This window comes from Panthera uncia, chromosome X (assembly GCF_023721935.1).
Source record: "Panthera uncia isolate 11264 chromosome X, Puncia_PCG_1.0, whole genome shotgun sequence".
NCBI classification, from domain to species: Eukaryota; Metazoa; Chordata; class Mammalia; order Carnivora; family Felidae; genus Panthera; species Panthera uncia.
In genome coordinates this window covers 77724582-77796670 of record NC_064817.1, presented here as the reverse complement: position 1 = coordinate 77796670, position 72089 = coordinate 77724582, and the positions used below count along the sequence as shown (strand labels likewise).

At 39.3% G+C, this 72089-nt stretch overlaps 1 protein-coding gene and 1 non-coding gene across 2 annotated transcripts; both read left to right on the top strand.

The window, feature by feature from the left end:
- The first annotated feature begins 25312 nt into the window (after window positions 1–25312).
- On the top strand, window positions 25313–44103 carry XKRX (XK related X-linked). Its single transcript, XM_049644053.1, has 3 exons — window positions 25313–25748; window positions 30284–30552; window positions 36832–44103. Exons 1-3 carry the CDS (start codon window positions 25414–25416, stop codon window positions 37575–37577), a joined length of 1350 nt encoding a protein of 449 aa, XP_049500010.1. The 5' UTR covers window positions 25313–25413; the 3' UTR covers window positions 37578–44103.
- On the top strand, window positions 29450–29556 carry LOC125932520 (U6 spliceosomal RNA). Its single transcript, XR_007460663.1, has one exon. It is a non-coding gene; the product is annotated as a U6 spliceosomal RNA (small nuclear RNA).
- Window positions 44104–72089: the final 27986 nt, after the last annotated feature.

The window sequence follows — 72089 nt, the reverse complement described above, 5'->3', positions numbered from 1 at the left end:
CTCATACTCCTGGATTTTTTTATCTCTCTTTCTCTCAGCTTCCTCTTTTTCCATAACTTTATCTTCCAGTTCACCTATTCTCTCCTCTGCCTCTTCAATCCGAGCTGTCGTCGTTTCCATTTTGTTTTGCATTTCGTTTTAAAGCGCTTTTCAGTTCCTCGTGACTGTTCCTTAGTCCCTTGATCTCTGTACCAAGAGATTCTCTGCTGTCCTCTATACTGTTTTCAAGCCCAGCGATTAATTTTATGAGTATTATTCTAAATTCACTTTCTGTTATATTATTTAAATCCTTTTTGATCAGTTCATTAGCTGTTGTTATTTCCTGGAGATTCTTCTGAGGGGAATTCTTCCGTTTGGTCATTTTGGATAGTCCCTGGAGTGGTGAGGACCTGCAGGGCACTTCCCCTGTGCTGTGGTGTATAACTGGAGTTGGTGGGCGGGGCCGCAGTCAGTCCTGATGTCTGCCTCCAGCCCACTGCTGGGGCCACAGTCAGACTGGTGTGTGCTTTCTCTTCCCCTCTCCTAGGGGCGGGATTCACTGTGGGGTGGCGTGTCCCGTCTGGGCTACTTGCACACTGCCAGGCTTGTGGTGCTGGGGATCTGGCGTATTAGCTGGGGTGGGTAGGCAAGGTGCACGGGGGCAGGAGGGGCAGGCTTAGCTCGCTTCTCCTTAGGTGATCCACTTCAGGAGGGGCCCTGTGGCAGCGGGAGGGAGTCAGATCTGCTGCCGGAGGTTTGGCTCTGCAGAAGCACAGAGTTGGGTGTTTGCGCAGAGCGAGCAAGTTCCCTGGCAGGAACTGGTTCCCTTTGGGATTTTGGCTGGGGGATGGGCGGGGGAGATGGCGCTGGTGAGTGCCTTTGTTCCCCACCAAACTGAGCTCTGTCGTCCGGGGGCTCAGCAGCTCTCCCTCCCTTTGTCCCCCAGCCTTCCCGCTTTCTGAGCAGAGCTGTTAACTTATGACCTCCAAGACGCTAAGTCGCGCTTGCTATCGGAACACAGTCCGTCAGGCCCCTCTGCTTTTGCCAGCCAGACTCGGGGGCTCTGCTTGGCCAGCGAGCCGCCCCTCCGCCCCGGCTCCCTCCCGCCAGTCCATGGAGCGCGCACCGCCTTGCCGCCCTTCCTACCGTCTTCCGTGGGCCTCTCGTCTGCACTTGGCTCCAGAGACTCCGTTCTGCTAATCCTCTGGCGGTTTTCTGGGTTATTTAGGCAGGTGTATGTGGAATCTAAGTGATCAGTAGGACGCGCGGTGAGCCCAGCGTCCTCCTAAGCCGCCATCTTCTAAAAAGAGCCCCCCCTTTTTTTTTTTAAGTCAGTGTTCACTTTGTTACTTGTAAACCTTTGATTTTTTTTTTCCAGTGTTTTGACAAAATTGATTCTGACAGTTAATGCTTGTTTTTCAGTGTTTCTGTGGTTGGATGGGAGTTTGGAGCTCCCTATTCTGCCATTAGCTGATGTCATTCCCTTACATACTGTAGTATTGTCCATTTGAGAAAACTTGATATTTTAGCATCTCATTTAATTTACGAGTTGATCCTTCATTCCTTTCTTTTGTCATTTGTTTTCTTTTTAAAAATTTTCATATTTTAAAATAGACTTTTTATTTTTTATTTAAAAAAATTTTTAATGTTTATTTAATTTTTGAGGGAGAGACAGAGCATGAGTGGTGGAGAGGCAGAGAGAGAGCGAGACACAGAATCCGAAGCAGGCTCCAGGCTCTGAGCTGTCAGCACAGAGCCTGACTTGGGGCTCGAACTCACAGACCATGAGATCCTGACCTGAGCTGAAGTTGGACACTTAACTGACTGAGCCACCCAGGCACCCCTAAAATAGGCTTTTAAAAACACATCTATCCATACAATTTTGACACAAATAGATTCATGTATCCACCACCATAATCTATATATAAAACAGTTGCATCATCCCCCAAAAAACTCCCTCTTGCTATTTCTTTATAGTTAACAACTCTCCCTCAACCCTCCCCCCTATACACTCTTAACTTCTGGCAGCTTATCATTATAATTTCATCATTTTGAGAATGTTATATAAATTGAATCATACAGTATATAACCTTTTGTAAAGTTGTGGTTGTTTGTTTTGTTTTTTAGGGAGTAAGGGAAAATGAATATGGGAGAGGGACAGGAGGAGAGAAAGAGAAAGAAAGAGAGAGAGAGAGAGAGAGAGAGGGAGGGAGGGAGGGAGAGAATATTCCAAGGAGGCTCTATATTCAGTGCTGAGCCCAATACAGGGCTTGATACCATGACCCTAAGATCATGGTGTGGGCCAAAATCAAAAGTTGGACACCCAACCAACTGAGCCACCAGGTGCCCCAGTATATAACCTTTTGAAACTGGCTTTTTAGCCTCAGTCTAATGGCTTTGAAATTCATCCAAGTTGTTGTGTGTATAAATAGTTGGTTTCTTTTTACTGCTGAGTAATATTCCATTGTATGGATGTACTACAGTGTATTTCTTTGGTCCTTGGAAGGACATTTGGATTCTTTCCAATTTTTGACAGTTATGAATGGAGCTAGAATAAGCATCCATATTCAGGATTTTTTGTTTTTGCCTTTTCTACTTTTTATTTTCAAATAATTATAGATTTACAGAAAGTTGTAAAAATAGTACAATGAAGTTCTGTGTACTTTTCACCTGGTGTTCTCTATTAATGGTAATACCTTATATAGCTATAGTACAATATTAGAACCATGAAACCAACATTAATAAAATGTACAAACTGTACTCAGGTTTCACCAGTTTTACATGCACTCATTTGTATGTGTACAGGTCTATGCATTTTTTTCAAACAACAGCTTTATTGAGACATGATGCACAAACCAGACAATTATCCCACTTAAAATCTGCAATTCAGTGGTTATTATGTTCAAAGAGTTGTGCATCCATTACTGCAATCAATTTTAGAACATTTTTGCTTAAGCCTGTAAGTTTTGGCATGTTGTATTTCCGTTTTCATTTGTCTCAAGGTATCTTTTGATTTCTTCTTTGACCCACTTATTGTTCAGTAGTATGATGTTTAATCTCCACCTGTTTGTGAATTTTCCAGTTTTTTTCTTTCTGGTAGTTGATTTCTAGTTTTATACCATTGTGTTTGGAAAAGATGGTTGATATGATTTCAGTTTTCTTAAATTTATTAAGACTTGTTTTGTAGCCTAACATATGATACATCCTGGAGAATGTTCCCTGTGCACTTGAGAAGAATGTGTGTTCTGTTGCTTTTGGATGGAATGTTCCCTATGTCTGTTGAGTCCATCCGGTTTAACATGTCCTTTAAAGCCAGTGTTTCCTTATTGATTTTCTGTATGGATGATCTATCCATTAGTGAAACTGAGATACTAAAGTCCCCTACTATTATTGTGTTGCTGTCTGTTTCTCACTTCAGGTCTGTTAATATTTGCTTTATATATTTAGATGTTCTTATGTTGGTTGCATAAGTAATTTACAAATGTTATACCCTCTTGTTGGACTGATGCCTTTATCATTATGTAATGACCTTCTTTGTCTCTTATTACAGTGTTTGTCTTAAAGTCTATATTGTCTGATATAAGTATATCTACCCCAGCTTTCTTTTGGTTGCCATTTGTATGGAACATCTTTTTCAATCCCTTTACTTTCAGTCTCTGCATGTCCTCACATCTAAAGTGAGTCTCTTGTAGCCAGCATATAGACTTTTTTTTCCCCATTCAGCCTCTCTGTCTTTTGAGCATTTTGTCTTTTTACATTTAAAGAAATTATTGATAGATATGTACTTATTGCCATTGTGTTCATTGTTTTCTGGTTCATTTGTAGTTCCTCTGTTCCTTTCTTCTCTTGCTCTCTTCCTTTGTGATTTAGATGGCTCTCTGTAGTGGTATGCTTAGATTTCCTTCACTTTATCTTTTGTGTATCTTCTATAGGTTTTTACTTTGTGGTTATCATGAAGCTTACATAAAACAACATATTATCATAACAGTCTGTTTCAAGTTGATAACAACTTAAGTTTGAACACATTTTAAAGCCCTACATTTTTACTCCCCTTCAATATGTTTTTGATATCACAATTTACATATTTTTATCTTGTGTATCCATTAACAAATTATTGTAGTTATTTTTACTACTTCTGTCTTTTAACCTTCATATTAGCTTTATAAGTGATTAACCCACCAATTTTACATTAGATTACTCTAAATTTCACTATGTATTTACCATTACCAGTGAGATTTGTACTTCCTTTTTTTAAAAAAAATATTTATTTTTGAGAGAGAGAGCAAGAGAGGGTCAGAGAGAAAGGGGGACAGAGGATCTGATGTGGGCTCTGTGCTGACAGCAGACAGCCCAGTGTGGGGCCCAAACTCACAAACCATGAGGTCATAACTTGAGCCAAAATGGGATGCTTAACCAACTGAGCCACCCAGGTACCCCAAGATTTGTACTTTCATATGTTTTCCTATTACAAATTAGCACTCTTTCGTTTCAGCTTAAAGAAATCCCTTTAATATTTCTTGCAAGACTCATCTAGTGGTGATGAACTCCTTTAGCTCTTGCTTCACTGGAAATCTCTCCTTTAATTCTGAATAATAACTTTGCTGGGTAGGGTATTCTTGGATGAAAGTCACTTGCCTTTTCTTCCCACCCCCAGCCTTAGGTAACCACTAGTTTACTCTAGTAATTTCCTAATCTAGACATTTCATATAAGTGGAATCATCTAATACACAATCTTTTGTGTTAGGCTTCTTTAACTTAGCATAATATTTTGAAGATTCATTCATGTTGTAAAATGTATCAGTACTTTATTATATTTTTTGTATGTAATTTATTGTCAAATTGGTTTCCATGCAACACCCAGTGCTCATTCCAACAGGTGCCCTCCTCAATGCCCACCACCCACTTTCCCCTTTCCATACTTTATTTTTTAGTGCTAAATAGTATTCCAATTTATTGGATACACCACATTTTGTTTATCCTTTCACCAGTTGATGGACATTTGGATGGTTTTTATTTTTTGGATATTAGGAATAATGCTGTGATGGACATTATGCACAAAAAGGGGGGGGGGCATATCTTTTTATTTCTCTTGATTATGTACCCAGGTTTGGATCATATGGTAACTCCTGTGGTAATTGGGTCATATGGCAACTCCATGCTCAACTTTTTGAGGAACTTCCAGATTGTTTTTTAAGCAGCCACACCACTTTCCAATCCTACCATCAGTGGAGGGAGGTTCCAATTTTGCCACATCCTTGCCAACCGTTTTTTATGTCCTTCTGATTATAGCCATTCTAGTGGGTGTGAAAAGGTATCTCATTGTGATTTTGATTTGCATTTCCCTGATGTCTAATGATGTTGGGGATCTTTTCATGTGCTTTTTGGCAATTGGTGTATCTTCTTTGGAGAGTATCTATTCACATCTTTTGTCCATTAAAGAAAATTGGTTATTGATCTTTTTATTATTTGGTTGTAACAGTTATTTATATATTCTGGATTCAAGTCTTTTATTAGATATATGATTTACAAAAAATTTCTCCTGTCATATGGGTTGCATTTTCACTTTTTTTTAAGTCTTTATTTAAATTCCAGTTAGTTAACATGCATGTAATATTAGTTTCAGGTGTACAACACAGCAACCCAAAACTTCCATATATCACCCAGTGCTCATCACAGCAAGTGCACTACTTAATCCCCATCACATTTTTAACCTATTTTTCCACCCACCTTGCCTCTGGTAACCATCAGTTTATTATTCTATAGCTAAGAGTCAGTTTCTTGGTTTGTCTCTCTGTCTCTCTCTTTTTCCACTATTCATTTGTTTTGTTTCTTAAATTCCACATATGAGTGAAGTCATATGGTATCTGTCTTTCTCTGCCTGATTTATTTCGCTTAGCAGAATACTCTCTAGTTCCATCCATGTCCTTGCAAATGGAAAGATTTCATTATTATGGCTGAGTAATAACCTTTTCACTTTCTTAATGGCGTTCTTTGTAGCACAAATTTTAAATGTGATGAAGTCACACGGATCCTGAGAAACTTATCAGAAGACCATGAGGGAGGGGAAGGGGAAAAAAAAGTTACAGAGAGGGAGGGAGGCAAACCATAAGAGACTCTTAAATACTGAGAACAAACTGAGGGTGGATGGGGGGTGGGGGAGAGGGGAAAGTGGGTGATGGGCATTGAGGAGGGCACCTGTTGGGATGAGCACTGGGTGTTGTATGGAAACTAATTTGACAATAAATTATATTTAATAAAAAAATGAAAAAAAATGTAATGAAGTCCAATTTATCTGTTTTTCCTTTTGTTGCTTGGGTTTTGGTATCACATCTACGAAACCACTGCCTAATCTAAGTTCATAAAGATTTATGCCTGTTTTCTTCTAAGAATTTTAAACTTTTTCCCTTATACTTAGGTCTTTCATCCATTTTAAATTATTTTTTGTTTTGTTTTTATTTAAGTAAACTCTATACCCAACATGGGGCTTGAACTTATGACCCCAAGATCAAGAGCTGCATGCTCTACCAACTGGGCCAGCCAGACACCCCTAAATTAATTTTTACATTATGGTATGAGATAGGGTTCCAACTGTATTTGTTTGCAGGTAGATATGCAGTTGTCCCAAAATTCTGTGCAATTTTAACATATGCATAGATTCACATAACTACCATCATAATAAAGACTTAGAACTGTTCTGTAACCAAGGTGCCTGGTTGGCTCAAGCATCCAACTCTTGACCCCTATCCTTGATGGTTTTCTAATAGTTCTAGCAATTGTTGAGAAAGGGATGTTGAAGTTTCTAAGTATAATTGTGGATTTGTCTTTTCATTTATATTAGTTTTAGCTTAATGTATTTTGCAGCTGTGTTGTTTGGTGCCTACACATTTAGATTTGCTATGTCTTCTTGTGGAATTGACTCTTTAATCGTCATGTCATGTCTTCCTCTGTCTCTGATAATTTTCTTTAGATAAGTCTACCTTATCCTTTCACTCTTTTTATATGATACATCTTTTTACATTCTCTTATTTTCAATCTATCTATATCATTATGTTTCAAGTGGATATCTCATAGACAGTATATTTGGGTCATGTTTTTTAAAGCATTCTGCCAGTCAGGGCACCTGGGTGGCTCATTTGGTTAAGCATCCGACTCTTGGTTTCAGCTTGGGTCATGATCTCGTGGTTCATGAGTTTGAACCCCGCATTGAGCTCTGTGTTGGCAGTATGGAGCCTGTTTGGTATTCTGTCTCTCCCTCTCTCTGCCCCTCCCCCATTCACACTGTGTCGGTCTCTCTCAAAATAAAGAAATAAAGTTAAAAAAAGCATTCTGCCAATCTTGTTTTTTAACTGGTTTGCTTAGGCCATTTATATTTCATGTAATTGTTGATACGTTAAAGCTTAAGTTTGCTGTTTTATTTTTTGTTTTCTGTTTGTTCTCTCTGTTTTGTGTTCCCTCTCTTCATTTTTCCTGCCTTGCTTTGTGGTACTTGAACCTTTTTTAAGAATTCCATTTTGGTTAATCTATATATTTTTGTGTAGATTATTTTAGTGGTTGTTCTAATTATTACATTATATATAAGTAACTTATCACAGTCCACTAATGCCAACATTTTAGCCTTTGGAAAGCTTTCAGCCATTATTTCTTCAAATACTTTTTCAGCCCCATAGTCTTTCTTCTCTTTTTCTAAGACTCCCATAATAGGAATGTTCTGTCCTTTTTTTCATTTTCTCACAAGTCCTCATGCTTGGTTCATTTCTTTCTAGTTACTGCTGGGAGGGGTTAGGAGTTCAGCACCCTGCTAGGTCCCTCCCACATCAGGTGGGAAAATGGGCGATGGAGGTTCAACTCTTATCAACTCATTGCTGCCAGGTGGGGCTGACTCTATTTGCTACCATGGACACTACAGGAAAGGGGCAGTTTCTCCTTTGGTGTTTGGCTAGAGTAGGGTGGTTATTATCAAAAAGGTTTTCTGTTCTGCTAGGTCTCCCTTTCCCTGATTATTTAACTGAGGGAAACAAGCTTGTCTTAGGGCCTTTTTATTGGCCCCCAATAAAAAGGTTTATTGGCAGTTTCAGGTTGAAGGCTTCTCCAGTGCCCCATCTGCAATATATAGGAGGCAAAAAGAGCCCCCCAGACAACTTACCATTGTAGTGTTCCTTACATCCTAAATTCCCTAGAAAGTCCACTTTCTCCTTTCTACTTTTCAGGTTCTTCCTGTGCTTGATTGTTATTTTATCCAGGGTTTGTTGTTGTTGTAGGAGGGAGGACTGTTGAAAAATGGACCATTAATTTTGAAAAAAAATATTTATTTTTTCCTTCTGCCCTCCTTGGGTATATTTAGTTGTTATTTATCTGTATTCTTGAGTTGACTATTTAGTTCATTTATTGTCAGCTGAAATAGTTCATATTATCAGTTGAAATATATTTGACTATATTGGAATAAAAAAATGAATTTAATGCTACCACTTTCTTATAAGTACCACTTTAGCTGCATATCATGGGTTATGATGGGTGTTGATTTGCCTGTAATCATTTATGAACAGTTTATAATTTATGTTTTGGTTCTCTGTTTAACCCAAGGGTTACTTAGAAGAGTGTTTTTATTTTATCTTATCTTTTATTATTTAAAAAAAATTTTATGTTTATTTATTTTTGAGAGAGAGAGAGACAGAGTGTGAATAGGGAGGGGCAGAGAGAGAGGGAGGCACAGAATCTGAAGCAGGCTCCAGGCTCTGAGCTGTCAGCACGGAGCCCAAGGCAAGGCTCGAACTCACAGACCATGAGATCATGACCTGAGCCAAAGTCAGACCCTTAACCGACTGAGCCACCCAGGTGCCCCTAGAAGAGTGGTTTTAAAATGCCAAGTGGATAGATGGGAGGCAGAGCTGTCTTTTATGCCTGCATATGTCTACACAAGGCCAGGCAAGTCCTCAGAGAGTCAGACTTTTTCTGAGACACTCTAATGGAAAAATGAGATTTGAAATTTTGTCCCCCGCTGTTCTTTCCTAGTTCTTCATTCTTTACGTGTTTATTCTGTACTTATGTTCAATAAATCTCAAGATGCTTGGTCTTGACAAATAGAAGAAAATAAAGTTAAGACGTAGTTCCTGACTTCAAGAAGTATAGTATCTACTGGGGGTGTTGGTATGTATACCCAGATCAGTTAAATACAGTGCCTCACAGTAGTGATTAATTTACTGGTAATGGGGGTTCAGAGGAAAGGGAAATCAGTGTAGGCTAAAGTAGTTGAGGGAAGACCTTTTAGAGGAGGGGGTATTTGAGTTAGACCTTAAAGGAGAGAGACAATTTAAATATGCAGAGAGGAAATGGAAACATGTTTCATGCTGAGAGATTGACATATCACAGGCTAAAATTCATGGAAATGGGAAAGTTGAGTTGTGGTGGTAGAGGAAGATGAATTCACTTTTAGATGTGTTGAGTTTTGGATGATTATAGGATATCCAAGAGGGAAATATCCTGGAAGTTATTGATCCTCATTCAGTGATAAACTAATTGAGTTTAGCTTTGTCTAAAACAGTAGTCTATTCTCTTGGCTTGGTCAGAGGAATACAGTGTTCTGGTTTGGATAGTATTTTGGTTGAGTATATGTGTTATAGATATTATACCAGTTATGTTCTGCTTATCCCTCCAGATCCACTCTGCACCTGCTCTTTGCCCTGCAAGACTAACCTATATGGATTATATTAGTGAGTTTCCATCCCTGCTTGGCTTCTGGTAGGGTTTAGGCAGTGGAGATCCCTGGCCTGACATCAAAGGGAGGGAAGAAACTAAGGTTAAGGTGTTTATTTCTGGCTTCTGCCTTGTAGGATTGCTGTAGGCTGGCTGCTGTCTCTTAACTAAAGCTCACAGCTTCTCTAAAGGGGACCCTTTCTGTGCAACATTCTCCTTTTTTCTGGTATCTGTTCCCTCCCCTAATCCTTTTGGGCATATGGGTGGTAACAGCCCCAAGGTACTGTACTCTGTATCCCTCTTGGTTTTTCTATACCCTGCCCATACCTTTGTAGATAGTCCTTTTGTTAAAATTTCCATAATTATGCTAATTTAGAGTGTGCCATCTGTTTCCTGCTGGGACCCTGACTGATACAGATGAAGTCTCAATTTTCAAAGACTTAGAATACAATAAAATAAGCCTAACATAAAATATGACTAAATATGATTCAACCTGTCTTTCTCTGATTAATCTAGGCTCTTGCAGTGCTTCCAGATAATCATTCGAAACCCACAGTCTGCAGAGTATCATTGGTGTGTAAAAATACCAGTTCATGGAATATTCACAATAGCTAGCATTTTTTAATTCTTTCCATTATTTCTTATTCTTTCCATACATTGTGGCTAAACATGTTTTACATGCATTATTTCATTTAACCTCCTCAGCAACCCTGTGAAGTAGGTAATGCTTTTTTAAAAATGTTTTCATAGGTGAAGAAACAAAAGCACAGAGAGATTGAATAGCTTGTCAGAGATTTCACAGCTAAGAAAGCAGATCTGGGCTATAACATCAGGTCTGTGTGACTTCATAGTTCATGTTCTAAACTCAAAGTGTGGTCCTCACATCAGCAGCATCTGAGAGCTTGTTAGAAATTCAGAATCTCAGGCTTCACCTCATGACTCCTGAATCATAATTTGCATTTTAACAAAACCCCCAGAGGATTCACATGCACATGAAAGTTTGAGAAATGGCCTTCTAAACCATGTCACTCTGCAGTCTGACTACTGTAGAAAGTTGTATCTGACTGGTGCCAGGTAAAAAGAACATTTACCCCAAAAAAGTAACTATATGCAGTGATAGATATGTTAATTATCTTAGTTGTAGTGATCATTTCACAATGTATATGTATATCAAAACATCTGGATATACACCTTAAATACATATAATTTAATTTTGTCAAACGTGCTTCAATAAAGCTGGAGAAAAAAGAATGTTTACCATTCTGTGCTCTTTAACATTGGCATCATATGACCTTCTGGCTGGAATCTGCAAAGCCAGTGCTATCATTTCTGAGACAAGAGAATTGAGAGTCAATTAGGAATCTAACCTACTGAGAGATGCCAGGAAGCCACTGGAACTGTTGCTGTTATAGAAAGGAGAGCTTGGACACAGGTTGCTGCCAGGATTTTTTTTTAACGTTTATTTATTTTTGAAAGAGAGAGAAAAAGAGACAGCGCAAGCAGGGGAGGGCCAGAGAGAGAGGGAGGCACAGAATCCAAAGCAGGCTCCAGGCTCTGAGCTGTCAGCACAGAGCCCAACTCAGGGCTCAAAGTCACGAACCGTGAGATCATAACCTGAGCTAAAGTCAGTCACTTAACCAACTGAGCCACCCAGGCATCTTTGCCAGGATTTTTTAAATATTTATTTATTTATTTTGAGAGAGGGTGGGGGGAGAGACAGAGAGAGAGAGAGAGAGAGAGAGAGAGAGAGAGAGAATCCCAAGCAGGCATTGAGATGTCAGTACAAAGCCTGACTTGGGGCTCAATCTCATGACTGTGAGATCGGGACCTGAGCCGAAATCAAGAGTTGGACACTTAACTGAGCCACTCAGGTGCCCCACTGCCAGGATTTTTTAATGGTTAGATTTCAAACATGTTGTATGTACATTTTTACGTGCATCTTTACAGCACCTGTAGCTGCTGCTCTTAAGACACTCTCAAATTTGTGTATACCGGCTAGTCCTCAGAAAAACAGGTCCGCTCAGAAAGTTTGATTTAATGCCCTTAGGGCCTCCTTTCCACAGTGTTTGCTTCCCACCCCCATTCCTTAGGTACTACCCTCTATGTCCCTCTTCTTACCCCTTTCTTGTCCCTGTCAATATCTGCTTTAAGAAAGTATATCAGGGGGCGTCTTGGTGGCTCAGTCCGTTAAGCATCCAACTCTTGGTTTCGTCCAGGGTCATGATTTCATGGTTCATGGGTTTGGAACCCTGCGTTGGGCTCTGTGCTGGCAGTGCGGAGCCTGTTTAGGATTCTCTCTCTTTCCCACTCTGTCTGCCCCTTCCCTGCTTTCTCTTTCTCTCAAAATAAATAAGGAAATTTATGAAAGATTATTAAATGTTTTTCAAATATTTTATTTTAAAAATCTTTACCATCATTTAAAAAAATCTAGATACATTTCAAAACATTTTCTAATGTTTATTTATTTGGAGAGAGAGAAAAAAAGAACATGCACCTGAGTTGGGGAGGGGCAGGGAGAGATGGAGAAAGAGAATCCCAAGCAGTCTCCATGCTCAGCGTGGAGCCCAAAGTGGGGCTTAATCCCATGACCCTGGGATTATGACTTGAGCCAAAATCAAGAGTCTGATGCTCAACCAACTGAGCCACCCAGGCACCCTTCAAAACTTTTTTAATTGCAGTAACTAAAGAAAGGATTTTACCATTTTGCCTTAGTACTGATACAGACTGTCAGCAACAAAAGTCCTGTGGTTCACACATGGATTTTTAATCACAAGAAACTCTCCCATGTGTGCACATGCATATGCAGATGTCCCTTGAAGAATTTTATTTGTGATAGTAAAAAATGGAAAACTAAGTGACCATCAACAGAATGAATATATAAATTATGGTGCATTCATCTAATGGAATTCCATAAAGCAGTTAAAATGAATTATAAATATAGGTAGCAACATAGAACTTGAGCAAAATGTATTGAAAACATACTGTTGAGGAAAAATTTGCATAAAATTCCGCATAATTATATTTATATACAATATAAGAACACAAAAAATATCCTATAGTGTTTATGGTACATACAGAGATAATAAAAGGAAAAAAGTTTTCACTGAATATTTGCATGTGTACCCCCCCACACACACTCACATAAAGCCAGTTAGTTGTAGAAGTCAGGACCAGAAGCCAGTATTCCTTCTTGTTTTTTTTTTTTTTTTTTTTTTAATTAAGACTTTATTTTTTAGAGTAAAGTTCACAGTAAAATAAAGGGAAGATACAGAGATACACCATATTCCTTATTCTTTCTTAACCTAAGTAATGGAGGCCTCAAACTCCAAAGGATCTGTACAATCATTAACCAAGCTCCCTGTCTCCAGTAGCTAAGCTTTGTGTACCTGAGAATACCTTATGGGAGCCTGGTGAGTTTGGGAGATCAACAGGGTTGATGGTCACTTAACCATGAAGTCAGGTGGCTAGGTTTCTATAAGCTTTTTCTTCTACATCTTCACCCTCTGTCTACTTGCCGGGAATGCTGCTTAAGTGTATCAGCAAACAACGTAATGTGAAACACTAATAAGCAGGTGACTGTTCCAACCTCAAGCTGAACTCCTCCAAGCACTTCACTCTTATTTGACTAGTTCTGGCAGCAGCTACTGTACACAAAGCCCAGCCTAGAGAACAGAAAAGCTATAAATGCTCTCCAGTATAATTAAAATGGACTATTGGCAGAATACTCAAAACAAAATTGTAAGTCCTGAACAACACAGATTTTAATGTTAAGGGCCTACAGGGTATTTAGGAGAAAACAGAATTCTTGAAAGCAAAAGGCAGTACCTGGTCCCTGCTCTCCCTGACCTACTATGGTTACTTTTTTCTCGATTACTTAGTAATTGGCTTTAAATTCCCCAGGCTGTTAAGACCTCGACAATCTACCAGAGTGGCATGTGACACAGAATAAGATAAAGCTTTAGAAAGGCAGGCAAAAAAGAAAAGAGGAGACTCTTGAATGGGTTACTTCTGTTTTTCGATGTTGGAATTGATGGTCTTCCTCTTTGATCTTTGATTTAATAATGACTTTTTAAAAAAAATGTTTATTTATTTTGAGAGAGAGAGAGAGAGAGCAGGGGAGGGGCAGAGAGAGGGAGAGAGAATCCCAAGCAGGGATCCATCTCACAAATTGTGAGATCATTACCTGAGCCAAAATCAAGAGGTGGACACTTAATCGACTGAGCCACCCAGGGACCCCTACTGATGGTTCTTAAGAAGAGCCTTAAAAGAGATGTTTGGGTTCTGTTCCGAGCACCACCACTTACTAGCTTTGTGTCCTTGAGCAAATTAATATTCTTCAAACTTCAGATACCTCATCTATAAAATGGCAATTACAATACTATTTACTTAATGTGGTTGTTGAAGTATATAAAGTACTTAGCATGGCAAATGGTAAGAGCTCAATAAATTAATGATGATCATTCCTGTTATTACAATGTCATGGAAGCAAAGGAGGAGAGCATTTCTAGTAGGAGAGGGAAATCTGCTCTATGTAATGCCAAATGTAGCAGAGAGGTCAAGGAGAAAGAGAATTGAGAAAAGCCAAGAATTTTGAAACTCGATTAGAAATACAGAATGATATTTACATTTGAGACTTAACTCCTGAGTTCCATTTACTGGAAATGGGAATCAGTTTAAAGGGAACAATCTATCACTTTTTGTGGTCAGGATACATATTTACTTTAGCTTTAGAGTATGTAAAAAGGCAGCCGTGACAGCAATAAGCTGACTCTTGCCATGCTGTCCATTAGAACTTTCTGTGATGTGGAAATGTTTTCTGTGGCTATTGAGCACTTGAAATGTGGCAAGTATGAATGAGGAACCAAAATTTTAATTTTATTTAATCTTAATTAGTTTAAATAGGCACATGTAGGTAGTGGCAGCCATCAGTCTAGTTGAGGAAGCAAGGCATATACTCTTGAAACCAGTTAAATGCCAAAAGGATTGGGGTCAGACAGTAGAGACTTAATTGTTCAGAAAAAGAATGATACCTTTATGGGATGGATAATTTAAGGAGAGACCTGTAGAGCAGGTGAAACTTGGGCTTCACCTTGAAGGATATAGAGTGTTTGAATAGTAGGATAGAAGGCAGAAGGTCATTGCAGATGGGTTGGAGGGGGTAGGCAAAGATTTAGAATTAGAAATACCTCCTATATGAGAAGTTTTAGGACAATAGGCATTCTAGAATAGAGCATTTATATTAGCATTTAGGTGGTTTTGGGTCAGGTCATGGACAGCCTTGAATGCTAGAACAAAATATTTGGGCTTTGTCCACATAGGCCAGTGTTTTTGCGAGGCTTGCTTAAAACACAGATTCCCAGGACCCACCCTGACCTACTAAATCAAATTTTGGGAGTTGCAACTTAGGAAATCAGTATTTTAAGCAAACTCCTCAGGTGTGTATGATGCACATTCAGGTCTGAGATATATTAGATAGGCAGAAGGGAGCCCTTGGAAGCTTTAGGTCAAAGGAGTGACATAATGATAGAGGTATCACAGGAAGCTAGATAATGTGGGAAAGTGTAGCATATAGAAACTAGGTAAAGAAACCAGCCAGGTGACTGTTAAAACAGTCCAGATATGAATTTCACAAATGCAGATCTTATTTCTGGCTGGTGTCCTTCAAATTGTCAAATTGATTCCTAATATTTCCTATATTTCAATTTATCACACAATTTTTCTGCTGTTTGAAATGACTAGGGCCCAGGCACTAGAGCCTGCTTCCTGGGTTCAAACCCTAGCCCGACGATCTAAACTGTTTTAGCTTAGAGAAGCCACTTAGCTTTTCTGTGCTCCAGTGTCCTTATTCATAAGCTGGAGATGATCCTAGCTCCTATCTCCTAAGGACATTGTGAGTATTAAATGAGATCATAAACAGCTTACAACTGTACTTGGCATATAGTAGACACTCAGTGTTGTTGTTAATATTATTTAAACTAAAAAGCTCTTTTAGTTTATTCTAACTTGTATAATAAAGTTGAGCAGTTGCATTTCAAAAAAAATGTTAAATTTTCCCACTTACAATATTAAAACCAGGCCCTAGACTTTTTGCCTATTGAGTTATATTTCAAAGCTTAATTCTTCACTTAATTTAACATATGGGTATCCTTCATAAATTAAATCTCGATAGAGGACAGATTGTTCTTCTCACTGAATGTATTAACCTATGGTTAAGTTACTGGCTATGAATTTCATCTTTTTAAACTTTGTATTTTTTATACTGTTACTAACTTTCAATGAATGCTGTTTATGATATTTATTTGAGAAACAAGAATGACTTCTTTTTGTTCTTCTAGGGGACTGATAATTAAAATAGAATTCAGTTTCTCGTCTGGGTATTGGTATGGTATATGTCCTGGTATTAGTGACCCCATGATATACCATGGCATCAGCCACAGCTTTTTCAAGGAATGAGAAACTCCTGTGTGCCTCACTTGGGAGTTTGTGAACTCCTGGTCACTATGAACTTCTGTCTTCACTCTTCTTTCCAGGCCTCACCCAAACAGAAGCTTCTCCTAGCCTCTCCAGTTTCCTTTGTCAGTTAGCTGCCTGAAGCAACTCTCAAGATACACCTTCAAGCCTTGAGGGCAGAGAACGAGGGAAATAGCTAGAGACCTGGGATGGCCACATACATACTTCTAAGATAGGCTGAGCAAGAACATTGCCTTAGACTCTTCTTTCAGCTTCCAAAAACAAAATCACTCCTAACTTTGTTCACTTAAATTCTATTACATAGTTGAAAAAGATGGGTCTGTTACATGATTGGTTAAAGTTCTTCTTAAATTTTCTTTTAATGTTTACTTATTTTTGAGAGAGAGAGAGAGAGAGAGAGAGCGCATGAGCGGGGGGAGGGGTGCGGGGGTCAAAGAGAGGGAGATACAGAATCTGAAGCAGGCTCCAGGCTCTGAGCTGTCAGCACAGAGCCCGACATATGTCTCCAACTCACGAACTGTGAGATCATGACCTGAGGCCAAAGTCAGATGCTTAACCAGCAGAACCACCCAGGCACCCCAGGTTAAGGTTCTGTTTTGAACAAATGAATACCTATTTTCCCTGCTGTCTCCCTAGTTGTCCATTTCCCTTCCCTGGAGTCAGTCACTGTTAACCAGTTTTTGTGCGTGTGTGTATCCACCCAGAGATACTGTATGTATATTTGTATACATACACCCTTAATTTTTATACAAATTGTGGCATACCATAAATACTATTCTGCACCTTGCTTTTTTTCACTTAATCTATAGACTACTGTTTCATATCAGTACTTAAAGATACTTGCATATCTTTATGGCTGCATGGCTGCACAGTATTGCATCCTTCTTATAGATGAGCAGAATGTATTTAAGCAGTCCTTTGTTGGTGGATATTTAGCTTTCATCCAGTCTTTGGCTATTATAAACATGTTTATATATATTATATTTCACATGTGACAATATATCTCTAGGACTCTAGGAGAAATTGGTAAGGGCTCTTTGGTCATTGGCTTGTTTTTGGTTGCTTGATTCTATAAAACCACAGTATTATGCATGAAATCAGAGATTCTAGGATGTCTAGCCATACCTAACTACACAGATGTCACAGGATATTAGGCTAGAAGGCATCTTAGAGATTCCAGAGAGGGCCAAGGACACACAGAGTTTTAGAAGCAGATCCAGATTTAAAACCTGCACTTTTTTACTCCAGTCCATAATGCGACTCTTTTTTACTACACACTGCTACTGTCAGAGAGATTTGGCACAGCCTGATTTCTGTCCTGATAGGCATGACTGTGTATTATCTGGCCACTGTGATCTCACTAGCCTGTGTTTACCTGATTTCTCTTTCCAGGGTCTGACGTTTCCAACCTAATTTACCCTACTTTTCCTGCTGTTCTGACTTCTCCCAGTAATAAAAACTCCATATTTAATTTTTTTTAATTAGAGCTGAAGTTTTTTTTATGGTTTGGGGACCCTTTAGTAGTAGACAAGTAGGAGACAAGTAGGAGAGGCAGGAGTACCAGTCGGGTAATTTGGTAATGGCACAAGATTCATGATCTTAACTGTTGCTTTCTACTCTTAACTCATTCATTGACTCATCATGTACTCTAGGGGGAGTCTCTTTCTCCTCTTGGCCCTGCTGGAATATCTCCTTTCCTTGGCCATAAGGTTGAATACCTCAAGGTCCAATGAGTGCATAATGTGCCCAATAAGAAATAATATGAAAGTGTATGCAGACAGTTTAATTCTTACTGAATTATACTAGGGAGCAAACTACAGGTGACTTTTTGTTTACATGTAGTTATCATATGATCCAGCATTTTATCTGTAGATATGTACCTATGTGAATTGAAAACATGTTTATGCAAAAAGGTATATATGAATATTCCTAAGTGTACTATTCATACTAGCCAAAAAAGTGAAAATGACCCTATGATGGTTAATTTTATGTGTCAACTTGGCTAGGCCTTGGTGTCCAGTTGTTTGGTCAAACAGCAGTCTAGATGTACTGTGAAAGTATTTTTTTTGGATGTGATCAACATCTAAATCAGTAGACCTTGAGTAAAATCTCTTACCCTCCAAAATTTGCCTGGACCTCATCCAATCAGTTGAAGACCCTAGGAGTCTATCTTCAGACTGCAACACAGAAATTCTGCCTGTTTCTTTGAATGACACACTGGACCACATGTATTTAAGAGATATATTCAGAAAATTCTATCTTAATACAGCAGAATACATATTCTTTTCAAATGCACATGGAACATTTTCCAGAACATACCACGTTAGCCATAAAACAAGCCTCAACAAATATTGTATATATGTATTATATGTACAATGGAATATTATACAGCCATAAAAAATAATGGAATCTTACCATTTGCAACAACATGGATGGAGCTAGAGAGTATAATGCTAAGCGAAATAAATTAGAGAAAGACAAATACCATATGATTTCACTCATATGTGGAACTTAAGAAACAAAACAAATGAACATAGGGAGAAAAAAAAAGAGAGGCAAACCAAGAAACACCCTTTTTTTATCTAAATTTTAGTTAGCATACAGTGCAATATTGATTTCAGGAGTAGAATTCAGTGATTCATCACTTAACATACAATACCCAGTGCCCATCACACGTGCTCTTCTTAATACCCATCACCCATCTAGCCCATCTTCCACCCACCTCCTTCCATCAACCCTCACTTTGTTCTCTATCTTTAAGAGTCTCTGTGGTTTGTTTCCCTCTCTTCTTATTCTCCTCCCCTTCCCATATGTTCACATTTGTTTACAAAACAGACTCTTAACAATAGAGAACAAACTGATAGTTACCAGAGGGCAGGTGGGTGGGGCAGAATGGGTGAAATAGGTGAAGGGAATTAAGGAGTGTACATTTGTCCTGATGAGTGCTGAGTAATGTATGGAATTGTTGAATCACTATATCATACACCTGAGACTAATATAACACTGTATGTTAATAATACTGGAATTTAAATTAAAAGCTTAATTAAAAAAAGTTCTGTTTGCAGCCTTTGTACTCAAGACTGCAACATCAACTCTTTCCTGAATTTGCATCCTGCTTGCCTGCCCTGCAAAGCAGCCCTCATAATGGTGTGAGCCAATTCTTTAAACTATCTCCCTGCCCTGCCCTACCCTCCTGTTCTGTTTCTCTGGAAAACCCTAATACAAACCCTGATGTCCATAAACTTATAAATGGATAAACAAAATGTGATATATTCATACAATGGAATATTATTCACCATAAAAAGAAATGAAATGCTAATACATTCTACAACGTGGATGAATTTTGATAACATTATGCTAAGTGAAAGAAGCCAGACACACAAAAGGCCATATATTGTATGATTCAATTTATTTGAAATGTCCAGAATAGATAAATCCATAGAGATGGAAAGTAGATTACTGGTTGTCTAGGGCTGGGTGGGGGAACGGAATGGGTAGCAAGGGCTTAATGGGTATGGGGTTTCTTTTGGGGGTAATGAAAATGTTCTGGAATTAGGTAATGGTAATGGCTGCACAACTTTGTACTAAATCCATTGAATATTACCCTTTAAATGGGTGAATTGTATGGTATGTGAATCAGATCTCAGTATAGCCATTATTTAAAAAAAGAAAAAACAAGGCTTAAAAAATAAATACTATCTATCACACTCCTCTGTCCTGTCGCTCCCGTCTACTAGGCAATGTATGTAGAGCTTGCCATCTGCCTGGCAACACCCATTGTCCCCAAATTCCATGCCGCATTTTGCAATAGCACTTCTTCCCTGACAATGCTAATTTAGATGGTAATTTTAACCAGATTTTTATTAAAAATTTTAAAGTTTATTTATTTATTTTGTGAAAGAGCAAGCGGGGTATGGGCAGAGAGAGAAGGGAGAGAGAGAATCTCCCTCAGGCTCCGCGCTAACAGTGCGGAGCCTGATACAGGCCTCGAACCCACAAACTGCGAGATCATGACCTGAGATGAAATCAAGAGTCATGCTTAACTGAGCCACCCAGATGCCTTTTTTTTAAAAAAATTTTTTTTAACGTTTATTTATTCTTTGAGAGACAGAGACAGAGCATGAGCTGGGAAGGGTACAGAGAGAGGGGGGGAATCACAGATTCTGAAGCAGGCTCCAGGCTCCAGGCTCCAAGCTGTCAGCACAGAGCCTGATGCAGGGCTCAAACCCATGAACCGTGAGATCATGACCTGAGCCGAAGTTGGCCGACTAACCAACTGAGCCACCCAAGCACCCCCACCCAGATGCCCTTTAACCAGATTTTAAAAAACAAAAATGCTAGGGAGAAGGGCTTCAGGGAACTCCCTTGTGTTTTAACTCCAGGCCCAGATCTCACCTATGGATGATACTGATGAAGGAGTGGCTCTGAAAAGGATAGGAAAAATTCTCTGTCCTTAGGGAGCTTACAGTGAAAAGAGAAGGTCCAGAGGCTATGTAACTGATTTTGCATTAGATATCTTTTAAATATTCTAACAGTTCTGGGCGCCTGGGTGGCTCAGTCAGTTAAGTGTCCAACTTCAGCTCAGGTCATGATCTCACAGTCTGTGTGTTTGAGCCCCGTGTCTGGCTCTGTGCTGACAGCTCAGAGCCTGGAGCCTGCTTCAGATTGTGTCTCCCTCTCTCTGCTCCTCCCCTGCTCGCACTCTGTCTCTCTCTCTCAGAAAAAAATAAACATTAAAAAATTATTATGATTCTAACAGTTCAAACTGAGCTTTCTATAGAAGGAAACCATTGTTCCATCCTAGCTACCAGATTCTCTGGGCCTTGCACATCACCTCCCACCAGCTAGTATTCTATGATGACTATCAGCCACTTGCACATTTCACTCCTTCCTCTCCTCTTTAAATTTTTTGCAGTGTTTATTTACTTTTGAGAGAGAGTGAGAGAGACAGAGTGTGAACGGGGAAGGGGCAGAGAGAGAGGGAGACACAGAATCTGAAGCAGGCTTCAGGCTTTGAACTGTCAGCACAGAGCCTGACGCAGGGCTCGAACTCACGAACCAGGAGATTATGACCTGAGCTGAAGTCAGACGCTTAACTGACTGAGCCACCTGGGCACCTGTCCTTTCCTCTTCTTTCCTGCATGCCAGCTACCTCTTACAAGTCAGTCCTGCCCTCAGTGGCTTTGAAAGTTTAAACCTATCCCAGAGGCTTGTGTGGTTCAGAGGTGTTCTGAATGCTAATAAAGATGCCAAGAGCTTTTAGACTCTTCCTGCTGAGTTGGGATTGGAAGTGTTGCAAGGGAAAGTAAAATCTTGGGTCTCCCTTGCCTGCAGAACTTTGGTTCTGCAAGAAGAGGAAATTGACCATGAACACTAGCAAGTATTCAGGGGGCTGCCTAGGGATATCACCTCAGATGACCAGTTTTTGGGAGATGAGTGGTCTTAATTTTGAAGGTGTTCCCAGGGCCTCAGTAGTCTCATGACTGTCAACATTTCCAGTGTCTCTACTCCTAAGAAGAATAAAGGACTGGAGAGATTGCCTATAAGGAAAGAGAGTTGGACAGAAACAGGGCAAATTCTCAGTTTCTCCCAGCAAGGTAAAAGGAACAAAGAAATAAGAGACCAGAGGATTTAGTGACCTAAAGAGAGTCCTAGAGCTGAGGATAGAATAGCTGGTGGGTGAGGAGGATCAGATGGCAGGAAACTTACAGGTCTATATCAGCCATGGGGGAATCCAAAAAAATGTGTAACAGTAGAGGCTCTGCCTTTAAGGAGCTTATGGCAATATGTAGTTGTGGAATAAAAATTAATATACTTGAAATAATTTGTAATTTGGTAGTAAACCATGGTGTTGACAAAAAAAAGTGCTGTAGGAACTCGAAGAAGGGACATATCATGTGGCCTGGCATGCTCTTGTGAACTGAATGGCTAACTGAGGCAGTAGGTGTCCCAAAGGACTTTATGCCCCAGCTACAGTGGCTACAGCTTTTAGAAAGGCGTGTGCCTGAGTCTTGCATGGTTTCCTGGAGGAAGTGTGGGAGAGGAAGATTCATCATCATCACCATTTTTTTTAATTCTTTAAAAAAATTTTTTAAACAATTTTTTAAAAAATTGTTTATTTTTGAGAGAGAGAGAGAGAGAGAGAGAGAGAGAGAGGATGAGCAGGGGAGGGGCAGAGAGAGAGGGTGACACAGAACCCGAAGCCAGTTCCAGGCTCTGAGCTGTCAGCACAGAGCACGATGCAGGGCTCGAGCACACAAACCAGGAGATCATGACCTGAGCAGAAGTCAGACGCTTAACTGACTGAGCCACCCAGGCCCCCCTCATCATCACCATTTTTAAAGTATTATTGTCACCAACAAGAACCATAATAAACATTAATTGAGCATCCCTCCCTCAGTCTAAACTTCTGTTGGGTAGGCAGGGCAAACACAGAAACAGTTGAAGGGCTAGTGCAAGAAAGCTTGTGCCAGGAGCACAAAAAGAGAGAAAAGTGAGGGTTGGGGAGGAGAAAGGTTTCCTGGAGGAGGTAGTCGTTGAGCTGACCCTTGAAAGAAGTTTAGGGTTTGGATAAATGGAGAAAAGAGTGAAGGAGCCTGTAAATGACCTCAAGACACAGAGGTGGGAGTGAGCAAGGCAAGTATAATTAAATGAGAAAATTTGCTGGACTGGAGCAAAGAATGTGTGGTAGGGTAATGTGGACAATGAAGTTGGAGAGGGAAGCAGCGTGGTGATAACAGAAAGCCTTTAATAGCATACAAAAGGAGTTGTTTAGGAACAAATTAGGAAGGCCTTTTCGATTTGTGTATTTGTGGGGTGGTGAGGGCACAGGGAAGGAAGAAAGGCTAAAAGAAAAACTTTGGTCTCCTGTGCTAGCGTAACCAACTTATCCCATCTCAGCAAATTGAGATGAGATTGTCACCCTACTTGAGATCCATCTGAGGAACAGGTTCCTAAGAAGCCCCCAGAAGTTCTTCCCCCTGTACTGTTGGTGGAGAACCCAGTTGGAAAGGCCAAGCCAATTAACACCCTATGTGAAGCGTTCTGCATGTTGGCCTGCCTTGTGAAAAGGAAAGGAGGAAGGATCGGCCTGTTAACCCAGCTGCTAGCACAGGTGCAGACCAAGATAGTGTGCCTGCTTCAAAGGCAACAACATTTAGACATTGATTTGTCCCCGAATCAGCCCTGGGGAAAGGGAACAGCAATTGCAGAAATCTTCAAATTCAACACCACGCCAAGAATAAATCTTTCTTGAGGCCATCATTTTGGTGGCTGCTAGTTGGCCACTCCTCACATAGATTCTTTTTAATGACTTCCTGCAGCAAAAGGAGATTGGCACAGGAGGCTACATTTATATTATTACCAGGAGGCAGATGTTTTCTCTTTTTCTCTGGGATTTAGAATTATGCAAATGAAGGCATGAAAACAAAAGCTCAGTGAGGTGGGGGAGGGGTGATCTTAAGAATCCTGGCAAGGGGCGCCTGGGTGGCTCAGTCGGTTAAGCGGCCCACTTCAGCTCAGGTCATGTTCTCATGGTCCGTGAGTTCCAGCCCCGCGTCGGGCTCTGCGCTGACAGCTCAGAGCCTGGAGCCTGTTTCAGATTCTGTGTCTCCCTCTCTCTGACCCTCCCCCGTTCATGCTCTGTCTCTCTCTGTCTCAAAAATAAATAAACGTTAAAAAAAAAAAAAAAAAAAGAATCCTGGCAATATTCTGAGCTCTGTAAGATATCCCTCTCAGTTTTTACTAGCAGTTCCTTTGGCTCGTCTCCAGTCTATTTAGAATTTGGCACCTCTTTCAGCCAAAGACCTGAAAGTTCATTTTAAAGTTCCTATCCTGGCCTCATCTTGCAAATGGGGAAATCAAGGCATATGAGTTTTCAGGTGTCTGTAGGCTGACCTTGAGTCCTGACACCCCACTATCTGTTTCTATCTTACCTTTGCTGCACACAGTCTTGCCCAGAAAGGAAACTACGGCCCAATTGCCTCTCAGGTCTCCTCCGCCCCACCCCACCATGATATTATCTGGAGGGCAATAGGACCTAGGGAAGTTCAACCCTGAGGCAGACAGAGACGCACCTGCCTAACAGCGTGAGTTGAGCAAGTGTGCAAGCGAGCTAGTTCGGGAGGGCGGGGTAGAAGCGGGCGTCTGCTGCTTTTGGGGAAGAGGAAAGCTGTGGCTCCCTCTGGGATCCGGGGTTCGTGGTGGAAAGCAATTCCGAAGACTGGCCCAAGCCCTTTTTTGCCACGCCTCTCCGCCCGGCGCATCCTTGGGCTGCCTGCCCTGGAACTCGCAGGCTGGTTTTTTGCTCGGCCCCAGCTGTCCCTCCCACCTCGCCCGCCCCCGCCATAATTGCCTGAGTTCCAGAAGCTGCCGACCTCCCGCAGCTAGAACTGCAGACCAGGGAGGACCCCAGCGGCAGGCGGCACCCAAGAGTTTGGTGACATCTGCCTTTGCCCTCCGGGGCTGGCGTCCCGCACGTCGTGCTTCTAGCTAGCAAAGTTTCTCTGTAGAAAAGAAGTACGTTTAGCCTTGTGTTGATCCTACCGCGCGCGCGCACCCTGCTTCTCTCCTGGGAGATTGGACATTGCGCTCGGGGCCCCGGCCTGCTAGCTGCCTTGGGGGCGGGGCTTGGGGAATCCGTGGAATCCGCCCGAGTACCCTCGACTCTTCGCAGGTCCTGGAGAGAGCGCCGGCGAGCAGGCAAGCTAATAACCAGAGCCTAGCGATGGTTAGGATACCTGGGCACTGAAATAAACCCCCGAAGGGACGCTCAGGCTGCACCCGCTCTTCCGCCCTGGTTCAGTTCTCGGCCGGTTTGAGAGGGCATACTGGTCAGGATTCGTCCGGAGTAGCTGCCGAGTGTTGGTGCCCGGACAGAGTGGCTACCCCCCTCCCTGGGGGGGCTGCGCCAAGAAGCGGCACAGGAAACAGCAGTCCCCATGGCCTTTCACGTGCCTGGAATTGGACTTCGGACTGGGCGCTAAAATGCTTGCTTTTGCCTTGTCCAGGTTTCACAGCACGTATGTGGACGATTGGAATCCTGGGCCAATGAAGAGTCAAGTTCAAAGTGGTACTTCTGGACTCACCATCCCAGACTCCAACAAGTGTAACTTGAGACTAGGAAGAGGGGTCTCTTGCTCTAACAGATCTCCGTTCTGCAATTGTACTTGACAGCTCTCTTCACCGATACTTGGACTGCAGTGGCTACAGGGTTCCCTTGGGTGGGGTGGGGGTTGCTCTGAAGACCAGACTGCAACACTCAGAACCTCGACAATGGACCGAGTTTATGAAATTCCTGAGGAGCCTAACATGGATCCAATTTCATCTCTGGAGGAAGATGTCATCCGTGGGGCCAACCCCCGATTTACCTTTCCATTTGGCATCCTCTTCTCTACCTTTTTGTACTGTGGGGAGGCTGCATCTGCCTTGTACATGGTTAGAATCTATCGTAAGAATAGTGAAACCTACTGGATGACATACACCTTATCCTTCTTTATGTTTTCATCCATTATGGTCCAGTTGACCCTCATTTTTGTCCACAGAGATCTGGCCAAAGACAAGCCGCTATCATTGTTTATGCATCTAATCCTCTTGGGACCTATTGTCAGGTGAGCAACTTTTTACTTTAAAAAAATTTTTTTAATTGTTTATTTTTGAGAGAGAGAGCGTGCACGAGTGGGGGAGGGGCAGAAAGAGAGGGAGACACAGAATCTGAAGCAGGCTCCAAGCTCTGAGCTGTCAGCACAGAGCTGGATGCAGGGCTCAAACTCACGAACTGGGAGATCATGACCTGAACCAAAGTGGGACACTTAACCGACTGAATTATCCAGGCACCCCGGTGAGCAACTTTTGAATTTCTCCCCCACCCGATTTATGCAGAGAAAGATGAAGCTAATATTCACAAGACTGAAACTGTGTCTCTGATCTAATCATTTCTCCCATTCCGTTCCACTCTTGGCTTCCCTGCCTACCATCTAAAAAAACTTTATCTGAAACCTTAAATGCCACCGCAATGAACATGTGCCATGTACCTATGTTGTAAAACCAGGTACAGTACCACTGATGAGACTTCATTAGTGTTTGCTATTTGGATTTGAATTGTGAAAATTGGTATCGGGAGGACCAGCTGATGAGGTCAACCTGTGCACACGGGCCGTAACTTCAGAGTGTGTTAGTTTGACTGCCTTTTAAAACACTCTATAAATTGGATCTCACATTCAATTTCTTTACCCTGAGCTGCTTGGGCTGGTGCTGCTGCCATTTCCAAATTTTCCAGAGTTATTTGACATCCAGAAAATATTTTAAGCTATTTGTGGTCGTCTAGTACCCCAACCCATTGTAGTTCATTTTTTAAATGTTTATTTTTGAAAGAGAGCATGAGTGGGGAGGGGCAGAGAGAGAGAGAGGGAAACACAGAATCCAAAGCAGGCTCCAGGCTCTGAGCTTTCAGCACAGAGCCTGATGTGGGGCTTGAACTCATGAACCACAAGATCATGACCTGAGCCTGAGCCAAAGGAAGTCGGAAACTTAACCAACTGAGCCACCCAGGCACCCTGTAGTTCATTTTCTGTATTGGTTCATCAGTCTCCTGTTTCTCACTTTGTATATTTCTGCAATAAAGGTACATGGTTAGAGGGGGCAAAGAAAGATAGTCCATCTCTCCATCTGGATACTGTAGTGCAATATAATAGTATCAAGTCTTTCCATTTAAGATTGCCTTGAAGGGATGAGAATGTGCCTTATCTTAAGGAGACAGGCATCTGTGTCAGCAGTCTCATCTGGATGCTATTAGATTTTCAAGGTAGGGAGACATTGCAAAACTTATGAAGTCAGGAGGAAGGAATGGACAAGGTTTGTCTTGATTGCAAGAGAGGCAGAAACCTGCAATCAGCTGAAGAATGTGTCAGAGTGTTGATGTAATTGCAGTGGGAAGATATTTCATCATTACAGAACTAAACACAGTGTGAAACTGTTTAAGGATAGAACTCCCCTACTTAAAAAAAAATTTAAATCAATTTATGTTCAAGGAGGGATTGATCAGGCTCCATTAGAGAAAATATTGGATATCAGCAGAAATAGTAGTCTGGAATTCCAGTGGCTTGGAGTCTAGTCTTGTGTCATTGACCAGTTGCATGGCTTTGGTGAAGTTTCTGAAAATGCCTTAGGCCCCAGTTTCTTCATCTGTACAATAAATGGGTTGGGCTAGATCATGGGTCTCAAAGACAAATGCTTACAGGGGCCAGGCAGGTCTCATAAATGAGTGAAGCAGGCCAAGTATGGGAAAACCAGTAGCTTCAATGTGTGATGATAAAGGAAAACAAAATCTCAGTGTTAGAGAAATGGTATAGAGCGGTGACTAGCAGTGGCAAGCTGGAGTCTGCATGATTTGCCTAAAGGAGGCAGCTGCACTACATTTCCAACCCATTGTTACACTGTTAGAATTTAGACACAATGTTTCCAGATTCCCCAACTTTTCAGGAGGAGATTCCAAGACAGGATATTATATGAAACATCATTTTAAATTTTGGTAATTTGACTCATTACATAAAAATGTATGTATGGGCCAAACCATAGCTGTTGGTGAGATGTGACTCAGCTGACCTATATGCAACCTTCGGACTAAGGAATCCAAAGGTCCTTTCCAATTCTAAATCTTTGAAGGTAAGCTGCAACAGACCTCATCTTGAACTTGGCAAAGAAATTTATAGATGTCACTAGAGGTGCAAGGAAACCATTCTTCTCTCCTCTTTCAAATGCAATATATTGAATTAACAGATCAAGCACTGTCAAGATACAAATTTCAGCAAGTCCTGCCCCAGTCCATAGTTTAGACTTCCCTCCTTTGCTTTGTGGGCTCCCAAGCCATCTTTGATGTGGATGCTCCATTTGGAGTGTTGTGTACTGTATTTCACTTTTGTTACTTAGCTTTCACTAGAAATGATTGGAAAGCATTTATAATCTCAGCTAACCTGACAGCAGGGAAGAAATATTAAAAGCTCGTAAATTGTATCCTTGATATACTTATTTTCAAGGCAAATTACTTTTTGGTAGAGAGGAACTTGATTAGTGCTATTAGGCACACGGAGGGAGGTATTTAGAGGGCCTGGCTCCCTTATCTGAAAAGCAAAGCTACTTCTGAAAATGAAAATGTACTCTAATTTACTGAAGCTTAGAAGCAAGGCGAACACCCTTACTTAAACTAGTAAATAGCCTTTAGAAGCATAAACAGAATGCTTTGTGTCACTACCTCCCCCAATATTTTATTAAGGAATAGCACTGATGAGCCTTGGTTAAAAATCTAAAATCTTTTGTTGGAAACGCATTTAGCTTTTTTCTCCTCTGTTCTCTCTTCCTTCCATCTTTTCCTCTCCCAGATTTTAGAGTTTGAAACATCATGCTTCAGAATAACACATATGCCCCAGTCTCAAAGGATCCTGTGGAGAATGGCAGCCAGCACATATTCCAAACCTTCCTATTGGGAGCCAAAGGCCTAGAAAGCATATAAATCTCTGAGCTCATCTTTAGCCTATTTTTTTCCATTAAATTACATTGCCATTATGATCATCCTCTCCTCCCATCATTTCTCACCCTGCATTCTTTTCTTCCTTCTTACTCTTTCATTTGCTCAGAAAAAAATTGATCAAATACTCACCATGTGGTAAGTGTGGTAGGTAAGATAAATACAACCCATGCCCTCAATCAGGAAAGATGGCTTAATTTTCACCATAGCTGTTCTTATCATAATGGTCCACAGTTTCCATTCCTGTCAGGGTGAGTGGAGGAAGTGATAACTAAGGTGTTCTGAAACAAAATGTTCTAGTTGCTTTTCTTCTATTCACCACATCAGAATTGCTTAAAGATTTCTGATTTACATGGGGGAGATGGGAGGGATACAGCAGGAAATATGGTCTTATCACTATCACACTTATCACTAAGATTGGTAGGCTCTCATAAGGATGTTTTCCTCTTGTAAAGAAAGAAGTTTAAAAGGCTTTTGGCACCAGATAGGTCAAGAGGCCCCCCTGAAGCAACTTTTAGAGCTTTTGATGTTCCCTAGGTATGTAGCACATTCAGTTCTGAGTTGTCAAGTCTTTTAAGTACCTTTGTTATTGAGTGGCATCACTGTATAGCTGATGTGTTTTCTAGATGTAAGACGTTTTGGCAAGATAGTTATAGTTGTCAGCTTTGTCTTGAAAAAAGCAGAACTCAAAAGCCCCAAGTATGGAGGTAAATGCTTTGCATAAAGAAAACTTTACCTCAGGAACTTGAGGTGTTATGAAAACCAGGGCCTTTAAGAACCTTCATCATTGTGCTCACTTTGGCAGCACATATACTAAAATTGGAATGATACAACGAAGATTAGCATGGTCTCTGCACAAGGATGACCTGCAAATTCATGAAGCGTTCCATATTTTTTGTATGTAATTGATGAATTACTTAATTGTACTCCTGAAATCAATATTGCACTGTATGTTAACTGACTAGAATTTAAAAGTTTGGAAGGAAAAAAAATCACCCACAGAGTCTTAAAAAAAAAAAACTTTATCATTTTCTCTCACCACATTATTTACATAATATCTTTGTGTTCAAGGCACTTTTCTACCATAGTCCTATTTTTTTATTTAAAAATTTTTAATGTTTATTTTTGATAGAGACAGAGCATGAGTGGGGGAAGGGGCAGAGAGAGAGGGAGACACAGAATCTGAAGCAGACTTCAGGCTCTGGGCTGTCAGTACAGAGCCCGCTGTGGGGCTCAAACCCACAAACCGTGAGATCAGAACCTGAGCTGAAGTCGGATGCTTAATCAACTGAGCCACCCAGGTTCCCCTACCATATACCTGTTCTTGAGACAAAGCAATTCCTTAAATCTTCAAAAAAAAAAAAAAAACCCCCCTCTGAAATGGTGTTCTTAAGTCAGTAGATGACCAACTGGACAAAAAAAAAAAAAGATTTAGACTCAAGTAACTTGTAGAAGGCATGACCAACTCTTTGACTCATGACAAATGGGTAGAATGGGAAAAAAGGAATGGTAAAAAGTAGCACAAACTCCCCGAGTTTATGTATTATTCACCTCTCACCTCTACTACAGTCTTCCTTCCCAGGACAGCTTTAGTTAAGTGCCTGTGATGCTTTACTTCCACAGATGTTTGGAGGCCATGATTAAGTACCTCACACTGTGGAAGAAAGAGGGGCAGGAGGAGCCCTATGTCAGCCTCACCCGAAAGAAGATGCTAATAAGTGGCGAGGAGGTGCTGATAGAATGGGAGGTGGGCCACTCCATCCGGACCCTGGCTATGCACCGCAATGCGTACAAACGTATGTCACAGATCCAAGCCTTCTTGGGCTCAGTGCCCCAGCTGACCTATCAGCTCTATGTGACTCTGATCTCTGCAGAGGTCCCCCTGGGTAGAGGTGAGTAGGGTCAGGAGAGGGGAGGGCTCCATTTAAATCAGGGGTCTTAGAACTTTAGACCTGACATGATCTCACAGTCTGTGAGTTTGAGCCCCATGTAGGGCTCTGTGCTGACAGCTCAGAGCCTGGATCCTGTTTCAGATTCTGTGTCTCCCTCTTTCTCTCTCCTCCCCTGCTCATGCTGTCTCTCTCTTCTCAAAAATAAATAAACATTAAAAATTTTTAATAAAAAAAGGAACTTCAGACCTGAGCTATCTAATATACTGGCCTCATGTGGTTATTTAAATTAAAATGAAAAATAAAAAAAATTACTTCCTCAGTCATACTAGCCACATTTTAAGTGTTCACTAGCTGTCTGTGATTAGTGGTTACTGTATTGGACAGCACAGGTATTACACAACATTTCCACCATTGCACAAAGTTCTGGTGGACAGCACTGTTAGAGAACTTCAGGAGCCAGACATTTAGGCCTCCCACATTCTTAAACTGGGGTAATCCATTTAGACTAACAATGCCACAGATAAACTCTCTCTGGGCCCAGAAGAAGCTGATAATACCAGAACTCAGTAGGACATTTTCCCTAGCCCAGGGTGTTTAAATTATACTAAGGTTTTTTTTGTTTGATTTGCTTTAGGGATGGTCATCTTTTAATAAGAGTTTCCCAAATATTACTGATCATGAGAAAACATATTGCTGAATGAAAGCCCCTTTTAAAAAAAATTATATCTCCTACTCAGACCTGATTCACTCTCTGTGGGGAGGCCAGGAATCTGTATCTTTTTTAAATACCCCAGTTGATTCTGAGCAGCTGCATTTGGGAACCACTGATGTCATCACTCCAGTGGGGAGAAGGAAAAGGGGTGTGGAATGAATCCTGAAGAGAATGAGGCTTGCTCCCAGTTCTGACCTTCTGTGTGATTTGGGGAGGAAGTTACCCAAGAGGTCACAGTCTTAATTTTCCACTTGTAAAAGAGGGCTCCTGAGATGAGTAAGACCTCTAGGAGAGGAGGAAATGTGAGTCAGTGTTTTCAAAGTCAAGATAAAGTACTGTTAATGAGTTTTAACAGCCCAAGATTAGCTTCATCTGCTTGGGTTGGAGCTTGTACAGCTGTGGGTACAGCTTTGAACCATTTCCTCATTATTAGATACTGATCCTGTGTGGCAAAGCCTCATGTCGCAAATAAATGTAAAGAGGGAATTTGTTCCCTTTTGTCTTTTTCTCCACTACAAATTGTTCATGATGTTCTGTTGGTCTTGATGTTTTTACATACCTAGAATTGACAGTAGTGTGAAAAGGATATGATGATGTTTTTCCTCCTGAGAATTTTGAAGGTTATCAAATCATCTAATTAAAATATGTATACATTACAAAAGTAATACATGCACAAACCAATTGACCTACAAGTAATCCTATATACATAGAAAATTTCTGGAAAGATATGCAAGAAACCATTTACCTCTGGGCAGTGAAAATGAGAAGTCCATTGACTTTTACCTTTTACTTTACATCCTTCTATATGGTTTGAAATGTATATAGTTTAAAATTTTTACTATGACCATGTGTTACTGTTTTTAGTCATTTTTTAATTAAAAAACCAGACATGATTATAGTAAAAATTCAAAACCACACAGAATATATATATGAAATAAGAGATGTAATTTTGCTCCCCAAAGGTAATCTCTGTTAACTATTCAGTATACATCCTTCCAGACTTATTTTTTTACTATATAAACATACATACAATATATACATCTATGTACTTTTGTCAAAAAGGACTGTATTAATCATTTTGTTCAGCAACATGTCTTTTTCAAAAGTATGCCAATCTATTTTTCTTTGTTGGTTATTTATATATGCATATATAATGTACATTTTCCTTATATGAATTGGACCATTCTTTCTTGTTCCCTAATCTATTGGTAGGATTAAAGTTTGTTTCTAATTTTTCCATTCAAAAAAGTTTTTTCTAATTCTAAACTGCTCCAGTGAAGATGTTTCTAAGTATCTGTGTACTGGAATGAGACATCATAGGCTAAATTCTTAGCAATAGAAGTACTGGGTGAAAGGATATGCATGTTTGGAATTTTATCAGAGAGCCCTCCCAAAAGGTTGTTTGAATTTATATTCCCACATGTAGTGTATGAATGTGCTTTTTCTTTATATGTTAAGCTTAATATTATTTAGTTGTATAATTATAAAATTAAAAAACTGACTACTTAAATCACTTGCTTTAAATTGTGAGGGAAGCTGAATACCTTTTCATGGTTGGTTCTTGTGTTCTTTAAATTGTTTATGTTCTTACTGACACTTTTTAGTGGGTTGTCTTTTTCTTATTAATTTGTAGGAGTTATTTTCTTATTCTGGTATTAATCCTTTCTCTGCTGTAGATAAATGTGTATGTATACATTTGTGTAATGTTTTATATGTGTGTACATATATACATTTTAAAAGTGCATTGGGGTGTCTGGGTGGCTCAGTCCATTAAGTGTTGGACTTTGGCTCAGGTCATGATCTCATAGTTCATGGGTTCGAGTCCCACATCGGGGTCTGTGCTGACAGCTCAGAGCCTGGAGCCTGCTTCAGATTCTGTGTCTCCCTCTTTTTCTCTCTGCTCCTCCCTCCCATTCTTTCTCTCTCTCTCAAAAATAAATATTAAATTAATTTTTGTATTACAAATTTTTTTCATTAATGTTTTTAAATTTATTTTTGAAGGAGAGAGAGAGACAGAGCATGAGTAGGGGAGGAACAGAGAGAGAGGGAGACACAGAATTCGAAGTAGGCTTCAGGCTCTAAGCTGGAGCTTGTCAGCACAGAGCCCGATGTGGGGCTCGAACCCACAAACTGTGAGATCATGACCTGAACCGAAGTCAGACGCTTAATCGACTGAGCCACCCAGGGGCCCCAACATTAAAAAAATGATTTAAAAGTACATGTACATGTTATACATGTAAAAGGTGTGACATACATGTGCAACACACCATATAAGATACACAATATAATTATATATTCTGGCTTTCTGAAGTATTAAATTTTTATGTATTTAAGTTCCTTGTTTTAGATTGTGTGTACTTCTTACAAAGGCCTTTAACAGCTCCTGTTAGGTCAATTTAGCCTAATCTTCCAAATAGATGAATTTCCACAATCAATTTGTCACTTCTCCCACCAAAACGCAAAACAATAACACCAACAAAAGGAAAAAACAACATTTCATTGAGACTGTATATTGGGATTGCATTTAATTATTTAGGTTATTTTGGAGGGAATTTACATCTTTACAGGATCAATTGGTTTCATATTAGAAGATGATATATCTCTCCATTTTGTTAAATATTTTTAAGTCACTGTATTGGGGTATTATTGACAAAAGTCTCTACCTATTTAAACTTATCCACTTTGATGAATCTGGAGATAAGTATACATCCGTGAAATATCACCACAATCTATACCATAAGTGTGCAAGGCCTATAGCAAGAAAACTATACAAGTTTACTGAAGTACATTAAAAAATATGTAATGAAATGTACTTTAGTGAAGTTGTATAATTTTCTTCCTGTAGGTTTTGCACATTTTTGTAAGGCTTATTTCTAGGTATTCCATTAATTTTTAAATCACCTGACTTCCTAAGTGTCAGGTAGTGCCTAAGTAGGGGAAATGAATGTATTACACATTTTGGAAACAGGGAATGATGATAATGATAGGAGCTAGCAGATAGCATTTACTATGTTCTGAACATTGCTCTAAACCCTTTATAAGTGATTATTTTAATTTTTAAAACAGCCCTGTGATATAATTATTGTCATCCCCATTTTAACAAATGAGGAAAGAGAGTCCCTGAGAGGTTAAGCAAATTCCCAATGGTTTCATAAGTAATAGTTGGAAAAGATTGGACTGGACTCCAGGATGTCTGCCTGCAGAACCCATGTTTCTAGTCATATATCACTATACAAAGAATATAAGGGAAACTTTCTCCAAGGCCTTGTTTTAGATTCTTTGGTGATTTCTCCTATTAAAAAATTTCTGACAGTACCATCTCTTAAGGTTTTGCAACCAGTTTTTTGGTTTCATTTTCCTCATTTTCATCCACTCTTCTGTCTTCTCCTTGCTATCCCTTTTCTAATCTGTTTTTCTGTTGGAGGCCATCTGGATCAGTGTAGATGAGCAAATTCACTAACAGCATTATGATATCTTATGGCATGAGTCTATCTGTAGGGAGACAGATGGAAGGTGTTTTTACATTTATGGGAAGCATCAGGCTTTCTCCCTTGTATTACATTACTATCAATAAATGAGTTTTAATTTAAGGGAAAGAATCACTACACTTAGCTAGATGTATATACACTCTGATGTTCCCAAGTCCACAAGGAGCATCAATTCTTAAGGCTGGGACTAAGAGTGGTTTATAATGCTGAATATATCAAATCATTATGTTGTACACCTTAAACTAATACAATATTATATGTCAATTATATCTCAATAAACATGGAAAAATAATAAAAATAAGGCTAAGGGTAGACACTTCAAGAGAGTCTCTCATTCCAATCTTTGAGATTCCAACACTCTACTTAGAGCTGAAAAGGATCTTGGAAACAAAGCTGTGCTGCTTTTGGGGTTTCCATGGGGAAGTCTTCACTTTTCTTGCAGATTAAGTTGACATCTCCATGCCTCCAGTTTCCTGGATCCAGTATTTTTATGGGAACAGAAAGTTCCAGCTTTTTTTTTTTTTGGATGAGTTACCCCTCAGGCCTCTCACTCTCCTTGAGAGTACTAGATTTTTCTTAGTGATTGGTATTCTTTGATAGAAAGGAGTAAAAAGAAAGGGCCATTGTGTGACTTATAGTTGAGACTTCATGTAGCAAGTTATGGAGCACCCTGACCCTTGAGGGCCAATTCTATATAGTCGTATGGATGTTATGGGCTATGATTTTTTTTTTAATTTTTAAACCACTCTGGTAGAATTTTGGAGATTCCTAAAATATACCAAAGCACCTGGGTGATAAATTGATATTGCTGATGATTAATGCAAGCAATCCTAGAGTAACTCAGTAAATTGGGGAATTAAGGCACATAGATATTCAGTGACTTTCACACAGCTTTCACAGAGCTGAACCAAAGGCTTCTAATTGTAGATATGTTATGCTGCCTTTCTAAACTCAGAATTCCTCATTAATTCCACAAACAGTGAGCACCTACTATGTTCCAGGCAGTATGTTAGACTCTGAGGATATAGGTAGTGAACAAAATAGACATGATCTTTTCTGCCTTCATGGAATTTCCAGTATACATTCTGACACATTCTACAAGCACATACAAAATTAGTTCCTTAAAGAGGATGTATGCCAAAGAAGGGACATCTATAATCAAAGGCACTCCCATGAATTTCCTAGGACTGGATTTTTTCAGAACTTCTGCCTTCATTGTTTGCTCAAAAGCCTGTTTCATCAAGTGGATGCTGCCCTATCCCCTTTATATATGCTCTTCTTTTGTTAGTGACCTCTCTATGCTAGTTTTGGGATCCACTGTTTTTAAAAAATTCATTTTGTGGGGTGCCACAGTCAAACCTCTGACTCTTGATTTCCACTCAGGTTATGATCTCACAGTTTCGTGAGTTTGAGCCCCATGTTGGGCTCTGTGCTGACAGCACAGAGCCTGCTTGGGATTCTCTCTCCCTCTTTCTCTGCCCCTTCCCCACTCAGGCTCTCTTTGTCTCTCTGAAATAAATAAACTTTACAAAGTTCATTTTGTATGTTTAGATGATTATTAAAGTATTACAGTGTGTGTTCATTGTGGGAAATTTAGAAAATAGAAAAAAGATTTTTAAAAGTGGTATAATACCTATCACAAAAAATATATATTTCAGTTTATTCCCATTTTTTTCTGTGCATGCTGTTTTCTTTTTAAAAAAATTTTGTTTAATATTTGAGAGAGAGAGAGCTTGCACACCTGAGCAGAGGAACGACCAGAGGGAGAGGAGAGAGAGACTCCCAAGCAGGCTCTAAACTGTCAGCATGAAGCCTAATGCAGGGCTCTATTTCATGAACTGTGAGATGACCTGAGCCAAAACCAAGAGTCAGACACTTAACTGACTGAGCCACCCAGGCACCCCTGTGCATGCTGTTTTCTGTGCTAACATAGCTGTGTTCATACGTGAGTTTGCTCTTAACTGGGCCCTCAAGTCTCACCTATGACCTCTCCAGACCTCTGGGTCAGAGTCTACGCTTCACCAACATAGTCTGATTGTCAATTTTTTGTTTTTTTCTTTGTTTGTTTGTTTTTTACAGCTGTGCTAATGGTCTTTTCCCTGATATCTGTCACCTATGGGGCTACCCTCTGCAATATGTTGGCTATCCAGATCAAGTATGATGAATACAAGATTCGCCTTGGGCCATTAGAAGTCCTCTGCATCACCATCTGGCGGACCTTGGAGATCACTTCCCGCCTCGTGATTCTGGTGCTCTTCTCAGCCACATTGAAATTGAAAGCTGTGCCCTTCTTATTGCTTAACTTCCTGATCATCCTCTTTGAGCCTTGGGTGAAGTTCTGGAGGAGTGGTGCCCAGATGCCCAATAACATTGAGAAAAATTTCAGCCGGGTCGGCACCCTGGTGGTGCTGATTTCTATTACCGTCCTCTATGCTGGCATCAACTTCTCTTGCTGGTCAGCTTTGCAGTTGAAATTGGCAGATAGGGACCTTGTTGACAAAGGTCAGAACTGGGGACATATGGGCCTGCACTATATTGTGAGATTGGTAGAAAATGTGATCATGGTTTTGGTTTTCAAGTTCTTTGGAGTGAAAGTGTTGCTGAATTACTGTCATTCCTTGATTGCTTTGCAGCTCATCATTGCTTATCTGATTTCCATTGGCTTCATGCTCCTTTTCTTCCAGTACTTGCACCCACTGCGATCACTCTTTACCCACAATGTAGTAGACTACCTCCATTGTGTCTGCTGCCACCAGAACCCCCGGGGCAGGGTTGAGAACTCAGAACCGTCCTGTGATGCTGAAGCAAGGCAAAGCATTGTCTGATTCTATCTTCTGGGTATTTGGGGATAGGTTGGGTTTTGCCAAGAGCAACTGTGAAATTGAAGGAGAGGATGAGGCTCATAGATGAGTACCCACCGGGACATTTTCTTAAATTTTCTGGTAAACCTATAAGAAGAAAGAGCAGCTCCCAGATAGGTTTTATTTCCTTAAGATTGACTGCTATGTTTGGAAACCAGGGTAGCTGTTATATACCTAGAAGGGCCGAGGATACGTTAACACCCCTCCCACCCAGGTCAGTTGTCTGGCTGCCCTTGGGGATAATTTATCTCCAAGCACTTTAGGCTTTCTGTGTGTGATATTGTAGCTCTGTTCATTTGCTTGAGGCATTACTGAGCTTTCCTATGGTTGAAAGCCCAGAATCCCACTAGAATATATCCTGACTGATAAGAGGTTGTGACAACTTGCTAGCTATCAGTACCTCCCAGGAAACTGGCTGATTAATGTGGAACCTGTAACTGTAAGCATGGCTGGCTTTTTAAAAATCCAAGGAGAAACTCTGGTTTAAAAAGAAAACCCCCACTATTAAAAGAGCCGCTCCTCAAACAAGTTATTTCTCCATCAGGATTTTACTAGTGATCATTCATCAAAAACTTCTCTTTTCTAGCGGCTCTTCATAGGCACACTCTGAGGAGGGAGTGCCTAGTAGGATCCTTCAGGGCATAAGCCAGAATGACTCTTTTTCATGGATCTGCATAGGCCTCCTTCCAGCTTATGGAATGGAGTGGTTGAGTAAAATCTCTCACTTGGAGCCTCATTTTCAGGAATTCCCTCCAAACTGGCCTTTCTGTGCGCTTGGTGTTTTACTAGTTTATGTGGATCTCAGAAAAGGTGAACTGTAATTGAAAATGTTTCTAATGTATGGGAGAAACGAAGATTGCTTTGTGTCTCCTACTGTTCTGAGTATTTTGTTGTTATTTTATTTTTAGGAGAGAGAGAAGGGGACATTACCTTCATGTTGTTTGGGGTTTGGATGGTGGCTAATACTCCAAGGTAGAGTAAAGGCAGAGGAGGGAAACCAGATCACATTAAATCATCATTGGTACTGGTTTTTGCCCACAGGATTTTATTTTCTAATAAGTAAATGTTTATCAACCCTCTGCTCATTCCCACATCCCTGGTGGATGAATGCATCCACCTTTCTTGGGTGTCTCGGTGTTTACATCTCCTATCAGTTGGGCATGTTGATGGGAATGCCAGCCAGATGCCTCTAAAGTAACCAAGGAATTGAGGTTAGTATGACCACTGCCTATTGAGACATGGTATCCCAGCATTTACCTAACTAATGCTTACCCCTCACAGACCAGGAAAGTGAGAATTCCTAGTAGCACGTCCCAATTATTGCTACCACAGTGCTGTGAGAAACCGCAAACAATCTGACCTAAAGTTTCTCATCCCCATCCAGTTTTACTCTTGGGATCATGTTAAGAATTTATCTTTAGCCATTTCCCTTCCTTTTACCCAATGTCAGGACATGATGGTGGAGGAGCTCCCTCTTTTAAGTAACAGGGCTGTTAGCCAGAATTGTCCTATTTCCTGGCATGTCTAGTGTGGTTTCCTATCTTCAACCATTGTTTGGGGCTAAAAGGATTGGATAATTAATGTGGGGAAGAGTAAAGTGACTTGCTTTGGAGCAGTGAATATTTTCTTTTTCAATCCAATTTCTCATTTTATCTCTGATGAAGGGACTTAGCAGTGTCAGCTTTTTATGACAACGACCTATTTCTGACTTTGTTGTTTAAGGTGATTTTGAAAGACTCTATTAGGCCTCCAGACAAACCCACTGTCTCTTTGGAATTCAAGCAAAAATTTCTTCCCAGTGGTTAATATACCCTTACATTAAAATCAGAAGTGGTATAGAACTATAATTTTGCCCATAAAAGTCATGTGAATCAGTTTCTTAAGGTACAGGTGCTATGGGAACACAGCAACACACACTGAGCCAGGCAGGCCAATTAGAGCTAGAGTAGAGATACATGGGGCAGAAAAATGTGCCTTTCTACTAGACCAGACATATTTTTTCCCAGGTATCCTCCCCAGCCTCAGTAACCTAATATCTCTGGAATGCTGGGAGTTCAGGGTGAGGGGTGTGAATCAGCTTCCAACCTGAAAAACCTGCTGTCCTTACCCAAAGAGAAGAGATTGTAATAATACATTATGCAAATGAACTCTCAGAACCTCCTATAGGTGCTGGCCTTTCTGTTTCATAGCAATCTTCTAGATACACAGGAAAAGGAGGAGTTTCAGAATATGGTGTTGGGGCAAGGGAAATGCTTACATCTGCAAACACCTCTTTTTTAAGTTTATTTATTTATTTTGAGGGAGAGAACATGCACACATGGAAGGGACAGAGAGAAAGAGAATCTCAAGCAGGTTCCACACTGTCAGTGCAGAGCCTGATGTGGGGCTTGATCCCACAAACCATGAGATGACCTGAGGCAAAATCAAGAGTTGGACGCTTAACCGACTGAGCCACCAAGGCAGCCCCCCCATCTGCAAATACCTCTTTAATTGACTACTCTCTTTTTACCCTTTGAAATCTTAAAGTAACACAGGGTATTTGTGTAGGGGCAAGTCTTCCTGAGTGGGAGAAAAGGCAGAGATGGGACCAGCAAAAGGGTCTTGGAAGAGGAAGGCAAAACCATGAAGTTTAGGGGAAAAAAGAGTCTATTGTAGCAACAGCTTTTTCATATTATTGGAAATTCGGTAGGCTAAGTATGGGCAAATGAACATGTTAAGGAAATGTATTAAACTAATAGTTGTCTATTTGCTCCACAAATTCTTTAAAGACTATGGGCATAGAATTGTGGGCACTGTAGGTGAATTAAATAATAGCTAATACTTTATAAGCATTTACTATATGTCTGGCATGGTGCTTTATTGCATTCAATCCTCAAAACAACCCTTATGAGGTAAGTACTATTTCCCCCCATTTTATAGATGAAGATTCCAAGGCATACAAAAGTGAAGTTACTTGCAAAAGTCACAGCTAGTATAAGAGCCAGGTTTCAGTCTTAAGCACTCAGTCTCCAGAGCTTATACGCTTTTTTTTCCCTAAATATAATTTATTGTCATGTTAGCTAACACACAGTATATAGACTGTGCTCTTGGTTTTGGAAGTAGATTCCCATGACTCATCACTTAGATACAACACCCAGTGCTCCTCCCAACAAATGCCCTCCTCAATTCCCATCACCCATTTTGAGAGAGAAAAAGAGAGTGCATGTGAGCTGTGGGGAGGAGCAGAGAGAGGAGGAGAGAGAGAGAATTCCAAGCAGGCTCTGCACTGATAGCACAGGGCTTGAACTCAGAAAACTGTAAGATCATGACCTGAGCCAAAATCAAGTCAGGCCCTCAACTGACTGAGCTACCCGGGTGCCCCCAGAGCTTATACTCTTAATCATGACACAAGCCTCTAAATTGTTAGGTCGTTTGTAGAGTTATTTTAATATGTTAGTGGTTTGAGGAATATTTTCTGGGATATGGCTGGGTTCATATCAAGCATTCTTTCTTACAAACACTCCTGATCAAGGGGAACTACTCAATTTACTCTAGAGAGAAAAAGGTCAAGTCCTAAAAAGCCTGAAATGAAAATTGAGTATGTGTTCATATGTACTTGTAGGTTGGTATTGGGAGTGGGGGGATAGCACTGGGGAGAGTGGTAGATGGACCCATTTCCTTTCTAGTTTCAGGATTTTGTCTCTTGTATATTCTTAAACACACACCTTCCGTATCCAGGTCGTGGGAATAAAGCTGGAGGGAGCAATTACTACTCAGTTTCATATGAATTCTTCCCCTCAAAACAACCAGTCATAGCAGGGGAATGCTAAAGCCTATTCTCTTATACTTCTTCTTATCAACACTGCCCTTACTTCTGAGAAGCTGAGTCCTAGTTCTAAAGCAGGCCGTGGGATATGGATGTTGAATAATAATGTCCCTCCCCCAGCTGTCACAGTCCTGAGAGCCTAGGTCAACATTTGGTGCTCTTTCAGCCAGCCTCCTCACACCTGCACCTCACAAGGTCATGATTCTTGGTATTACAGAGTTGATGGCTCCTTCCAGGGAAAGAGTGGTGTGTGCAGCTGAAGAAGAATGTTCACCAGGACATTCCATCTAAACCTATGGAGTTCTGTTTCTGAAAAGTCCCTTAGTATAAAAGCAGATGACTCTGGACCCTCCAAAATATTTACCTACCCAAGAGTGGGGATCTTCATTCTCTGAAAGTTTTGTCATTGGACTTTATTACTGTCATCAGGGGACACACATGCCCATAACCTTAGGCCTTTCCTCTTGAAGGACCAGCACACACTTTAGACCTTAGAGGCTCCGGGATGCACAGTAAAAGTATATGAGCCTTGGCAACAAAGCACACACCATGTGAAACTGGGAAGTAGCAAGGCCAACCTGTGTGAGATATGGGAACCAAGTGTGAAAAGAATACATTTTCATGTATAGAGATAACATCTGAATAACACTATATTATATTCAAGGCACATTTACACATATTAGCTCTGTTACCATTGTATTGTTGCTAGGACAAGCTCTCTGAGTTGTGCATGTGAATTTGTGTTATTCTGACCTTTAATTTATCAAACAATTATTAAACTCATTTTGTGCCAGGAAAACATATGTGGATATTTCAAAGTGCTTTATAGATGCTGAAAGACTCAAAAGTGAATACAAAATATTGAGTTTAAGTGATGTTGGAGGTAACAGTCACTGGTTCTCATCACTGGTATCAGACTAAAGTATTGGTGCAAATTTTTGGAAGGCAATTTGTCAGAATTAAATGGGCATACTTTTGTCTCAGAATTTTAACCTCTAGGAATGTTTTCCTATGGCAATATAGCCACAGTTGTGCAAAGAGATATGTGCAGGAAAGTTCATGACAGCACTGTTGGTAACAGTGAAAAATTGGTAACAATTTAAATTTACGTCTATAAGTAAATGATTAAATTCTAGCAGTTCTATAGTTGGAATGCTTTCCAGTCATTAAGAAGATATGTGCACCCCTATGTTTATTGCAGCATTATTTACAATAGCCAAGATATGGAAGCAACCTAAGTGTCTATCAATAGATGAATAGGTAAGGAAGTTATCTATCCGCGCGCGCGCACACACACACTGGAATATCATGCAGCCCATAAAAGGATGAGATTGTGCCATTTGAGACAACATGGATGGACATAGAGTGTATTCTGCTAAGTGAAATAAGTCAGATTAAGAAAAACAAATACCATATGGTTTCATTCATAAGTGGAATCTTAAAAAAATGAATAAACAAAAAGAATCAGACCTATAAATATGTAGAACAAACTGATGGTTGTCAGAAGGGAAGGGAGTGGGGGATTGGGCCAAATGGGTGAAGGAGAGAGGGAGAGACAGGCTTCCAGTTATGGAATGAATACGTCATGGGAATAAAAGGCACAGTATAAGGAATAAGTCAATAATATTGTAATAGCCTTATATGGTGACAGATGGTAGCTACACTGGTGGTGGTGAACAAAGCATAATGTATAAACTTGTCAAATCACTAAGTTGTGTACCTGAAACTAGCATTATGTGTCTACTAAAAAAATGAGGTAGATGTATACAGTATGTGCTATGTGAAAAGATTGGTGAAAAAAATTGAAAAACTGTACAGGCTGAGATTATGAAAAATTATTCAAAATGTGGAAACAAGAGTATCATAGGAAGAATAGTGCCCCTCCCACTCCAAGATCTCCATGTCCTAATCCTCACAACTTTTGAATATGTTCTGTTACATGGTAAGGGGGATTTAAGTGTGGAACTGAGTTTGCTAATCTTGACCTTGAAATGGAGAGATTACCCTGAATTATGTGGGTGTGCTAGATGTAATCATAAAGGTCCTCATAAGAGAGAAGGTGATGTGAAAATGGAGGCAGGGTTATTGAGGATGTTACACTGTTGGCTTTGTTTTTCAGAAAGAGAGAGGGTGCAAGTGAGCAAGGGGCAGAGAGAGAGAAATGGGGCTTGAGCTCACCTGAAGTGGGACTTAAGACCATGAACCATTAGATCATGACCTAAGCCAAAGTCGGATGCTTAAATGACTGAACAACCAAGGCACCTACACTGTTGACTTTAAAGATGGAGGAAGGAGGCCACATACTGAGAATGCATCTCTAGAAGCTGTAAAACACAAGGAAACAGATTTCTTCTATAGAGTCTCCAGAAGGAGCAGGGCCTGCCAACACCTTGATTTCAGCCCAGTGAAATGGATATTGGACTTCTGACCATAAGAAAGAACTGTAAGAAAATAAATGCATTTTTTAAGCCAGGACAATTTGTGGTCATTTATTATAACAGCACTAGGAAACTAATACAAAGGGAAAAGATGATTATTTGATGCTTTAATGTCAAGAGCATTTTCTAACAGGCCTGAGGGTCATCTGACTCTCTAGGTCTAGAAAATTACAATTTAGCACAAAATTAGTCATTTTACAAATCTGTAAAACCAATAAAATGCAACAATATATATCCACCTAAAGAAGACAGCATGATTTTGGTTTGTACTGCCCTGTAGGATATTAATCAGCTTTAATTCTAACTTAGCAATATTATTTTAGCATTTTTTTTAACTGACTATAAAATACCAGTTCTCAAATTCTCCTTTGAGTCAACTTTGCCATCCTGCTGATTTCCTCCTTTGTGAGTTAAAATTAAACTTTGACACATGCTCACTCTCTATTTGTATGAAACGTTAAAAAAATTTTGAAAATAATATTTTAACAGTGATCCTGTTTTTGTAAAAACAAAACAAACAATACGGTAGTTGGGGAAACTGGAAAAAATGCTCCAGCAGGTCTCTGGTTGGGGAGTGGGGTTAGGGGGATTTCTTTTGTGTAAAATAGTTGGTAAAATTTAAGTTTTGTATAAGTATATGCAAAAAATGACTCACACACACCATCTGCCTTCAAGTTTAAGATCTGATTGGAGAGAGAGATATGTATTGTATACAACTAACTAGAAATATGAGGCAAAATATGGCAGGTGCCCTTGAAGAAAGTGGGCTATCATGTTGAGTGCTTATTAGATACCAAGGTACATGTTGGGTCATTTACATAATTTCATTTCATCATCATAATGATCCTCTGAGGTAGATGCTATCTGTCTCCATTTTTTAGATGAAAAAGCTGAAGTTGAGTGATGAACCAAAGTCACATGACTAATAAGGGGAAGAGCCAGAATTTGAACTCTGGTCTTTCTGATTTCAAAGCTTATATTCTTTCCAGTCTAGCACACTGCATCCCATAGATGTTGGGTCACATGGTCTGGACTGGGTAGGACTGAAGAAGATATTTTATACTTATCTTTGGCTCTTTGAATGGGGCAGGTGCATTTACATATAACACACAAGGGAACAGGCAAAGGTCCCCTATCTGTACTACACAAACTAGCCTATGGCTTAGCCTGCTCTATAGGTTCCTGGCCATCCATACGCGCTCATGTTATTGGCTTTGGGCTCCGGTCATTCCTTGCTTTCTTGATATAATTTGGCTCTGCTTCTCTGGTTTGCCAACCTCTGCTTGCTTCACTTGACTCTCCAGTTTGCTCTTCCTCATTGGATTGGCTCACTTGCCAATGAGACATTCCTCCCACCGGCTTCAGCCCCAGGTACCCACACCTGCTAGGCAAGCTCCCTTGTCTTCAAACCAGGAGAGTAGGATTGAACAGGCATAGGTCAGAAATCTAGACCATCCCTGGGAGTGGCATGAAAGAATCATGTGCTTAGGGGGCCAAGCCAGGAATTCAGCACCAGGGCAGTAAAGCAGGAATGTGTTTGAGAATGAAGTTGAAGTTGAGCTTTGAAGGATGGGGAGGTAAATAACAGGGTAAATCTAAATCCTATGGGTGTAACCTGGCCTGGAAACCAGTTGGGCATTGGGCACTGAGGAAAGAAGGAATGCAAATGCTTGATGTTAAGTGAATACTTCTGAGTGAGGTTTGGAGTTTTATTGCCTAATTATTGGAGCCTGCTTCTGCTTGGGCTTTCCCTGTAATATATGGTGGTGTCAGGCAATGAGATCTAAGCAAAGTCCTGTGGGAACCTTGAGGAAAGAGAGATTCAGTTCTGACTGAGGAGCTGAGGAAAGGTCCACAGAGGATGTGGGATTTGAAGTAGGCCTTGAAGGATAAGTATGGTTGCCAGTGGTGGTGGGCGGGGGTGCATTTTAGCAGAGGAAACATTATAAGCAAAGACATGGAGGTATCAAGGTTCATATATGACATATATTTTCACTGAACACCAAGCAGTTGTAGTGTGGCTAGAATATAGTGTGTATTGGGGGGGTGAGGCTCAGTAAAAGATGAGGTTAGAGAGGTAGACTGGGAGGTGGGAGAACCACAGAGGGCCTTACATATGTGGGCTTAGAATGTTGAACTTGAATCTAAGCAATGGAGAATCATTGAAGGCTTTAAAAAATATACAGAAATATTGACATCCTGGAGTAATGTACATACAGCTCGATGAATGTTAACACATGTAGAAATGTATGTAACCACCACTACAAGCAGGACACAGAACAATTCCAGTATCCCTGAAAAATTCCCTCACACTGCCCCTTTGTAGTCACACTCTCCCCAGCACCCCTAACCCCTGGCAACCACTGATCTGTTCTCTGTCCCTATACTTTGTCTTTCTGAGAATGTCATATGAATGGAATCATTCAGTACATAACCTCTTGAAGGTTTTTGAGCAGAGTTGTGACATAGGGGTATTTCAGGAAGATCATTTTGGTGTTTGTGTGAAGGATGGATTAGAGTAGGGCAAAACTAGAAGCCAGGAGACCAGCTGCAGGAGTTCAAACCAGAGATGACCATTCCTTTGGCACATGTGGTACATATTCATTAAAAGGCTGATTGAAGTTAATGAAATCGCTGTGGGAAGAAAGGGCACTAAACTAGGTCATGTTTGTATATCTATAATGTTTTGATATACTTTAGTATGATTACCCAGAGGATATAATAGTACACACACACAAACAAGAGAAAATCAGGCCATGAAAGAACACATACAATATAGTCCAAATGTCTTTTTTTTTAAAGACATGCATATGTATTCATAGAAAAATGTCTGGAAGAAAAAAAATGTCTGAAAGCTGTAAAATGTACACTAAGACCTTAATTTGTTATTTCTCCATTGTGGAATTAGAGGTGAGAATTTTATTTATAATATTCATTTATATATATTTATATACAGTTTATATATTATAAAGTTTAAAACATAACATTTCCAAAAGCCATGTCCTCCTGCTCCTCCACCCCCCTGATGACTTGAGAATAGGTAGAAGAATAGGTAGGGTTAAACTTTCTATTATGAAAATGTTCAAACATACATAAGAGGAAATAATATAATGTATTACTATGTACCATCACCCAGCTTCAACAATTATCATTTTACCATTATTATTTCATCTAGCCTCCAATCATTTTTTCAACTGGCTGGAGGATTTTATTTTGTTATTATTTTTATTGAAGTATAATTAATATACAGTGTTCTCTTAGTTTCAACATTTCTATACATTACTCAGTGCTCATCACAATAAGTGAGCTCTAAATCACCTTTATTTCACCCCTTCCCCCACCAAGCTCCCTTCCGGCAATCACCAGTTTGTTCTCTGTATTTAAGTCTGGGGTTTTTTTTTTTTTTTTGTCTTTTTGTTTTCTTAAATTTCACATATGAGTGAAACCATATGGTATTTGTCTTTCTCTAATATTTCACTTAGCATTATAGCCTTTAGATCTATCCATGTTGTTAACAAATGACAAGATGTCATCTTTTTTTGTAGCTGAGTAATATTCCATTGCATATATATACCACATCTTCTTTATCCATTCATCTGTGGATGGACACTTGGGTTACTTCCATATCTTGGCTATTGTAAATAACACTGCAATAAACATAGGAATGAATATATCTTTTCAAATTACTTTTTTTGTTTTCTTTGGGTAAATACCTGTAGTGGGATTACTGGATCATATGGTAATTCTATTTTTTATTTTTTCAGGAACCTTCATACTCTTTTTCACAGTGGATGCACCAATTTGGCTGGAGGATTTTAAAGAAAATTTTACAGTAATTACTTTGGCATGCAATCTAAAACAGATAAGGACATCAAAAAATACACATAATCACTATGCCATCATCATATTCAACAAACTTAACAATAATTCATTAATTCTCAGTTCATATTCAAATTTTCTCAATTGTTTTCAAGATATCTTTCTGCCTTTGATTTGTTCAGCTCAGGATCCAAACAAGATCCACTTGGTTAATAGATTTCTTAAGCCTCTCTTATTTTATAATAGTCTATCTTCCCTTCTTTTATGTCACTGAGTTTTTGAAGAAACTGGGTCTTTTTTTCTGTAGACTCTCCTTCACTCTACATTTGGCCAGTTGCTCCCATATGATACTGTATAACTTGCTCTTCTGCCCCCTGTATTTCCTATGACCCAACAGTTAGATCTAGAGGTTTGAATAGATTCAGTGTCAATTTTTTTAGGCAAGGATACCTGATGGATGGTGTTATTTACTTCCTACTGCCTTACATGGCATTATGTCTACATGATCTCATTTTGATTGACGCTAAAAATTGGTGGGTAGGGTTCAGACAATGCCAGCTTATCTCCCCATTCTAAAGATCTCCATCAACTCTTTACCTAATAGTCATTACCTAGATCCATTATTTTATTATGGAATTGCAAAATGGTGATTTTTCTAATGCTAACATTTCTTCTGCATTTATTAGCTGGAATTTTTCTATAAATAAGAGTTTCCTGTCATCAGCTATTGCTTACTTTGAGACACAATTTATACAGGAAAGATAGGATAAATGCTGCGTTTCCCCCTCTTTATCAGCTTTCTGAGAAATGAGTTGATGCCTTAATAACCTCCAATAGTGACCAACAATGGTTTTTTGCTTTTAGCATCATTATGATTTCATATATTTTATATTTTGATGTGCTTCAATCCAATGCAGTCATTTTTTGTTTAAGAAATTTTTTATTTTAGACTAATTTTATATTTACAGAAAATTGCAAAGATAATACAGTGTTATCATATACTCCTGACTCATTTTCCCCTATTGTTAACATCTTACATTGCTGTTGTTACGGAACCAGGCTGGAACACTGGCGGAAAAACCAAGTGGCACTCGGAGATCTTGGTGGATTGGAGATTTATTTTACACCGGCAGGCTCAGAGGAGACAGCTCTGAGGTTTTTCAAAGGTCTGAGACCGGAATGCAAGTGGGGAGGGTAATTTATAGCCGACAGCCTCCATATCTGTGGGGGTTTTCGCGCACAGCAAACAAAGGAAGAAGAAACTGGAGGAGGGGTCTCTAAGCTAGAGACCAGAGTTTGTTTTAGTCCAATCAGCCATCTTTGGTGTACTTTATCCACTTCTCCAACACTATAATATATTTGTCACAACTGGGAAACCAATATTGGTACATTGTTATTCATTAAACTCCATAGTTTATTCAGATTTCACTAGCTTTTCCCTAATGCCCTTTTTCTGTCCCAGGATCCTATCCAGGATACCACATCATATTTAACTGTCCCACCTCCTTAGCCTTCCTGGGTTTATGAGATAGTTTAGCCCTGGGCTTTTCTTTGTTGGGAGGATTTAGATTACTGACTCAATAACTTTACTTGTTATAGGTATGTTCATATTTCTTATAGCATTTTGAGTCAGTTTTGGTAGTTTGTGTATTTCTAGGACCTTGTCAATTTCAAATATGTTATCTAATTTTTTGCATACAATTGCTCATTGAATTCTCTTACAATTCAATTTTCTGCACAGTTGGTTATAATGTCCCCACTTTAATTTGTGATTTTAGTGATTTGAATCCTCTTTCTTTGTTTTTTGTCAGTCTAGCCTGAGGGTTTGGCAATTTTGTTGTTGTTTTCAAGGAACAAAGTTTTTATCTTGTTGATCCCCTTCATTGTTTTTCTGTTCTCTATTTTGCTTGTTTTCACTCTAATCATTTCCTTCCTTCTACTAACTTGGGTTTAGCTTGCTCTTATTTTTCTACTTCATAAAGGGATAAAGTTAGGGTATTGATTTAGGGTTTTCTTTTTTATGTAATTATTTACAGCTATAATTCTACCTCTTGGCATTGCTTTTGATGCATTCCATAAGTTTTGGTATATTACATTTTTATTTTCATTTGTCTCAAAGTATTTTATAATTTCACTTGTAATTTCTCTTTGACCCACTGGTTGTTTAAGAGTGTGTTGTTTAGAGGTACCTGGGTGGCTCAGTTAAGCATCTGACTCTTGATTTCAGCTCAGGTCATGATCTTACAGTTGCCCTGCATTCTGTAAGATTCTCTCTCTCTCCTTCTCTCTGCCCCTACCCAGCTCTCACGCTCTCTCTCTGTTTCTTTCAAAATAAATAAACAAACTTAAATAAAAGAGTGTGTTGTTAAATAAGATGTTTTGTATGATTTCAGTCATTTTAAATTTATTAAGACTTGTTTTGTGGCCTACCATGGTCTACTCTGATAAATGTGTACTTGAGAAGAATGTGTATTCTGCTATCGTTGAGTAGATGTTCTATATATTTCTCATAGATTTAGTTGGTTTATAATATTGTTCTAGTCCTCTATTTCCTTATTGATCTCCTGTCTAGTTGTTGTAGCCATTATTAAGAATATTGCAGTTTCCAACTATTATTGTGGAACTGTTTATTTTTCCTTTCTCCATCATGTTAGTTTTTGCTTCACATATTTTGGGGGATCTGTTGTTAGTGCATATAAGTTTATAATTTTTATATCTTCTATATGGGTTAACCATTTTGTTAATATGTAATGTTGTTCTTTGTGTCTTGTAGAAATTGTTGTCTTAAAGTCTTTTTTGTCTAATATTCGTATAGCCTTCCCAGCTCTCATTTTGTAATTATTGGGGTGGAATACCTTTTTCCACCCATTTTATTTCAACCTATTTGTGTCTTCTAGTTTAAAGTGAGTCTCTTGTAAACAACATATAGTTGGAACACGTTTTTTTATCCACTCTGCCAATCCCTACATTTTCATTGGTGAGTGTATTCCGTTTACTTCATGGATATTGTCTTTGATATTTTGTAGTGTACCAATATGATTTTCTTCTCATTTCTTTTTCTGTATTTTGTTTTTAGGTTTTTTATTAGTGGTTATCCTGGAATTACAATTACCTTAACTTTATAACAAACAAGTTTGCATTAATACTGTTAGTTTCAATAGTACACAAAAACTCTGCCCCTATACAGCTCCATCATGCCCTCTTTATGTTGTTGTTGTCACAATTATATCTCTATACATTATTTTTTACTTAACATAGATTTATAATTATTGTCTTATGCATTTGCATTTTAAGTAACATAGGAAAAAAGAAGTCCAATATCTGAATAGTAGGTGTTCTAGTCAGGGGCGCTTGGGTGGCTCAGTCAGTTAAGTGTTCAACTCTTCATATCAGCTCAGTTCGTGATCTCGCAATTGTGAGATTGAGCCCGATGTCAGGCTCCACACTGAGCATGGAACCTGCTTAGGAGTCTTTCTCTCCCTCTCTGTCTGCTCCTCCCCTGCTCTCTCTGTCTCTCAAAATAAATAAATAAACTTAAAAAAATAGGTGTTCTAATCATAGAAGAAGGGAACATGAAAGGAATGAAGTTTTTAATATATTAATTCAAGAAATTTCCTCAAAACTGAAGGCATAAGTTTTCAGGATGAAAGATCCCATGAGCAATGAAAATGGACCCACACCAAGACACATCTTCATAAAATTTGTGCATACTGGGTTAAAAAGAAGATCCTACAAGCTCCCAGAGGTAAAAACAGGTCATATATAATGGATCACGAATCAGAATGCCTTTGGATTTCTCAATATTAAAAATGTAAACTAGGAGATAATTAGAAGTGCCTTCAAAATTTTGAAGAATAATTATTTTCAACCGAGAGTTCTGTACCAGCCAAGCTGTCCATCAAGTGTGAGGACAGAATAAAGACATTTTCAAACAAGCAAAGTGTCAAAAATGTAATCCTCAAACACCTCTTGGTGAAAACAAGAGTTATTTTTTTTTAATGTTTACTTATTTTTGAGAGAGAGACAGAGTGTGAGGGGCAGAGACAGAGGGAGACACAGAATCTGAAGCAGGCCCCAGGCTTTGAGCTGTCAGCACAGACCCCAATGTGGGGCTCAAACCCATGAACCGCAAGATCATGACCTGAGCCAAAGTCGAATGCTTAACCAACTAAGCCACTCAGGTGCCCCTAAAACAAGAGTTTAAAACCAAGGAAGAGGAAAGTTTTGGTTTACTGTGGAAAGGATCCACTATAAGAAAGAGGCAAAAGGGAAGATGCAGAATGATGGTTCCAGGATGACAGCTGCACACCAGGAAGAAATAGAGGGCAGCATGCTCACACAGGTTAGAAAGCATCAGAAGAGATATCTTCAAGATACCTGATACACCTAAACACATGGAGAGGAGATGGAAGCAACTGATGAAGAATTTAAAATTGAACTTCTGCTAAGTAAATAGAAAATTATTTAAAGAAAAAAACACAAAGTATATATTAGCTCCAGGAAAAACAATAAGTTGTGTAAGGAAAGTTACTTGTGATATTTCATAGCTCAGCTGTGAATAGTGTTTACTTTGTTTATTTGGCCACTATACTGTAATGACTGAATAGTGGTCCAACCAAAATTATGATATGCCTATCTATATTGGAAGAATGTAAGAATAGGAAGGGTCTTTGGGTGAGATGGGGGGCAGGGTGTGGGTAGGTATGTCAATAGACAATGTCAAAAACTTAAAAGAAGTAGCAATAAAATAATGTTATTTACAGAACCAAGATAAGTACCAAAAGAGTCAGCTAAAAGAGTTGAGAGTTCTTGCCCCCCTTAGAAGTGGGAAATTATGGGGAATTGTTTCAATAACAAATTGTTATTCATAAATTGTTTTCATAACAAAACTTATAGAAATATTTAACTCTGTAAATTATGATAATGTATCACTTTGATAAAAATAAAAATATGAGAGCAATGCATGCTCATAAAATTTTAGAAAACTCGGAAGTGTAAAAATAAAGTCACAAAGAAACTTACTTATCTTTTTTTTTTTTTAATATTAAGGGTTTGGTAGAATCTTGTTTTTTAATGTTTATTTTTGAGAGAGGGAGACAGAGCATGTTGGGGGGGGGAGGGGCAGAGAGAGGGAGAGACACAGAATTCCAAGCAGGCTCCAGGCTCTGAGCTATCAGCACAGAGCCCGACGCGGGGCTCAAACTCACGAACTGTGAGATCATGACCTGAGCCACCCAGCTGCCCCAGAAACTCATTTATAAATAGCCACACTTAATATGTTGCTATATTTCCTTTCAGGTGTTTTGCATGCCAAATTTTACATAATTGTGATTATATTGTATCTTGTTTTTTTTCTCCTCTAACTTCAGAGCATATACATTCTCCTGTTACATTCTTTTAAATAGCTCTGTAATGTTCCACTGTGTATATATACTATCATTGATTTGACTATTTTCTACTATTGAGCATTTATACCATTCCCTTTGGTGAGGGGCAGTATAGCTAATGCTTCAATAAACAATGAACATCTCGATTCATAAATTTTTTTCTGTACTTCGGGGCGCCTGGGTGGCTCAGTTGGTTGGGCGTCTGACTTCAGCTCAGGTCATGATCTCACAGTCTGTGAGTTCGAGCCCTGTGTCGGGCTCTGTGCTGACAGCTCAGAGCCTGGAGCCTACTTCAGATTCTGTGTCTCCCTCTCTCTCTGCCCCTCCCCTGCTCATGCTCTGTCTCTGTCTCAAAAATAAATAAAAACATTAAAAAAAAACTTAAAAAATTTTTTTCTGTACCTCAAATTGTTTCCCTAGAATATATACTCTGAAAAATGATTACTGTTATTAACTGAATCGTGTGCCCCCAAAATTCATATGTTGAAGCTCTAACATCCCCCCCCAAGCAACTGTATTTCAGATAGGGCATATAAGTATGTAATAAAAGTTAAGTGAGATTATAAGGATGGGATCTCAATCTCGTAGGGCTCTTGTCCTTATAAAAGTAAGAAGAGACACCAGAGTTATCTCCTTCTCCCTCTCTCCTCTTCTCTTTCTCACTCCCTGTTTCTGTGCACAAAGAGGAAAGTCCCTGTGAATATATAGCAAGAAGGCAGCTCTCTGCAAGCCAGGAAAAGAGTTCTCACCAGAAACCAATCCTGAGAGCACCTTAATCTTGACTTCTAGCTTCCAGAACTGTGAGAAAAGAAATTTCTGTTGTTTAAGCCAGACGGTCTGTGCTATTTTGTTAAGGCAGCACATGCAGACTGATACACATACTTACTTTGTATTTTAAAGCACCCATGTCGGATTAAGGAGTGCATTTGTGATGAGCACCAAGTGTTGTATGGAAGTGATGAATCACTATATTGTACACCTGAAACTAATATTACAATGTGTTAAATAATTGGAATTTAAATAAGAAATTAAAAATAAAAACAAAGCAGCCATGTCAAAATGTCAATGTTCCTGGGGAAGACTAACATAAGGGGCTGATGTTGTCAGACATACATGCCCTAGTATTACTTAATTTAATATGCTGCTTTCTCCTTTACAATGAAGTGAAATACTGGCACCTGGAGGTAGAACTAGCTGCAGCTAATTAGGGATTGGCAGAGCTTCTAGAAGTCACAGATACTTGGTAGCACTCAGTTAATAAATGCCAAAACAACCATTAATAATGCTGGGAATTATTTAGATATTGTAGCAATGTTTTGTTTTTGCTTAGTGAATTGTATAAATTTGTTATCAATATGAATAAATATTGCTGGTTCCTTCTCCTGTTCAAAATATACCCTGAATCTAACCTTTCTTCCTACCTCCATTGCCCTGACCCTGAACCAAGCCACTCTGGTCACAGCCCCCTCTCTCATAATTTGTTCTTTGCCTCACTACCACATTATAGTTATAAAAAAATGGAAAACACATCCCATCCCTTCCCTGCTCAAAACTGCTTTCTATTACATTTAAATTAAAATCTAAACTCCTTGCTGTGTTATATAGTATATGTGCAATGTTTTATATTGTCTATAATTTACTTCAAAACACTTCAGTATCAGCTATGCAATATACCTTATTTAATCTGTTTTAAGATGCATTTTTTCACTTTTTATAACCTCTAAAATTGGGATGAATGTTACCATTAATGGCATGGCATAGTTTAAATGAGAGCAGTGTTTCTTTCTTGGTACACAAAAGAATGATGGGTCTTACAATCTATGATCTCTTGGATTCATAGAATCAATGATTTAATGAAGTATTACATCCATCTACAAAATGATCTTTTGAAATACTAGTCTAATATGGGGTCAGTGGAGGTAGGAAGAAGGGGTGGATTTAATATATATTTTGGTTTTTTCTTTACACACTATTATAGTCAGCATATTTGTTACAATAATTAAGAGCATTACAGTTTATGACAAAAGTATTACAAAATTCAGATCACAGCAATACTTCTATAAACAGTTAAAAGCTAATTTTAATTAAAAGAACGGTCATTTTTAAATTGAATGATTGATATAACCAACATTTCTAGGTCAGCACAACCAAATGATGGAAAATAACTGGATCACACTACATATGTCCCACAAAAAAAGCACAATGTACAAAATGTGTATGTTTTAGTTTACTCTATATAAAAATAGTTAAAATACATTCCAGGTAAACATGTTAATACATATTTTCAAGTGGAGAAGAAACAGGCAATGTTCATTCATATTGATAATTTATACAACTCATCGTAAATTAGTTTTAATCCAGACTCTGGGGGATGGTCAATTAACATTTGAATTATCCTAGTTGAGGATATACACTCAGGAGTGGTTAGCACTTGAAAGATCCTACTCAGGTGTCCTTGACCCAAGGTAGCTACACCCCAGATGTTCACATTTTGCTATCTGAACCTGTACTAAAGCAGCACTTAGTGCCATGGACCCCTTTGGCCAACTGGTGAACCCTTCTCAGAGTCATGTTTTTAATACACAAAACACAAAAGATTATAATTAAAACTAAAAAGAAAACCAACGCTGGAGGTATCACAATTCTGGACGTCAAGCCATATTCCAAAGCTGTAGTCATTAAGACAGTACGGTATTGGCAAAAAAACAGACACATAGACCAATGGAAGAGAATAGAGAACCCATAAATTGACCCACAAATGTATGGCCAACTAATCTTCAACAAAGCAGGAAAGTGTATCAATGGAAAAAAGACAGTCTCTTAAAAAATGGTGCTGGGAAAACTGCACATGCAACATGCAGAAGAATGAACCTAGACCACTTTCTTACACCATACACAAAAATAAATTCAAAATGGATTACATACCGAAATGTAAGATAGGAAACCATCAAAAATTTTAGAGGAGAAAACAAGCAGCAACCTCTTTGACCTCAGCCACAGCAACTTCTTACAGGACATGTCTCCAGAGGCAAAGGAAATAAAAGCAAAAATGAACTTTTGGGACCTCATCAAGATGAAAAGCTTCTGCACAGCAAAGGAAACAATAAAAAAAAAAACTAAACTAAAAGGCAACCTAAGGAATGGGAGAAGATAATTGCAAATGACATATCTGATAAAGGGTTAGTATCCAAAATCTATAAGAACTTATCAAACTCAAAACCCAAAAAAACAAACAATCTAGTGAAGAAATGGTCAGAAGATATGAATAGACACTTTTCCAAAGAAGACATCCAGATGGCTAACAGACACATGAAAAGATGCTCAAGATCACTCATCAGCAGGGAAATACAAATCAAGACCACAATGGGATACCACCTCACACCTGTCAGAATGGCTAACATTAACAACTCAGGCAACAACAGATGTTGGGGAGGGTGTGGAGAAAGGGGAACACTTTTGCACTGTTGGTAAGAATGCAGACTGGTGCAGCCACTCAGGCAAAGAGTATTGAGGTTCCTCGAAAAATTAAAAATACAACCCAGCAATTGCACTATTAGGTATTTATCCAAAGGATACAAAAATGCTGAGTCAAAGGGGGCACATGCACCCCAATTTTTATAGCAGTGCTATCAACAATGGCCAAATTATGGAAAGAGCCCAGATGTCCATTGATTGATGAATTGATAAAGAAGTAGTATATATATACAATGGAATATTACTTGACCAAAAAGAATGAAATCTTGCCATTTGCAACTATTGTAGATGGCACTAGAATGTATTATGCTAAAAGAAATCAGTCAGAGAAAGACTAATATCATATGATTTCACTCATATGTGGAATTTAGGAAACAAAACAGGTGAACATAGGGAAGGGAAGGAAAAATAAGATAAAACCAGAGACGGAGGCAAACCATAAGAGACTCTTAAATACAGAGAACAAACTTAAAGTTGCTGGAAGGGAGTTAAGTGAGAGGATGGGCTAAATGGGTGATGGGCATTAGGGAGGGCACTTGTTGGGATGAGCACTGGGTGTTATATGTAAGTGATGAATCACTAACTTCTCCTGAAACCAACACTATACTATATGTTAACTAACTTGAATTTAAATTAAAAGAAAAAAACCAATTGTGTTGAAAAGCAATTACCAAAATATTAAAGATACAATTTTGACATATTATTATGTATGCTTCTTTATTAACCCAGAAATAACAAGAGCTAGCAGTAGATCTAATAATCACCATAATTTTGAAATAGTGATAAGCATAAATGATCTTTTGAGATATGGGCAACAGCTGTAATGTGAAGATATTTTTGATATGTATTGGTGACAAAGTCTCAGATACTGCTAATAAGACTGTGGTTTGAGTATATTCAGTTATATATTGATAAAAATAAAGGTATAATTTTTTTCCCATCTAAGTCCACAGGCCATCTGCATTCTATCCACAGGATCCAAGGAAACCTTGCACTACAGACTCAATTAATAAGCATAAGAGATGTAAAAAATAATATTTCATTGGTGAAATGAATTGTGTTCACGATACATGGCATTGCTAGAAATATTGTCTAGGTGCTACCACCCTTGCATGAATATAGTGTAAAATTCTGGCAAGCCCACTCCACAGCTCCACACTCTTTGGAGTGGCATTCTACACCTCAGACTCTAGTCCTACATCCCACTATGTAGTAGCCAGCCTGCCAAATGGTCCCCAGTGATTCTTCCTTGTGGAGTTCCTTCACACATTGAGTAGGGATGACTGTGTAAGCAGTAGGATATTATGGAAATGCCAGAGTGTGACTCCTAAGGCTAGGTCAGAAAAGATATTGTAGCTTTGGTCTTGCCCTTTCTTGGCTCATGGCTCTGAGGTGAGGAACTAAGATCTACTAACACCTAACACTGACTTATTAGGTATATGAGTGAACCACCTTGTAAGCAGATACCCCAGCCCATTCAAGCTTTCAGAGGACTACAGCCCTGGCCATTATCTTGACTGCAAAACTCATGAAAGACTCTCAGACAGAATCACCCAAGATACTTCCAGATTCATGATACACAGAGACTATGTAGGATAATAAATGTTTGTTGATTTAAGGCACTAAATTTTGGGGGTGATTTGTAGCACAGCAATAGATAACTAATATATACCACTTAATAGAAGATTTTCCTGATTCACCCAGAAGGTAGGCAGATCCTGTTACCTTATGATTAGGCTCTGTGTTTCAGGTAAATCTTTCACTCAAGGAACTTGCTGGAATTCCTAAAAGTCAGAAAGTACTGACTGTTTTGGTCCCTAATTGGTAATAACTATAAGTGTCATAGAATTCAATCTGACAGTTACCTTCATTGTAATATTATATTGTAGTAAGGAGGTTGTAGGAGATGTGATTTATAGCCCTCACCTATCTCTAATCTTCAGAGGCTACTTAAATCTACCAAAATCAATAGGTTTAGGTCCATTTACAACACATTTGCAAAGGCCTGCAATGCCCTAGATAATCTTTTATTTACTTCTCTGAACTCAACTCTTACCACCTATTCCCATTTTTTTTCAGCAGCACTGGCTGTATTATTTTGCTAGGGCTGCCACAGCCAAGTGCATGAGTGACTTACACAACAGAAATTTGTTGTCTTACACTTCTATAGGCTACAAGTCTGGGATCAAGATGTTGGCAAGGTTTGTTCCTTCTGAGATCTGTGGAAAATAATCTGTCCCATGCCTGTTCCCTAGCTTCTGATGCTTTGGGGACAATCTTGGGTATTCCTTGGCTTATAGAAACATTGCCCTGACCTCTGCTTTCATCTTCACATGGTGTTCTCCATGCGTGGATGTCTGTTCAAATTTCCCCTTTTTTATAAGGAGACCAGTCATACTGGATTAAAAGCCCAATCTAGTCCAGGATGACCTCCTCTTAACCACATTAGATAAGGTCACATTCTGGGGGTACTGGGAGTTATGCCTTTGACATATGAATTTGTGAGACAAAATTCAACTCATAGCATCTATCATACCAAGCTGACTTCCACCTCGGGTGCTTTATACATACTAGTCATTCTGTCTAGAACCCCACAGAAGCATGACTGTTCCCTTCTCAGCATGCAAGTGTCATCTCATATCTCATCACCTCAAAGAGGCCTTCCCTGATCATTCTATCTAAAATAGCCCCTCCACCACACACACATAATTCTCTATTCCCTTACCTGTTTCAATTTTTGTCATAGCACCCATCACCACCTGAAATAGATTTCTTTTTGTTTTTATCTGTCCTTCCCACCAGAATATAAGTTCCATGAGGACAAGGAGTTTGTTCATCTCATTTTCTGCTGTATCATCAATACTGAACACAATATCTGTTAGAAAATATTTAATAAATGTTTTTTGAATGAGCATTGAATAAGCAAATGCTCACTTTGAGGTTCTCTGATTAAGTCCAATAGAATTAAGTTTACCCTGAGAAAATGGAACTTATGCCAAGATAATCCTCAAGATATTCACATACTACACCCCCCCACTTTTAAATGAATTAATCCTAAGAGACCAATTATAAAACAATAAAATAATATTACTCTCTCCCAGACCTAGTACCTGTTTTCCCTCTGCTTGTACTACCAGGAAACCAGCTGAGGGCAGCAAAAAATCAGACTGAAGAGAGGTCAGTTCCAAGGCAGAGGCATATTTTCAATCTTTCCTCAAATATTATCCACCACCTGCTCTCTCTCCAGCCTGGCTAGTTCTTTTCAGGTCCAGTAGGCACACATTTATGGGCCTAGCTGGACTACTTATTAGGAGAAAAAGTGGATCCCTTTCATTGGATCAACTTGCTCAGAAAAGGCCAAGGAACTAAGCTGACTTCTAATTGAGATACCCAAACTTAAGAGTCTTAAGTCAGAGCAATGGCTATACTTTGTTCCTCAAAGTTTTAAAAAATTGTACATTTTGAGTTCTGACCTGAGAAGGGTGAAACTAAAGACCTCCTACCTGCCTCCCAGCTCTGGGCTGTATGACCTGTGACAGGTGCTATGATAAAGTGATATTTAAACAAAGTCTCTGGAGGGGGTTTTGACTATTGCTTGCTTTCATATTTCCTCAACGGTCAAAAGAGGACTCTAACTGGAATCTTTGATGTTTATACTTTTCCTGTAATAAAAAAGGAGTTGTTTGTGGTTTGTGATCTGGGAAGATTAAAACAAGAGGGGAAGGATGTTTAGTTTCAAAACTATTTCTTCAAAGACAAATTTCGTTAAATAAAGGGAGAAGGAATTTAATTAAACCATTTTGCAACATCAATTCCCAGATTTTTTTCCATTTAACCTTTTCTTAAATCTGCTTAAGCCAGTAGTTTTTTGAGCCCTTGTGGGTTGCAGACACCTTAGAGCAATACTTCTCAAATTTAATGTGCACATGAATCACCTGGTGATGCTGTTAAAATGAAAATTCTGATTCAGTAGATCTGGAGAGAGAATTATAAGGTAGATCAAGTGGGTCTTAAAGCTTCCTCTGTTAGGCACTTACTTGTGCCTCAGCCCCCTCCAAACACCCAAGGCACCTGTTTTCTAAAGCCTTCTGCTACAGTACCCCATTTTAACTACCCCTTCTTGCCAGATGCCCAGATTACAGATCTTTCTGTTTTTACCTTGTCTTCAAATGTACGTGTCTTAGGTCTGTTTCTCTCTGGACACTGCCCTCTGTGAAAATATAATGAGTGGCAGGTGATAGTGGATTGATCACTTTTTTCTCTCTCCCTTAAGACCAACCCTACCCACTCCTCTACCGTTACAAGATAACAATGGAGTCTAACCAATGGTAAGAATGTCCTGCCCTATAACAGACTAATTAAAATGTTATTTTTTTTGGTGGGTTAGGGAGGAGGAATATTTGAATTTCTCAAAAAAATTATACATGATAGGAGACTGCTTACCTGACCTACTTGTACTTTCTGCTCTACCTCTCATCTTCTCTGGTCTCATTAAGAACAACATTGTCTTATTTTAGAAGTGGAACCATTAAACTGTCAAATGACCAGCTATTTCATGTTTATGTACAATGGAGTTTCAATTTCAAAGCAAGAGAAGCAACAGAGATCTAAGTAAAGGTTTCCCTACAGATGATGGTACATTGCTTTTTATTTACTGAAGCTTAAAGAATCCTGATATTGGTGTGGGGACTGCAGTGAGAATACGTGCTAACATGCTGACTCTGACGTGGTTGGAGCCTTTCATTCATTGGAGGCCACTTCTTCAGAGGCGACTGGAGGCAGTGGAGTCCATTGAGCCCTGGTATAGACAGTTTCCCCCACTGACCAGGTCCAGGTGACCAGGCTGAGTTCTTCAGTGCAACTATGTGGCTCTGGATTCTCTGGCGTTTTGGGCATGACTTGGATGGTGTGCTGGAGTCACTTTCCATATCCAGGTCCTTCCCAGTGGACAGATGAAGAACTAAGTATCCTTTCTGATGATGGAGACTGAAAGTGCCGACTGAAATCTTTACTAGAGCCAGGTGGGAATTTCAAGCAATTACGGACTTCATATTGTACATGAAAACTGTAAATTAAAGAAAGTGTTTTGTGTTTTGGTCAACAGTGAGGAAAAAAAAAAAAAGAATCCTGATATTGTTTGACCAATACTTGACCCAATAATTTTTCTTTAATTTCTTCACCTTGGTAGAATTGAAACTACTTATTTAAAACTATTTATTTAGACCTTCAACTCACAGCACAAAGTATTTTATATGGCTTATTCTCATGACCATTTATAGGAGCAAAAATGGGCTCCTCAAGAGATAAATTTGCATACTAGGGATGTACATGATTGTCTGCTCTACTTATGCCATACCTTTTCATATCCTCCTCCTGCCTCAGTGGCCATGTCCTGCACTAATAGTGACATTAACAGATTGGATGATAACATAACCCAAGGTTAGGCAACCCCACCCAATAGAATGGTCAGAGACCACATCTGGCTCATAGCATAAGAAAGAGTAAGCTAATCAAATTCTTTTTTAATTTTTTTAAATGTTTATTTATTTTTGAGAGAGAGAAAAGCATGAGCAAGGGAGGTGCAGAGATAGAGGGAGACACAGAATCCAAAGCAGGCTCCAGGCTCTGAGCCATCAGCACAGAGCCTGACATGGCGCTTGAACTCACAAACCATGAGATAATGACCTGAGCCGAAGTTGGATGCTTTCCAGACTGAGCCACCCAAGCACACCTTATGCCAATTAAATTCTATTCTCAGGGATATTGGTGAAAGAACAGAGAAGGTATAGAGATGAGAGAAAAAGTAATCCACAAAAATAAGAGAAAAAATACACCTGAAAATAGACCCTCTTTATTCTTGAAGTTACATTGAGTTGGCTTTGTTCTTTGATTCACAAGGGTAATAGGGGTGCCTGGGTGGCTCAGTTTGTTAAGCATCTGACTTCAGCTAAGGTCATGATCTTGAATCACAAGGGTAAGAAAATAAGCAATAATGAAGGAAAAAACACTGGAGCCTAGAGGGATAAATGAATGGTAGATTATGAAGTCAGTGGCTTCCACATAAGTAGAACATTGAAGACACTCCTTCCATCCCTCCTGCTACACTGTCACCTCCTTGAAGGAAAGGACTATGTCTGATTCATCTCTGACTTTCTCACACCTTGTATAAAACAAGTATTCAATAAGTATCAAATATAAAATTCAACTTTCTATGATGAATGGAAGTCACCAAGATTGGATAGCATAGTTTGATTTCAATGTTTTCATCACTTAGAACTTCTTTCCTTATATTTCCCTCTGTAGACTTTATGGTTTGAAAAATATTGTCTAACCTGCATTAAGTAATATTTTTTTTCAAATTTTTTTTTCAACGTTTTTTATTTATTTTTGGGACAGAGAGAGACAGAGCATGAACGGGGGAGGGGCAGAGAGAGAGGGAGACACACAGAATTGGAAACAGGCTCCAGGCTCTGAGCCATCAGCCCAGAGCCTGACGCGGGGCTCGAACTCACAGACTGCGAGATCGTGACCTGGCTGAAGTCGGACGCTTAACCGACTGCGCCACCCAGGCGCCCCAAGTAATATTTTTATAAGGTGGCCACAAACTTCATTAACTTTCAAATCGTAACATCCAAAAAATGTCCAAATTAGTTATTAGAATTAAAAACAATTGACCTAGGTTCTTGGGTGCAAAATAAATATATTAATTGAATCCTATATAGATGACAGATAAAAATGAAATCTAAAATATCATTCATATTGTCAGGCAATAATAAATATAAATTATTAGGTATAAATATACAGAAAAATATACAAGACTTCTATGGTTAAATAATAATACTTCATGGAGAGACATTTTAAAATACCAAAATTCTGTGTCCCAGCCCTAGGTTTTAAATTTGCTCAATTTACATTCCCTCCCAGAACAGATGTGTAAGCTCATCTGCACTACCCTAATAGACATCTAAGGCTTATAGGTGTCAAGAATTGAAGGGTCCGAGATTTTACCTTACTTATAGGCTAATAAGTGAGACTGAATGTGTCATGGATGCTGGCAAAGACATGACACTCCTGGGTCAGAGACATAGGATTTTATTACCCACAGCACAGCAAGTAGCATGAGCTTCCTTTTGGTTTCTGTGGGTTTCCCATGCCTCTCAAGTTCCACGGGGGAGGTATAAAGAGGTTATGGTAGGGCCAGGCAGATACTATGCATGGAATGGGTTTGCTTTGCAGGCAAGGAACACTCAGCTTGGGAATTTACTCATTTATAGCAAGCAGAAGAAAGCCCACCTTTTGTTTGTAGGGAGAGATTAACTCATCTTTCAAGGCTGCTTGATGTAAATATAACTCTGAGAAATGGCTTGGGTAAAAAGCAAGTCAGGACCTTGCATCCTTGGTGTATCCAGCAAGATTTGTAGGAGCATAAGAGACTCTTGGAGGAGTAGCTCTCCCAACAAATGGTGTTTATAAGTATTGTGGAGAGATATCTGCAAGGGATAGGTGGTTGGTGACAGAAAAAAATTTTTTTAATTGAGGCATAATTGCCATATAACATATTAGTTTCATTAGTTTCACATAATAATTTTATGCTTGTATACATTGTGAAATGATGATAGATACTGGTAATAGTTGTATATAGTGTTTTGAATGTACTAAATGCCACTAAGTTGTACATTTTTAAATGACTAAAATGGTGAACTTTATATTATGTGTATTTTACCACAATTAGAAAAAAATCTTACTGAAGTCCAGACATAGCTCCCTCCTATACGATGTTCGGCTGGTAAAGTACTGGGCAGAATGGAATCATGTTCCTGCCCATGTGCATACTGGAATACCAGTGGGCACAGGTTCTGGGTGCAGGTTTTGCCTTTTGGTGTGGCTATTCTCTTAGTGTACTTGACTAGCTATAGTCATTCTAGGATTGAACCCCAGAGCACTGAGGCCACTTTCCCGAACACATTCAACCAATTCTCTTCCTTGTCTCCCCCACTTCAAATTCTTGGGTTTCAAGATGCCTCCTTTCTATCCATTGCCCAATTCTATTTTCTTACCAAGAGACTTTGCTAACCCATGGTAAAGAGCCTGAAACCCTAGTCCAAACTTGTAACAATCAAAAACCTTTTTCCGAGCTGCAAGAAAACCTCAGTTTTCAAAATTTAGATAATCTCATCTCATGCTCTCTGAAAGGAAGGGCAAATATTTTGCATCCTGTTTTGGGAGAGTTCCCTTACCCCTAGAATGAGCCAAATGTTTCTAATACAACAAAGGAAAAAGTTAAAAAAAATTTTTAACGTTTATTTATTACTGAGAGACAGAGACAGAGCATGAACATGGGAGGGACAGAGAGGAGGAGACACAGAACCCAAAGCAGGCTCCAGGCTCTAAGCTGTTAGCACAGAGCCCGACACGGGGCTTGAACTCACAAACTGTGAGATCATAACCTGAGCCGAAGTCCAATGCTTAACCAACTGAGCCACACAGGCACCCTGAAGGAAAAAGTTTTTTAAAAAGTAGTACCTTTCCTTATTGAAAAGACCAATCATTTATATCCTGCTTTGTTTGCAACCAAAAGAGTTCTAACTCATTTACCCCAGAGTGCGTGTTAAGTTAATGATAGGGATTATAGACTCTCAACCTTTAGCTCTGAAAACAAGCTTTGTCTTTTTCTTAGGCTGAGTTGAAATTTCAGAGCCAGTGAATACAGTCATAGAAAAGTCAGTTTTTGCCATCTGTTTTAGTTTCCTATTGCTGCTGTAACAAATTACTACATACCTGGCAGTTTACAGTTTTGGATGTTAGCAATCTGCAGTGGGTCTCACTAAGCTAAAATCAAGGTCTTGTCAGGACTGCACTCCTTTCTGTAAGTTCTAGGGAAGAACCCATTTCCTTGCTTTTTCCAGCTTCTAGAGGTTGCTTACATTCCTTGGCCCTTGGTCCCTTTCCTCCATCTTTAAAGGCAGCATCAGAGGATCAGTTCTCACATTATATCACTCTGACCTATTCTTCTGCCTCCTTCCAGTTTTAAGGGTCCTTGTGATTACATCAGGCTCATCTGCCTAATCCAGAATAACTTCTCTGTTTTGAGGTCAGCTGATTAGCACCCTTAACTCCATCTGCAACCTTAATTTTACTTTGATATATAAGGTGACATATTCAAAGGTTCTAGGGATTAGGATGTGGACACCTTTGGGAGATCATTACACCACATACCTAGCTATCACTTGATAAGTATTTTTTGAGCACCTACTAAGAATAGAGAGCTTTGTGCTCTGCCTGAGGGAGCCATCTGGGTGAGACAGGATTTATTCAGAGAAGGGTAAATAACAATAGAGGGTTTCACAGGCTGTGGGAGTGGTAAGAAGAGGAACTCCTATGAAAATTAGAAGAGGGTGTGGTGAGATTGTTGATATGTTCAGAGAAGGCTTCCTGGAAGAGGCAGAACTTGCTCAATCAGTCTTAAAGAAAATTTGAATATTGTTCAGACAATACTGAAACATTGAACTGAGTTCAATAACTCTTACTGTTTTAATTAAAAACAAGGACACCATTAGATTGAGGTGGCTTTAGTGCTTTCTGGCCTATGTAAACAAACTAAAACCTATGCTTGTAAATGCCTGAGGGTTAAGAAATAGAAACCAAAGGACAACCAATCGCAAACAGCCAACTAGGCTTGAAGCTATCGTCAATCAAATAATTTCCTTCCTTTGCTTCTGTACCTTCCCTATGTAAATTATTCCCCTAACTTCAGCCAGGGAGCTAACCACTTCGTTTTGGTGCTGCCTGATTAGAATTGATCTTTGCTCAAACTGTCAGTATTTTTTAATATGCCTCAGTTTATGTTTTAATATACAGTTTTGAGTGCAGCTTTCCAATGTAACAGTTGTAAAATGAAATAACTCACTGATATTTAAAGTGATGTCTCTGTAACACTTATCAGCTTGAAAAGCACTGTCATAAGTTCATTTGATGCTCACCATAGCCCCATGAGGGACATAGGGAGGGCAGGGAACCACATGAACCTTGCCATCATTAAGTCCCCAGGCCCCTCTCCAGGTTTAGGTCTGCTTCCCATGTTCCTTCTTCCTTGCAGCCACAAGGACATCCCTGTTTTCTCTCCTTTTGGTAGTTGTCCTTTTAAGCCTAAATGCAGAATGAGACATAGTCTCTCTACCTCCCCCACTTCCTTGCTGCCATTGAAGCCAAGCATACAGGCTCACGTAATTTTAAGGCTTATCTGCTAACTACTCTGGAGAAACAGCAGATAAAGCTAATACATATAAGGAAGTGACAAATGTTCCATAATCTTACAAAGTTTATATAATGTTGGCCTCTAATCGTTTCTGCTTTTTTTTAATCTTATTTTTTATTTTTTAAAATTCACATCCAAATTAGTTAGCATATAGTGCAACAATGATGTCAGGAGTAGATTCCTTAATGCCCCTTACCCATTTAGCCCATCCCCTCTCCCGTAACCCCTTTCATAACCCTCAGTTTGTTCTCCATATTTATGAGTCTCTTCTGTTTCGTCCCCCTCCCTGTTTTTATTTTAGTTTTTTTTTCCCTTCCCTTATGTTCATCTGTTTTGTGTCTTAAAGTCCTCATATGAGTGAAGTCATATGATTTTTGTCTTTCTCTGACTAATTTCACTTAGCATAATACCCTCCAGTTCCATCCACGTAGTTGCAAATGGCAAGATTTCATTCTTTCTGATTGCCGAGTAATACTCCATTGTATATATATACCACATCTTCTTTATCCATTCATCCATCAATGGACGTTTGGGCTCTTTCCATACTTTGGTTATTGTTGATAGTGCTGCTATAAACATGGGGGTGCATGTGTCCCTTCAAAACAGCACACCTATATCCCGTGGATAAATGCCTAGTAGTGCAATTGCTGGGTCATAGGGTAGTTCTATTTTTAGCTTTTTTAGGAACCTCCATACTGTTTTCCAGAGTGGCTGCACAAGCTTGCATTCCTACCAACAATGCAAAAGAGATCCTCTTTCTCCACATTCTCACCAACATCTGTTGCCTGAGTTGTTAATGTTAGCCATTCTGACAGGTGTAAGGTGGAATCTCATTGTGGTTTTGATTTGTATTTCCCTGATGATGAGTGATGTTGAGCATTTTTTCATGAGTCGGTTGGCCATCTGGATGTCTTCCTTGGAGAAATGTCTATTCATGTCTTTTGCCCATTTCTTCACTGGATTATTTGTTTTTTAGGTGTTGAGTTTGATATGTTCTTTATAGATTTTGGATACTAACCCTTTATCTGATATGTCATTTGTAAATATCTTCTCCCATTCTGTCAGTTGCCTTTTAGTTTTGCTGATTGTTTCCTTTGCTGTGCAGAAGTTTTTTTTAATTTTGATGAGGTCCCAGTAGTTCATTTTTGCTTTTGTTTCCCTTGCCTCTGGAGACGTGTTGAGTAAGAAGTTGCTGCGGCCAAGATCAAAGAGGTTTTTGCCTGCTTTCTCCTTGAGGATTTTGATGGCTTCCTATCTTAACATTGAGGTCTTTCATCCATATTGAGTTTATTTTTGTGTATGATGTAAGAAAGTGGCCCAGGTTCATTCTTCTGCATGTCGCTGTCCAGTTTTCCCAGCACCACTTGCTGAAGAGACTGTTTTTTTTTCCCATTGGATATTCTTTCTTGCTTTGTCAAAGATTAGTTGGCCATATGTTTGTGGGTCCATTTCTGGGTTCTCTATTCTGTTCCATTGATCTGTCTGTTCTTGTGCCAGTACCATACTGTCTTGATGATTACAGCTTTGTAGTATAGCTTGAAGTCTGGGATTGTGATGCTTCCTGCTTTGGTTTTCTGTTTCAAGATTGTTTTGGCTATTCGGGGTCTTTTCTGGTTCCATACAAATTTTAGGATTATTTGTTCTAGCTTGTGAAGAATGCTGGTGTTACTTTGATAAGGATTGCACTGAATATGTAGATTGCTTTGGGTAGTATCAACATTTTAACAATATTTGTTCTTCCTGTCTAGGAGCATGGAATCTTTTTCCATTTTTTTGTGTCTTCTTTAATTTCTTTCATAAGCTTTCTATAGTTTTCAGCGTATGGATTTTTCACCTCTTTGGTTAGGTTTATTCCTAGGGATTTTATGGTTTTTTGTGCAACTGTAAATGGGATCAATTCCTTGATTTCTCTTTCTGTCGCTTCATTGTTTGTGTATAGGAATGCAACCGATTTCTGTGCATTGATTTTATATCCTACTGCTTTCTTTTTTAATGGTATAAGAAAGTATCATTGGGTTCAGGCTCTCTGCTTATATTTTCTTAGGGATCATCATCATCATCTCAGCAAGCAACTATGGAGTGCATTGATATAATTGCTTTACATATTTTATTTTATTTTTTTTATTTTTTATTTTTTTAATATATGAAATTTATTGTCAAATTGGTTTCCATACAACACCCAGTGCTCATCCCAAAAGGTGCCCTCCTCAATACCCATCACCCACCCTCCCCTCCCTCCCACCCCCCATCAACCCTCAGTTCTGTTTTTTAACAGTCTCTTATGCTTTGGCTCTCTCCCACTCTAACCTCTTTTTTTTTTTTCTTCCTCTCCCCCATGGGTTTCTGTTAAGTTTCTTAGGATCCACATAAGAGTGAAACCATATGGTATCTGTCTTTCTCTGTATGGCTTATTTCACTTAGCATCACACTCTCCAGTTCCATCCACGTTGCTACAAAAGGCCATATTTCATTCTTTCTCATTGCCACGTAGTATTCCATTGTGTATATAAACCACAATTTCTGTATCCATTCATCAGTTGATGGACATTTAGGCTCTTTCCATAATTTGGCTATTGTTGAGAGTGCCGCTATAAACATTGGGGTACAAGTGCCCCTATGCATCAGTACTCCTGTATCCCTTGGGTAAATTCCTAGCAGTGCTATTGCTGGGTCATAGGGTAGGTCTATTTTTAATTTTCTGAGGAACCTCCACACTGCTTTCCAGAGCGGCTGCACCAATTTGCATTCCCACCAACAGTGCAAGGGGGTTTCCATTTCTCCACATCCTCTCCAGCATCTATAGTCTCCTGATTTGTTCATTTTGGCCACTCTGACTGGCGTGAGGTGATATCTGAGTGTGGTTTTGATTTGTATTTCCCTGATAAGGAGCGACGTTGAACATCTTTTCATGTGCCTGTTGGCCATCCGGATGTCTTCTTTAGAGAAGTGTCTATTCATGTTTTCTGTCCATTTCTTCACTGGGTTATTTGTTTTTCGGGTGTGGAGTTTGGTGAGCTCTTTATAGATTTTGGATACTAGCCCTTTGTCCAATATGTCATTTGCAAATATCTTTTCCCATTCCGTTGGTTGCCTTTTAGTTTTGTTGCTTGTTTCTTTTGCTGTGCAGAAGCTTTTTATCTTCATAAGGTCCCAGTAATTCACTTTTGCTTTTAATTCCCTTGCCTTTGGGGATGTGTCGAGTAAGAGATTGCTACCGCTGAGGTCAGAGAGGTCTTTTCCTGCTTTCTCCTCTAGGGTTTTGATGGTTTCCTGTCTCACATTCAGGTCCTTTATCCATTTTGAGTTTATTTTTGTGAATGCTGTGAGAAAGTGGTCTAGTTTCAACTTTCTGCATGTTGCTGTCCAGTTCTCCCAGCACCATTTGTTAAAGAGACTGTCTTTTTTCCATTGGGTGTTCTTTCCTGCTTTGTCAAAGATGAGTTGGCCATACGTTTGTGGGTCAAGTTCTGGGGTTTCTATTCTATTCCATTGGTCTATGTGTCTGTTTTTGTGCCAATACCATGCTGTCTTGATGATGACAGCTTTGTAGTAGAGGCTAAAGTCTGGGATTGTGATGCCTCCTGCTTTGGTCTTCTTCTTCAAAATTGCTTTGGCTATTCGGGGCCTTTTGTGGTTCCATATGAATTTTAGGATTGCTTGTTCTAGTTTCGAGAAGAATGCTGGTGCAATTTTGATTGGGATTGCATTGAATGTGTATATAGCTCTGGGTAGTATTGACATTTTGACAATATTTATTCTTCCAATCCATGAGCAGGGAATGTCTTTCCATTTCTTTATATCTTCTTCAATTACCTTCATAAGCTTTCTATAGTTTTCAGCATACAGATCTTTTACATCTTTGGTTAGATTTATTCCTAGGTATTTTATGCTTCTTGGTGCAATTGTGAATGGGATCAGTTTCTTTATTTGTCTTTCTGTTGCTTCACTGTTAGTGTATAAGAATGCAACTGATTTCTGTACATTGATTTTGTATCCTGCAACTTTGCTGAATTCATGTATCAGTTCTAGCAGACTTTTGGTGGAGTCTATCGGATTTTCCATGTATAATATCATGTCATCTGCAAAAAGCGAAAGCTTGACTTCATCTTTGCCAATTTTGATGCCTTTGATTTCCTTTTGTTGTCTGATTGCTGATGCTAGAACTTCCAGCACTATGTTAAACAACAGCAGTGAGAGTGGGCATCCCTGTCGTGTTCCTGATCTCAGGGAAAAAGCTCTCAGTTTTTCCCCGTTGAGGATGATGTTAGCTGTGGGCTTTTCATAAATGGCTTTTATGATCTTTAAGTATGTTCCTTCTATCCCGACTTTCTCAAGGGTTTTTATTAAGAAAGGGTGCTGGATTTTGTCAAAGGCCTTTTCTGCATCGATTGACAGGATCATATGGTTCTTCTCTTTTTTTTTGGTAATGTGATGTATCACGTTGATTGATTTGCAAATGTTGAACCAGCCCTGCATCCCAGGAATGAATCCCACTTGATCATGGTGAATAATTCTTTTTATATGCCATTGAATTCGATTTGCTAGTATCTTATTGAGAATTTTTGCATCCATATTCATCAGGGATATTGGCCTGTGGTTCTCTTTTTTTACTGGGTCTCTGTCTGGTTTAGGAATCAAAGTAATACTGGCTTCATAGAATGAGTCTGGAAGTTTTCCTTCCCTTTCTATTTCTTGGAATAGCTTGAGAAGGATAGGTGTTATCTCTGCTTTAAACGTCTGGTAGAACTCCCCTGAGAAGCCATCTGGTCCTGGACTCTTATTTGTTGGGAGATTTTTGATAACCGATTCAATTTCTTCGCTGGTTATGGGTCTGTTCAAGCTTTCTATTTCCTCCTGATTGAGTTTTGGAAGAGTGTCGGTGTTTAGGAATTTGTCCATTTCTTCCAGGTTGTCCAATTTGTTGGCATATAATTTTTCATAGTATTCCCTGATAATTGTTTGTATCTCTGAGGGATTGGTTGCAATAAGTCCATTTTCATTCATGATTTTATCTATTTGGGTCATCTCCCTTTTCTTTTTGAGAAGCCTGGCTAGAGGTTTGTCAATTTTGTTTATTTTTTCAAAAAACCAACTCTTGGTTTCGTTGATCTGCTCTACAGTTTTTTTAGATTCTATATTGTTTATTTCTGCTCTGATCTTTATGATTTCTCTTCTTCTGCTGGGTTTAGGCTGCCTTTGCTGTTCTGCTTCTATTTCCTTTAGGTGTGCTGTTAGATTTTGTATTTGGGATTTTTCTTGTTTCTTGAGATAGGCCTGGATTGCAATGTATTTTCCTCT

Bases quoted from the DNA above. Each gene is read 5' to 3' on its own strand.
- XKRX (XM_049644053.1), top strand. From the start codon at position 25,414: ATGGACCGAGTTTATGAAATTCCTGAGGAGCCTAACATGGATCCAATT. The intron at 25,749-30,283 runs GTGAGCAACTTT...TTACTTCCACAG, and splicing joins CTCTTGGGACCTATTGTCAG to ATGTTTGGAGGCCATGATTA. The intron at 30,553-36,831 runs GTGAGTAGGGTC...TGTTTTTTACAG, and splicing joins AGAGGTCCCCCTGGGTAGAG to CTGTGCTAATGGTCTTTTCC.